At 39.7% G+C, this 72,089-nt stretch overlaps 3 protein-coding genes across 5 annotated transcripts; all 3 read left to right on the top strand.

Moving 5' to 3' along the window:
* Nucleotides 1-26,833: 26,833 nt before the first annotated feature.
* On the top strand, nucleotides 26,834-41,530 carry nucks1a (nuclear casein kinase and cyclin-dependent kinase substrate 1a). 3 transcript variants are annotated; one of them, XM_083892221.1, is made up of 8 exons: nucleotides 26,834-27,093; nucleotides 30,485-30,531; nucleotides 31,660-31,750; nucleotides 33,838-33,884; nucleotides 33,983-34,135; nucleotides 38,652-38,801; nucleotides 39,478-39,630; nucleotides 39,959-41,530. In XM_083892221.1, exons 1-8 carry the CDS (start codon nucleotides 27,077-27,079, stop codon nucleotides 40,210-40,212), a joined length of 912 nt encoding a protein of 303 aa, XP_083748347.1. In that variant the 5' UTR covers nucleotides 26,834-27,076; the 3' UTR covers nucleotides 40,213-41,530. The 3 variants fall into 3 exon arrangements, with proteins under 3 accessions (XP_083748347.1, XP_083748346.1, XP_083748345.1); XM_083892220.1 differs by lacking the exon at nucleotides 26,834-27,093 and adding an exon at nucleotides 27,263-27,552 and having other exon boundaries at nucleotides 38,655-38,801; XM_083892219.1 differs by lacking the exon at nucleotides 26,834-27,093 and adding an exon at nucleotides 27,263-27,552.
* Nucleotides 41,531-45,294: 3,764 nt separating this feature from the next.
* On the top strand, nucleotides 45,295-53,581 carry LOC310930148 (Krueppel-like factor 15). Its single transcript, XM_083893076.1, has 3 exons — nucleotides 45,295-46,192; nucleotides 48,568-49,754; nucleotides 50,783-53,581. The coding sequence occupies exons 2-3, from the start codon at nucleotides 48,634-48,636 to the stop codon at nucleotides 50,934-50,936; spliced, it is 1,275 nt and encodes a 424-aa protein (XP_083749202.1). The 5' UTR covers nucleotides 45,295-46,192; nucleotides 48,568-48,633; the 3' UTR covers nucleotides 50,937-53,581.
* Nucleotides 53,582-57,928: 4,347 nt separating this feature from the next.
* elk4 (ETS transcription factor ELK4) lies at nucleotides 57,929-68,587 on the top strand. Its single transcript, XM_083892082.1, has 5 exons — nucleotides 57,929-58,080; nucleotides 62,548-62,762; nucleotides 63,811-64,545; nucleotides 64,754-64,993; nucleotides 66,729-68,587. The coding sequence occupies exons 2-5, from the start codon at nucleotides 62,556-62,558 to the stop codon at nucleotides 66,945-66,947; spliced, it is 1,401 nt and encodes a 466-aa protein (XP_083748208.1). The 5' UTR covers nucleotides 57,929-58,080; nucleotides 62,548-62,555; the 3' UTR covers nucleotides 66,948-68,587.
* Nucleotides 68,588-72,089: the final 3,502 nt, after the last annotated feature.

Raw genomic sequence — 72,089 nt, 5'->3', positions numbered from 1 at the left:
CGAACAGAAATAAACCATCAAATGAGTAAGGAATGAAGGAAACATCTTAGCCAGTTGCTCCTGTATAACTGCTTTCATCAAACCAAGTGTTGAGGGTTATTTTGTCACTTAGAAATGGGACACCCCTTAAATGCAGATACGTCTTCAGACTGTGGGGGGCAGAATAACGCGAAAGCTGGGTCCAGTCTGTCAACTCCAAAAAAGAAGAAGCAGAACACATTTACGTCACGATTATTTATTGCGATCCGTTTGTCAGTCAAGTTATTAGGTAGGTTAGCAAACGATCGCTTGTCCGCACCGGCCGGCTATTGACAAAAGATCGTAAAAATAAAAATAAATGTTACGCAACAGTGACGTAAGTAATGCATAATATGAGTCTAAACTATGATAATACAATGGTTTTCATCATTTTTATATCTCTATTAACAAAGAAAATACCTAATTTGTAGCGTACTCGTTTCGCTGCTTTCGGCGTCATCTTTGTTATGTCAAAACACGCAGCAATGCATTCTGGGTAGCCCTTCCTCCCAAAGGTGGTCTCGGAAAATCTCAATATTGAGGGCGATACAGCCCTTTAACTTGCCCCTCAACTTCATTTTTCTGAGAATCGGGACAGCACTTGCACTAGTGGGAGTGCGCATTTTTGAGATTGAGGGTTAAGATTGAGGGTTAAGCAAGGAATTGGAATTCACCCCAAGTCTTTGATTCTTGTGACGATTCTAACTACAATAAAAACTCACGTGACACTGAATTAGCTGGTATATGCATGAAACCATTAAATTCACATTTAATCATTTTAAGTTTTATTTTAATTGGATAGAAACAAATAAAAGAGCTTAAGTTACTACAGCTGATCAAATATATCGGCCACAGTCACTATTTACTAAGATAGCTGTTAAAGACTAGTAGCCATAGGAAAAATCACGATAGTTGTGAATGATTGGGTCATCAATATCCACGACTATGCTTCAGTATTTTTTTAAGCATCAGATTTGAGATAAATGACATGAAGAGAGACCTGCACGTCTTCCTATGACCTTAATTTAATTACTCTTTCAATTGTGTGAGGTTCAGTTTTCCTTTTATTTATTATTAACTGTTAATAATACATCAGCAGCATGAGTGATACACTTGTCATCAGCACTCTGGACCCCCATTACTCATACTTTCCTCGCAGTTTGGAATAACAATGTGGGCTTAATGCCTAAAATGTAAATGTTGGGAAATGTGCTCACTAGGTGATTTCGTGCACTGCAGCTGCCACGGCCACTCCATGACAGAAAGGTTTTTGGCAAAACACTTCCTTCATACATCCATCCGAGCCACATTTGGGACAGGGAGTTGTCCTAAATTCCAGCTCTGCCTGGCAGGTATCCGCTTTGATTGGGATAACAAGACCAACTCAGAAGGGAAGAGCCAAGTTTGTGACAGCCCTGGAATTCTGATTAATGTAATTTTGGGGTTTAATGAAAAGTGCTTAAATGTAATTTTATAGTGGTTAAGTCCGTGGAGTGACAGAAAGGTTGTGCTAAGTTCAATGGTGCAAAATAGTAGAATAGGATAACGTGGTATTGCAAAACCAGTGACTGTGTCTGGGTTGCATCTGGAAATTCAAATGTATCCATGTTTTATGTTAGCGTGAGATCCAACAATGAATCGCCTGCAAAACCATGGATCTGGATCAGAAATTTCTGTGAAGAAGCAAAGAACCATCGGTGTAAATTCAGAGTTGTGACATATTCAGGACACAGTAGTTGACAACACTGCAGTTGTTTTATTGAACTGTGATATCAGCAGAAATGCAAGTTAAGCAAAGCTTATCATCTCACTTCATAGCTGTGTCTTCCACACATATTCAATCTCACAGTGTTCTCTAAAGCTCATATAGCTGACCTTCTCCTCTATAGCAGTGTATAATGCACTGTTTTTTGTTTTGGCTTCAGTTAATTTCCCAGTTTTTAAATGATATCATCACAGACCAAAAAAACGCCACAGGACCAGCTAGACTGATCTATAGTCTTCATCTAAATAGAAATGGACTCCTTGTTTGAAAGGCTTTATGGACTGAATTTTGATATTTATTGTGTCTTTGTGTCTTCTACTGTGGGCACCCAACATGATCTGCCCTACTGCCAAAAAAAGAAGTAAACCCATGGCATCGGAGCATAGTGGGCGAAACAACATCTCTCTGGTGTCTCTTTATATCTTTGTTCTTCTTCTTTGTTTCTCTCACAGTCTTTTGCACTTGTTGTTGTTCCTGTTATGTGCCAATCCTCTCTCCATCTATCCTAACCCTCCTTTCATCTACTATCTCAGCTCTATCTTCCCTCAAAGTGAAATAGCAGAGAAACCAGTTTCTTTTCTTTTCACAGTTTCTTTATCTTTTTCTTCGTATCAAAGCAAGACTTCATCCTTACCCATAGCATATAGTACACAATAAAACACATTAGAACAATTTCTCATGTCTGCCAATTTATCAAGCATTTCATTTCTTCATTTCACACTCTGCCATTCATGTCATTTTTACAATCCATTCATGAATAAAACTTTTTTTGTTCTGAAGAGATATTCTAGACTTCTAGATCTACTGAATTATTGATCGATTTCCTGGTTTAGTTTAACTGGCATACCACTGTAAAACCTCTTGTTCCATTTCCACAGCCTCTTGTGTTGTTCATAGTTTGACTAAATGTCATATTGTAATACTGTTAAAATTGCAATTGCTGCAATGAGGAGGCAGTCATGCACGAATGTTCTCAGTGTTTGTTCGACAACCCCAAGTGCTGTCTACCTGCAACGAGACTTTCCAGATTTGGCTCATTTGATTATGTGTTTCATGTGGATGTGCAGGTGTTCCTGCTGGCATAGCACTACGATAAAGTGATACCGACTGTGAAGAGATGACTGGGCATGTCAAGTAAGTTTGCGTCTCACTGACTGGTAGTTTGACAAGGTGCATGTAAACCTAGTGCTGCTGAGCAACATTCTTGTGTATATTGAAAGCCTTATATGTCATCACTGATTTTTTTTTTTTTTTACTATTTTACAATTTTGCATGTTGTCATGCAGAATCTGTGGGCAAGAGACAAGACTTTGGTGTTTGAAACAGTCTCTAGACGTATCATTCTATCAGGCTTGGGTTGCCCACAGGTAGACAGAGTCTGCATGGAGATGAAATAAAAGAGGCAGAACAAAGAGGGAGACACACTGACTATTGACTTTTCTATAAATATGCATTCACATGCAGATAGAGTAGCTAAAAAGTCACACACTGTGTAAGTAACTGGTTATAAATGTCGTCTCTCAACTCTGTTCTTATGTCTCAAATGGCCAACGGTCATATAGTCAACAGAAGAGGGAGTCTTGGACCAGGGGTGTCAAATTGTAGTTCAGGGGCCACATACAGGACATTTTTATTTCATATGGGCTGGACCAGTAACGTAATAATAGCATAATAACCTATAAACAACAGGAACTCCACATTTTTCCCTTTGTTTTACATTTAATTAAGTTTTGACCCCTTTGTTCATTGTGTAAACTGTTGAGTTTCTCTGTAATATTGTAAAGGTTTCTGCCTTACTATGTAAAGTGCCTTGTGATAATGTAGAGATTTGGCACTATATACAAACAAACTACAGATGACATTGACTCTATAAAGGCACAAACATTTAGTCACAGGTATCTGCAAATGAAAAATATAGTATTTTAATTTGAACAAAATCATACAGCGGGCCAGATCAGAACCCTCTGGTGGACCCTTCTGGCGCGCGGGCCGTACGTTTGACACACCCCTGACTTATATGGTGGAAGCCTCAATGTGTGGACTGTTGCTCCCTGAGGCTTATTTGTCATCAGATAGACTCTAAGATCAGAATAAACAGATATGACATAAAGACAAATTCATAGATTTGGTAGTTTTGGTAGTTTTTGGTAAACCTAACCCAGTCTGTTGTGCCCACAAGATTTACCACAAATCTATAAAAGTGGTCCACTTTGATGCCAGCTATGACCATGATGCATGGCGTCCTCTTAATTGCCTACTCATTCACTACTGCTTGTTTGGACCTCACGGCAAAATACCGACTGATGACCAAATATACATCAAAATCAAAATACAGAACAAAAGCGAAAAAAGTTGACAACAAAGCTGTTTTAACTGAGAGGGATTTAGTACTTTCAGTTTGTCATCACCCAAAACAACAATGAACTTAATTAGAGCTCAGTGGGATCATGTACCAGGAAATGAATTCTCAATGATGAATTATAATTATTTATAATATAATTGAACAATCTACAACTGAAGCCCAAATGTGTCATATGGGTCCCATTAGTGGAGTTGATTCGTTCCTCGTAGGAATTTCTATCAATACTGATCTGCGCCAAAAAGCTACAAAACTGTGAGCCAGGACCGATTTGGTTGGGATAAAAATGTGTGTGAGGAAAATTAGAGAGCACAATTAGCAGTGGAATTGTGCTTTTTATTCGGTGACATTAGCAATAACAACGAAGACTTGTGGCCGTTTGTTTAGCATGTAAAAGCTGCATAAAATGAGTGCTTGCCAGACAAAAGCCATCCATCAAAACTCATTATAGCCAAGAACGAGACACATTAGGACTTTTTTAATGCTTGGTTATGGCGCTAAACGAGAAACTCAGAATGTAAAGGAAGGAATTTATTGCTGTAAATTCAAATGTTTACTCTCAACAATGTGGTGCGAGGCTAAAAGGCCCACTTTGTATTATGCAGAGAGAGAGAGGCATGGCTGCGGATCCCAGGCATGATTATTTATGGCTTTCCTCTCGACAATAAATGGCACAATCTGCATGAAAACCGTAATGTCACCACCTGTAGACCGATACAAGGGGTCGGGAGGCTAATGGCAGCTGGAGTTGTAGAGTTTGACACAGTAAATCTTGTCAAAGGGGATAAACACTCTCTCTTAGCACACTGACAAGCCCTCTTTGTCTTGGAGAATGTGAAGGTCTCATGAAAACTTTCTTATTTATCTTCTTCTCTGCCGCATGTGCCTAAAATGGAACGAGGGTAAGATTGAGCAACACGGGAAAGGAAGAGGGTTAGAGCCAAACCACTGCAATAAAAGTGATGTATGAGATGCCACTCAGTGATTGGCTCGATACATCACCCGCAAATCATGAGCACGCCTGCACACACGCACACACTCGCGCACACTGTGCGGTTGTGTGGGGAAGTTTGGAGTCTGCCTGTGAGCTAATAGATGTGAGATAAAAATAAGAACTTAAATATTGAATGGTTCAGTCCTTAGATCTCCATCAGAATATCCTCATACTCACCTCCTCTCATATAAGACATGAGTGCATTTAGGTTTATGACGATGTATGTGGTGGTAACAGGGATCTGATTGATGTTTCTTTTGGTGTTTGGTTGCTGAAACAGTGGCAGTTTCTCACTTTTCTTTGTCACGGAACACAGTTTTAAGATAATTTGAGGCGAGAAATTGGCCATTTAGAGTCTAAACATATGCTGTTTGTATTAAGATATGACGTATTTATAGTTTGGCAGCGACGTTGTCGGCGGTGATCAGCTCTGCCTCTGTAGCCTGTCCTGAGGATCAATCGCAACTCTTGCCGTCTCCGTTGTCCCTTGACGGAGTGACAGACACACAAATATTTTGTGCAGTCGGAGACGACGCAGAGGCTCTCTGACAAGCTCTGCGTCAACGCAGAGGACTCTACGTAGCCTACGCAGAGCACTTTACGCAGGAGTACAAATTGGGCTTTAGGTCAGACGTCAGAAGACATAAGAAAGGAATAGGCTTTTACTGGTTATGGTGCTTTGTTTAGGCTGTTTAAATGAATGGGAGACTCCACATACACACATAGTTATATTTATCGCTAACCTTAACCATAACCATAACCTTAATATCTTAACCAGTTAATGCCTAATCCTTAACTTTATATAATTCAAATCCCTAACCCTAAACCACATTCTCCTGGCCTCCGCAGGACCAGTAGTGCCCGTGGGGACCAAACCTGGTCCTGACAAATCAGTGTTTATGCCAGTTAAAGTCCTAAAGAGGTAGGAAATAAAAGCACACAAACACACACACACACACACACACACACACACACACAGTTATAAAGCTGCTGTAAAGTGACAGAAAATCTGTTTAGATTACTTTTTATCTAGAGTTGAAGCCATACCAGCGCACATTTTGAACCATTACAGAAGAAAACACTTGTGTTTATTTCTTGGCGAATTGCTCTTTTTAAAGTTGCGGCTATAAAACCCATAATTTAAAGTGGCAAATGACGAGCGGAACGAGACCACAAACTTATGATCATATTTGTGTAACAATGCAAAAAGGTTTCAGCGGCAGAAGGTAAAGTATGACTCTTCCCATATGTTCCCACTTTGAGAGTAATTATAAAATCATTTGAAAGGGAACCCTTTCATTCCCGGAGAAATGTAGTTTGACACACTATAATAAAACATTTACACTGAGGGCAATTGAAACCCAAAGAGAAAAGTAAGGGGTGGGAGTTGGAGACTTGTGTTAGATACCACTGTTGCAGTGTGGACACTGCAGCTGCGACGCGTACCACCGTTATTGTCAGGAGCTGATGAGAGGATGGGTTTGGGTTAAGGGTCCCATTTACTTTGCATAATTTAATTCCAGATATTATAATTCAGGGTAAAAGCATTTGTCAGAGTCTTCTGCTTGGTTGCACCGTGTTAAGGAGGTTAAAGGGGTCGTCACAGGTCAGTGAGCTTAACCCAGCCTACGTGCCTTAAAGGGCGAAAACAGGCTACACTGGACTGCTGAGTGTCTCATGGGAAGAAGGCTGGACAAACAAATTCATGGATGAAAGCAGATGACAGACGTTTCATTTTGTTAATTTTTCTTTATGACCAGGTGAGTGCAGTATATGGACTCATTATATTTGCTGTTGTGAACGCACCCTTGGGGCTGCCTCATTTAGTAAGTTTGAGTCACTTTGGTAGATCCTAAAAAGGATGTCAAAGTCACATAATAACACATTTGTTTTGTATTGAAGGAGACTTCAATTGATTGACAACTCCTGTATGCCGTGACTACTTGTGAGTTTTTTTTTCGCTTTTTTTTTTAAATTCAAATCTGTTTTCCCCGCTGGCAGCCATGTTTTCAGTCAGAGGGAGCATCTGTGTCTCAGGCTGGTTCTCACCATACAAGCCATATGCGACACAAGGACATGTGCGTCGTAGCATCGCTGGCCATACACTCGCACTGGTGCCGACTGGAGCTGAAGTCGATAAAAAAAAAACCATGTGCTTTGCAGAGTCGTTTAACACAGGAGCGAACACTGATTAAACACATTAAACCTACTGGTTATAAACCAGTTTTAATGCAGAAGTAAACTGCAAACTCTTTTTTTCCACCAGTGGGCATTGGGTATTTGTGCCAGTACGTCATGTAATGTAAACATTCTCTTCGTTAATGGACATTATCATTTACTGAGAGAGAGAAAGGTAAATGGAAAGAAATGGCATTGACAGTAATGTCCTTCACTTCATTTATAACCTTGACCTAACCATCAAGCTCCTGATAGTTAAAGGTATACCCTATTTCTCCAAGTTAACCTAGTTCCCTGGTGTCCTAATGAACATGTCTGTGACATGCTTTGGTCAAAATACCATGAAGGATGAAGCACCACAGCAGTTCAATCACCCTGCTAAAACAACCCTGTTCAGAACGCTCTGTTTAGTAGTATCTCTTTAGGTCCACCTTAAAAAAAAGTAAAACGAAACTTAAGGGACAGGAAATGACATCAGCCACAGAGGCTACTGGGAGCTAACAGCAGTTAGCATTTGGAAAAGTGATCATTTGCAGGCTCTAGCAGGCACATTGCTGTCATATATAACATGTATCCACTGGACAGATAAATCCTCTGAGGCTGGAAGTTTGTGTAGGACTCTGTGCTGCAATGTGGAGCCAAGAATAGAACTTTTCTCGGACTTCCAGTTTTCGGGTACTGTTGCCCTCGCCAGCACTCTGGCGTGTTTTACAGTTCCAGGAATTTATCGCACTGTGACGTCCCAGTGACTGCGGAAGTCAACATCACGTGTTTCATCCGTACTTAGAATGAGGAGGACCACAAACATACGAGTAAGTCATCTTTTTTCACACTTAGCCGACTGATAGGACCTCAAGAGTCCCAAATATAACGATTTAAAATGATTAAAAAGTTGATTGTGCATAATATGTCCCCTTTAAGTCACACACACAAACACACACTGTAGAGAAGCTTGTTTATTATTAGTTACACAGCATGACAGCGGTCCAGCTCCAACACACACAATCACAGACAACTCACAGCACTGCATGCACTCCATTGGTTTTGAAGGTAATCAAGTCATCATATTTTTTTTTTAATAATGCGTCTTCTCGGAGTTAGGGACAGTGTACAACCGCCTTGTGTTTTCCTGCTGCATTTCACTTTTGACACCCTTTTTACCCTGCAGCTGCACTACGTGTGCTATCAGCAGTGTGGTGCTGTTGAGAGCGTGACAGCTCTATACACGACACCACTAGTGAGACACCTTGTCACAGGTCGCCCCGGAGAGGCTATTTCTCAACAGCGGCAGGCGACAAAGGACCTATAGAGGTTTGGCTCCCCGCTCTGTGGGTGAGTCTGAACTCTCTGTGGCTCTTCTCGTGTTTTTTTTTTTTTGGGAAACTTTTGGACTACAGAGCTGTGAACTTCACATGACTCGCTTTGTTTACACCACCATGGTGGCAGGAAAAGTTACTGCATAAATGAACGGCAGCAGTGCCGTTTTCTATCGTCAAAGTTCGTTGTGCACTTGAAATTCTTGGAGAACGAGCAATATATCGCAGTGACATTGTCTACTTAACCCTCTTTAATGCCCTATATAATGGCCTCGCGTGCTTTTCACCAGTATTGAAATGGCCAGATCGGATGTTATTCTAGACCTGCAGTAACCCTACACCTTCAGCTCTCTGATAAACTTTCCCTCGCTCTACTTTTTTGATCGCTTACAATAACAGCATGTAAAATAGACAAGTTATTGTAGTTAATAAGCATATAATTATATACCTGATATGAAGTGATCACTACCCAAGCAGAATCCATTTTGTGGGTTCCTCTTCTGTGCTTGTTTTGAGCATGTTTTATGATCCGACTCTGCTGTCTCTTGGGATCTTCGGCGATCCGGTAAAATGTTCTACTTTTGAACGTCCGTAACTGTTTTGATAGCTGACGAAGAGGCGAGGTTGCCCGACATATCGCCTGCTACATACGTCTACGGATGTGATCAGCGCAGCTAAGCTGCCAAAATGGCATTACTTTGGTTCCAAAGTGTTGCGTGACCGCGTTGCTTGACCTCAGCCATGGGCGCTCCATTGCTTTTTTTAACAAGCGTTAAATCACAGAGCGAGACAAGAGAAAGTGCTGCAGCTAGAGATAGTGTGAACAATAATATCCCTGGGAATTGGAGAGAAAGACCAAAAAAAGAAAGTTAAATGAAGGGAGACCCTGAAAACTAAAATATCTTGCAACCCACGTAGGGGTCAGAACCCCAGGGCTTAGCATTACTGACTTAGGGTCAAGTCGTATTTAATGAGTTAGCAGAGAGCTGCTTCACATTTCTGAATGTGAGTACATGCATGTGGTTCTGTACATACTTAAAACGAGGTCTAGTATAGTATTCCACGCATGGATACTCACATTCCATTCATGTGGTAGTGATTTCTCACCAGGAAATAAGCCTAATTTGTATGTTCTTGCATTAATTGAGGACTCACTGGTACATGTGTGAGCTCAAGCAAGTTTCTATGGTTACCATCTTCGTTGTTGTATCTTTTGACCAATGGAGTACTCCACCAAATGGACTGGGAAGTGTACTATAAAGAGACTGGAAGTGTAGGGCCCCAGGGGACCACGCAGAAATGGACAGATGAGGATCTTCTCCCTTTATCTATACTCTCCTGCTCGTATCTTAATGGCGGTCAACTGTATCGTCTTTCCCACATCTTTCTTTTCACCGGCGGTCTTGTTTCTTGCATGTGCCTCTTGTCTCTCTGTTCAAGCCAAGCAGATCTGGTCCTCACCTACCTGGAGCCTGGAGCAAAAATCTGCTAAAGGGCCCTCCTACCTGATCAGTGAGCCATGTGTTCCACACAGTCACACTGGGACCTCAGTGCTCCCATTACAACCCTCCCTCCTTTAAAACTGTTTTCTCCATCTGTCAGTCTAAGAACAAAGAGTGCTACACAGAACAGAATGAGGTACAAACAATATTCAACGAGGAGAATATTGTTAAATAATCACGATAAGTGCATATTAACATTAAGGAAACACTGAGCTCTGCTACTTAGTAATTAGAAATGGGTGATGAAAGCAGTTATGCTCTATTCTCTCGTTGTTGTAAACATAAACATTAATGTTCAAAAAATGTTGTTCTTTTTGAGATAAATGGGAACAGACTGTGTAAAAAAAAAAATCTTATACAAGTTGTGTGACAGACTATAGTGTATTAAAGTGTATAAAGTGCAGTCGCTTTCGGTAGGAACAGAATTGGAGACTTCCTCATTTCAGGCTCTTGGATTTATAGCAAGACCTCTAAAAGTTAGTGACCTGAGCTTTGATGACATTCTGTTTTGAGGTCATTCAATGTGCCATAATTGGCAACTGCACGTGAAAGCCGTTGACACTGTTAGAAAATGATTTTTCTCAAATATACCTAATCTAGAGCATGACCAGAACAAGTGTTTCAGGGACAAAGGACATCCACTGAGGAATTCCCACTTTGGGTGTGAAGGTTAATAAAGGTTCCTAAAATGGAGGAGTTCCTCATGTGTGGTCTCAGATCCCTCTCAAAAGTTTTGTAGATAATTGGGGGGCGTCACAAATTACATAAGATATTTGATTTAAGAATGGTTAGGCAGGTGTACATCAACAGCAAGTGGTGGGGAAAGTATTTAAATACATTTTATACACTGTAGATGGTGAATTAGTGGTTCTCAAAATAGCACCCAGGCCAAGTTCTGATATAAAATTGCTCTGTCCTGAGTTATTACTTAACCAGGCATCTATTTGAGTACAATAAGTAAGTACAGTAAGTAAATGGTTTGAGTCATGGTTCATAGTTGCTGCATCAAAAATGTCTGGATCAAAGTGAGATTGGTGATTCTAATGATTTTGACATTAAAAACTCAGAAACATGGCAATAATTATATATATATATGTGGCTTTATGTTAACCAAATGCATTATAAACTGCTCACTGCGTAGTATGAGATAACTAGGTCACATTAAATATTGTTATTATTATATTATGTCACACAACATCTACTAAAAGATCACTATGATCTGCTCTAAGTGTATCCATGCAAAAGATAACACCCCCAGAAATACTAGTCATGATGATTCAAATGTCTTCACTCTTTTTACACATTGTTATATTGATATTCTGCCGTGTATTGGATGATAGCGTACATGTATTTGCAGTTGTTTTGTCACTTGCATTTGTCTCTGTAAGCTCATGTGTGCAGCAGCAAAAGCAGCAGCATCCCAAATCTCGTGGTTTCCGTATAGCAGCATATTTCGGCGTGGGTGTGTATGTGTGTCACAGAGCCACCCTGTCCTCTCTTTCACCCCGAAAAAGCAAAAATATTCCCTCTTCATCCTTCTCTACCCCCCCCCTCCCATCCCTCTCCGCCTCCACCAGGCTTTGATCCGCCCCTGCAGCCACGCTGGAAAGATGACAGAGCGCGGAAAGAGGGAAGGGGGAGACGGGAGAGAGATATGACAGCTCCTCAACAAGTGTGGAGCATCGGGGGAAGAGAGCGGGAGAGAGGACAAAAACTTTAGAGTGCTATTCTCATGATGAGAGGAGGAGGAGGAGGAGGAGGAGGCATATGCAGCATCACGAGGCACCCAAGCTGGGTTAAGCATGCACATGCTTGCTTTTCCATTATAAACTAACACACAAATACACACACACACACACACAGAGAGAGAGAGAGTAACCACCTCTGTTTACCGTCAAACTGGATCACCAGCGGTCTCTGTTTCTATCTGCCCTGGTTGACACAGATGTTGTCTTGTCACACATCCAGTAAAGATCAGTCCATATGCTGGCAGCAGCTGTAGCTGCTTTACACACACACACACTGATAGACCATAGATATGCACACAGTCGCTTCAAGATTGGCAATCATTTGCATTTACTTATCTACTCGACTAAATGAAGATCATTTTAAAATATTTGCATCTCATTCATTCCACTTGCCGGCTGATGCCACCGATTGGTTTCGCAAACTGCCATTTAAATAGTAGTGCAGTGCCCGTAGGAAGTATGTATTCCTATAGTGGGAGCTGAAGAAGAGTTTTCAGTGATGGTAATGCATGATAAGGAACGTAAAGGCTAACATAATACAAACACTGTTCAACCTCATTAGGCACAACGCAATTGTTTTCATTTTCGATTAGCATTAGCATAGCTAGCTGTTGTGTGGCTGACAGTCACACAACAGCTAGCTATTGGCGTGGCTGACCATCACAACAGCTAGCTATGGTTTTTTTTTTTATTATGTTAGCCCTACGCTAATGCTAATCGTAGCCTCGCTAGTTTACCTTTGGAAACAGGTTTGTCAAGCTAGCCGCAAAGTAGTAGCATACTAATGCAAAATAAATATGATCTGTGCTCGGGTATTGGTGAATGGACACCTCGTCGTTTCAGTATAACACCATGTTCTGCGTTGAACTGTGTGAAAATGTCTCACCCACCGTGAGGACAGCCTCTTCACTCCCACCTCCCTGCTCCAGACAGCGCAGCTGCTGCTGATGAGCCGCTGCCTGCCTGGTGTAGCTTCACAAATAAGCTAAAATTCCTTCAAAAAATTTGAAAATGGAGGATGCACACCATCGGGCCATGCTCAACCCATATACAAAGTCTTAGGGCGATCAGACTAACAGTCAGCGGCATATGCCTGTCACAGACAGACAGACACACAGACACAGCTTGCTTTGTAGATGGATAATGTTTTGGCCAGAGCCATGTCGTTGTTGTTTTAAACCAGAATATGAGGAAGAGTAGAGGGAGGGCCTGTGTGAGAGTTCATCCACTGCAACTTATACACCTGCAATCAAGCACCTATTGGACGGTATAGCTGTCCATGCAAAATAAACTGAATAACAAACAAACAAAAATTCTCAAAACTGGTCATTTTCATGAAGAAAAAACAAAAAGATTTTGTGTAAGCTGAGGATTCCCAGAGCTACTGTCATTTGATATCACCCCTCTGACTTAAGATGTTTGGTTAACTGTTTCTTTTATTTACAGAGTGCCGTTAAGTCCGCTTATCGTCCTTCAGCACAAGGATCATTGAGAAAGTGTATTTGCTGTAACCTGAGCATCAATACAATCCAAAACAACAAGTATACAAATGCCTTTCAGGCTTGTTTTGTTGGATTTAAAGTTGAACTAAACTTCCTATCTCTCTTTTTGTTACATAGAAAGACAGGTGTCAGGACATGTACATTAAAATTCTGGTTTTTTGTGTGTTTTTTTAAATATGTACACACTAAGTACTTTTCATGTGGCACAGCTTTGACTCTATCTCATAATTGTCGACAGACCATTGTTCTTTCTAAACTCATATTCAGTGAAGGTCAAATAAAAGTGCTAGGTGACACATAGCTAATGAGCAACATTAGCTCCATTCATCTTGGCCTCCCCGTTCCCTCAAAGGTCAATACTGTCAAAATGGTTTACGATTGGTCAACAGTGCACATCAGAGGTCACACAAATGATTTCCCTGTTTGTATGTCACTGGAAGCAAATCCACTCATTGGGGCAATTTCGCTGAAATGAATAGACACAATAACAAACCAACTTTTGCAATTGAGCTGTGGGCTTTTCATAACCTAGAAGAAAACAGAATAACACCAGGTTAATTCTATATCTGGCAGGTTTCGTGTGCAACACCTAACTTGCCGTGCAGTGTTCCCTCCACCCACAGCAGCAGCATGCCCTCCACAGCACCTATAGAAATAAATTTACATCTGCTCCAAATTCAAATTATGCAGAACTAGACTGACAGGGAAGTATGGCCACATGTACTCTGTATTCAAAATAAGATATGGAAGTCCTAATTTACACAGCGCCTTTTTCTCATTTGGTATGAATTATCTTCCCACAAAACACATTTGGACAAAATATATTAATGTCGTTTAAAAAAAAAAAAAAATGTACAATCCCTTTGTGGCCATTCTTTTTTTCTGTGCACAATGCTGTTTTCTTTTGAACCAAATAAATATAAATATAAATATAAACATAAAGAAACAATGAAGATTACATTGTGTTGAGTCACAAAGAAACAAAATGACAACAACAAAAACGCATTAATGCAAAGTGGTGCCACGGGGGAATCCTAATTTAAACATTTGAAGTCATCACAATGCAAAAAAGCACAGAAAAGTAAACATACCATTTTTACGAGGGTAATTGTTTTGAAGGGTAACTGCGTACTCTTTATATTCCTGTAGTGCCTTAACCGAGACGGAGCAGCGTTTGATGGCCATGGATTTTAATAACGATATAAAACAGGTACATTTTCAGAAGGGTTAAGCGTAAGTGTGTGTCTGAAACAACCGACAATTCACTTTGTAAACAAACCTCATTCTCTGACACAAAGATTAGGATTAGGAAAGGTCAAGGAAATTCAGGATCATCACATTTCATCTGATAAGAGAGGATAAACTGGATCTAACACTGACATTACCCTGATGCAAAATGCTGCCCACGTGACTTGAATAAACCGGCATAATTGCCAATAACAGGTCTCCTCAATAAAATCCATACATAGAAATAACCTATTACAAGGAGATTCCCATAAGAAAACACACATCATCCTGCTTCTTCTTTCTTTTTTTTACATCTTATTAACATGCATCTCGTACCAGGAGCCAACTCCCCGTAGTTTACATTCAGCTAATTAAAATTTAGCTGTCACACACATTTAAATTGGATTTGTCTTTACTTTATAACATTCTAATTGCTTACATGTCACTTCTTCGCAAATTTATATAACCGACCTGGTAGCGGAAGTGGAAGAGAGAGAGAAAAACTCAAAATACAAGCATATATGGACGAACTTCAGCAATAAGTGTAAGATTTGCGAATCAACAGTGTCGATAAACAAACTCTGACATCACAAGGGATCATTTCAAGGGACTTCTGTCACTGTGGCCATGGGCAAAAAAGACTCTGTGGGCTCTGCAGTGAAGCAAATCAATCAAACCAACAAACCCTCAGACGTACAGTTTACAGATGAACTAAAAACAAAGTTACAGTCAAGTTGCATGTATACAAAATCTTCCTGGGTGCCAAATTATGGACTTAAAATAGCCAGACTCAGGCCACGAACCCAGTATGTGTGGAACTTTTATTTATCTGGGATGTCATATTTGCATTTCCTTCCTTCATCAGACAGCTCAAAAGAATCCCCGTGGAAAGGAGACTCTATTTCAGTCATCGGTGCTGACTTTTACTGCACCAAACACTTTAGAAAACAGCGACCGGCTGTTGTGAGCCTTGAATGACATTGGTTTTGTTATGAAGCAATGTCATTCACATATGGCAAACACAGTGGGAGATTCTATAGGTCAGACACATTCACAACAGCAGGAGAATGTCAGGAACATCCAGGCGAGGGCTGACACCTGGCTTGAGCATACAGGAGACAGGACACTCGTCCACTTGCTCGATGTGAATCACCTGGAGACTTTGTTGCTGTGTTCTCACTCGAGGTCGCTGGGACTGGGAGTGATTGTTCCTGGACATCTGCGGTCTGTTCAAACTGTCTGGACAGTTAAGGTAAAGTGGATTTCAGTGAAGGTCTGAAAGTAGCTCTGTTAAAGGAGTCATATTATACCCTATTTCTCCAAGTTAAACAAGTTCCCTGGTGTCCAAATGAACATGTCTGTGACAAGCTTTGGTCAAAATACCATAAGGAAACTTAAGGGACAGGAAATGACATCAGCCACAGAGGCTACTGGGAGCTAACAGCAGTTAGCATTTGGAAAAGTGATCATTTGCAGGCTCTCGCAGGCACATTGCCGTCATATATAACGTCAATGTATCCACTGGACAGATAAATCCTGGAACTTGAGACTGGAAGTTTGTGTAGGACTCTGTGCTGCACTGTGGAGCCAAGAATAGAACTTTTCGCGGACTTCCTGTTTTCAGATACCTTTACGGACAAACTGGAGCTCCGTGAGACAACAATTCCAGAAATTTAGCGCATGGTGACGTCCCAATGAGTGCGGAGGTCAACATTGCGTGTTTCATCTCCTGTAATTAGACTGAGGAGGACCACAAAAACATGAGTGAGTCATCTTTTTCCACACTTTGCCAACTGATAGGACCTCCAGAGTCCCAAATATAAGGATTTCAATGATTAAAAAGTTGATTTTGCGTAATATGTCCCCTTTAAGACCACACCTAAAATGAAATGAACAAAAAAAAAACTTCATCCAGAATAGCTTTTCATCTCTGTGTCAGGTGTAACCGCAAACACACATCACATGGCGTTCATGTGCACAGTCATGCACTCGCTGGCGTAAAATAAGCAGCATATTATACGGTCGCAGTTGGTCGCCGAAATACTTCAAACAAGCTACAGCAGCGGTAAAAGGGAAGAGCAGAGTTTAGTGTAACGGTTAATGAAATGTGCAAGATTTTGCACACTCTCAGTCAACTTCTGACCGATAAGACCCAATCAAACTAGACGGGGCTGATCTCACTCGCCACACACTTCAGAGGCACAGTCAGAGCAACGTGACCCTCAGGGAAGTTTCAAGCAGGAGTTGGAGTGATTGTGATTAAGTATTCTGCAATTTAACTTTCTTTGCCAGATTTATAGAGTCTCTATAGAGGAGGTCTGTTTGGAAAACACAATCCTGCACTGCCCTCCTCTTCCTCCTCCTCCTCCTCATCATCATCTCTCATCTGCACTTTCTGCCAAACTGACATAAAAGGTGTTAGATTAACATGATGAAAATGTTGAGGCACACAAAATCTGTCTCTGCCTCTCTTTCTGTATTTGTGTGTGTGTGTGTGTGTCAGGATAATTGCCTAGATTTACGGGTGACATGAGCAGTTCACTGTGTCATTTGGATTTTCAGGGACAAGGGTTCACTTACTGGTGAATGTGGCAGACAAAGAGTGTGGAAAGACACACACACACACACACACACACACACAGACACACACACAAGATTACCTGGGTACGTGGGAGTTTCACGGCTTACTGTTGGCCTGTCACAGTGATACCTTGTGTCTTGAATGTGTGGGATGGAGCACTGCTGCTATACATAAAATGACAGATGCTGGAGCTCACACTGACACACACACACACACACACACACACACACACACACACACACATATATACAACTCCCCAAAATCTGCCACATGCTGAAATTAAGCTAATGTGCTCAGTGTTCCTGGCTGTCCCATAGATGAACTCTGCTACTGAGATTCACACAAAACAGAGGGGAGTGATCAAATACACTGATTCCCTACTGTTACCACCCCCTAGCCTAAACATACACACACACACACACACACGCGCGCACACACACACACACGCGCACACACACACACAGTGCATGGGATGACTGTAGAATACTAATGTCAAACCTATTTACATTTCAAGCCATGAGACTGTCAGCACATCTCTGTTCAGTGGAGAGAAGGGAGTTGTCAAGAACACACAGTTCTCACCTTGCCCTCAGTTTTGTTCCTGCCTTTAAACTCAAAAACATAATGTCCAGGATACACTCGAATCAAAAGCTTATAATGAAACTTCAGTCGAACGTGGGCCGGCCCGTCTCATCCCTCGTGTTGTTTACAAATCCTGTGTTTCTGTCCTCAGATAAACAAGCACGCGCACACAAATGCCTCCCCCAAATCTGTTTATTTTTGTTGTCTGCATGGCTCAGTGAAAGCAGTCAGAAACTGCAGCATGAATGGCACAGCTTTTTAATGTCTAGACCTATTCAAGAATTCTCATTAGACGACCTTCACGACCAGAGAAAAGCTTAACCAGTGCTGTGCTGAGCGGCTTCACCGAGGACAGCACCGCGCGATTTAGAAAGCAGACAGTTGTCGTTCGTTTACATTTGGAACCTCCATTTCTGATTTTTATTCATAGGGACATTTTGCAAGGGGATTTGTCTGATGGATTTAACTGGTTTGATAGGGCAGAATAAGCCCCCCACTTTTTTTTCCTTTTTTTTAATTCTTAATTTGACATACGATTGAATGGGATTATCCAGACCAAAGGGCAGACAGGAAACACGAGCTGAAGGAAGAACAGTTTGAAGTTCACCACACCAGATCAACCCTTCACTGCCCCCCCCCCCATCAAACAAAGTGAAAACCGACAGTGACCAAAGCGACTTCTTTCACGGCCCCTCGTCTCTTCTTCTTCTCTTTAGTGTGAGAGCAACAGACTGTGCTGCAGTTTGAACGTTTAAAAGAAACTTTCTTCTCCCTTATTATATATTTATGTTCACGTCAAGAGTTTTTACTCTATAGAGTACATTTTCACTTCACATGTCTTGTCTAATTACATTGGTTTTTTCCTTCATATGTCTCTATTCTATCTGTAGCCAGACTTACACACGTACGGGTCAGTTTTGAAAAGTGTTGCTGAAATTAAATGTTTGAAGAAAGAAATAATAAAAACGAAAGAAAAATAATAATTATTATTGAACTGTGAATCCAAAATTTAATTGACGAGGTGGCTCCTGTAGGAATAAATTAAATATGTAATTGTGGCTTATTTAATTTTCAATTGTTTCAAGAAAACAAAAGTATTTATCACCAGTCTATCTTTAAAAGTTGGGTACTTGACCTTGGTACCATAAAATAATTTGACTTGTTTTTTCAATGACCGATTAGCGTCACGCACAGACTGTAAAATATTATCTGTAGAAAATGAATGTCCAGAAAATGTCTGAAACTATTGAAAAATATTTTGTAACGAATCTACATTTCGTTATGACTGAGTATACAGTATATATATTCGTTCTCTTTATTCATGTTTTGTGGGGTTTTTTCTTCTTAAAAGTATAAAATGTACCTAAGACAGACATTTCAGAATGTATAATAAATAAATATATTAATATTACAACATTACATTATCAACTCCCATAGTTTCTATTCAACACTAATATGCTTGTATCACATTGAAATAATAATATAAATGTAATAAATTACAAAAAAAGTAAAGAAGTTTAATTTACAGTATAATACAGCTCACAACCTAAAGATACCAAAATATCAAAGAAAAAACTTTGGAACTCCTGAATATTTTATTAAATAAAATAAAAATAAAAAACAATGGTTGAAAGAATTAATAGTTATTGATAATTAAACTTTAAATGTAAACTTTAAAATTTTAACTTCTAGTATTACCTGGACAGAGGGGTTGGTGATTTGCACATTTGCTCTAAATATAGAGGGATGGAGCAGGAGCTAAAGAAAGACCCATTCAATTTTGGTGAGGATCCAGTTCAAGGAACGGATCCAAGAATATTTTGAGTCACTTTTTCATCAATTTCTCAGATTATAATGGTGGGTATTTTTTTAAATATATGAGACATATTCAGGATTGTTTATCCTTGGCAGAGGAATAAAGGAATAAAGGCCAGTCTGGTCTATTCCTGCGTTGCTTTGAAACAGGCCCTGGAGCAATGCCATCATTTTTTACCTTTTTACTTCCACCTACACTTTTTCCTGCTCTGACCAAATGACTGCTGTGAATAATAAAAAAAAAAAAAAAAAGGTTAGTGATTCTGCTTTATTTGGAAGCGATAAGGTATTTAGATTCAGGACCGAGCCTAACATTTATTCATGAAGACGAATAAAAAAAAAAAAAAACTAAAGAAACAAAGTACAAGGACAAACTTCTGACAGGGAGGAAAACATGAGACGCTCTGTCTGCACACGTCAGTCAGTTCATTGTCAGTGGAGCTGGGGAGGAAACTTAGGGCAAAATGTAACTTGCTTCATTTTATTTATAACTTTTTTTTTTTTTTTTTGAAATAACTAACTTAGAAAGATGACAAGGTCATTAAAGTTTCACAGTTATGTTAACAGATAAAAAAAAATGCCTTCAGTGTATAGATGGCAATGGTGGGTATTAAAATACACTGAACACAAATGTATGGAGCCATTTATCTTGACTAAAGAAGTAATATTGTCTGTGTTCCATGTCCACAAAATGTGTAATTTGTCTATACAGATCCTCTATCTCTATCCTATCAAACACACCCAGACTTGTGTGGCACAGGTACTATCTCAACCAGCATTTAACAGCAATGCAAAGGCTTAAAGTTTGTTTGTCTGTTGTGTTGTGCATGGTTTTCCACACACACACACACACACACTGTGCTTCAAATAAATCATGAGTTAAGAATTAAGAAAGCAGCGCAGCCGCCTCCTCGCCATCTATCTCTCTCGCACTGCCTGTATTTCCTTCTCCAGTTATCTACAGTGTTGCCTGCAGCTACTCATCTGAGAACAGAGCAGAGAAAATGAGGGAATCAACTCCAAAGTGGAGGAGGAGGAGGAGGATGTGTAAGAACAATCAGTGTGCCAGGAGGCGCGATAAGCCCTCGAATGGGAGCTTCATTTATGGAAGTTCTTAACCTCCTCGCCTGCTTCTCTCTCTGTGAGCATCAGCAAACAATGATGACTTTACCAACTACAGACGTCACAGTCGGGGTCAAGAGACGCCTTAAACAGACGTTCACACGCACACATATTGTCACACCTCGCTTCCAACCACCACTGTCTGACTGAAATTAGCTCTGCACTTTACTCTGTGGGCCAAACACAGTCCTGCATTGCCCTCTTAAGGCGGAAACAGTGAAGTGAAGAGGATGTGTTCACAGAAAGGCCTGGGGTCAGTGTGGTTAACACAATAGTTTAACCATCCCAGATTAACAGATATCTGTCACTATCTGAATTATTCGTTTGGTTAAAAATATTTGTTTGCTCTTCAATTGAGCCTCTTGTTTGTTTGTTTGTTTGTTTGTTTTTGGAAGCCATGCCAGTGTCAAAGAGTATGGTTCATTGGTTACATCCTAAATCTACAGTTCATTAAACCATCCTTGAACCAGATTGGTTTTTTTTACAGATTGTCACTCTGACACAGGCCAGAATTTCTAAAGAAGTTGGTTAAAGGTCATTCCAACAAAAATCTCCATCTGTGTGAAATAATCTCTCTCTTCCTATCTTTTGCTTTCGGACGGTTTTTTTTTGTTTACTCTTATAACATTTTGTTTATGGTTGGAATTATTACATCTCTTTCTCTATAACATTAAAAAATGTAGGTACATTTTTGAGGTAGTTGTGCTTTACCTCTTTATCTGTAATTAATACCACATAATGTTTCCTCTGCAACATAAACACTAGTGTAAATACAACTAATAATAATAATAATAATAGTTAAGATAATGAAATAACTTTCACTACTTAAAATTGGCAAGGTGCAATGTGCAATGCAATGAACCTCAGGTCAGTTCAGTTGCAGATAGTTTTGTTGAAATGTGTATTTGTAATACATCAAACCAAGATAAATCTGATTAATAAAAACATTTTTTATTAGCATATTATGTATATATATATATATATATATGCCACATGTGTATAATCCTGTTGTCACTGTTGTAGATTATCAAACAATCATCTCTCACTAATAGATTATCTATTCGGATTGAAAGTTGAAATCTAAACGACAGTTTGAGTGTTATATCAGATATAAGCAACTGGACTTGTTTGAGTTGTGTTGAAGACATTTCTTCACTTTTCCAGAGTTCACAGTTTCACACTCATCTTAAAGTCACTGTTTAACATTAAATATTGTCCCCGCTCCTCAGGTGGGAGCCTCAACATGAGGAAAAGATATTGTTAAAGTTATATTGTGCTGAGGTGATGTACATTCTATTTTAAAAAAGCAGCTTTTAAATGTCCACCCTTTAAGCTGTATAAAACATACAACACATCACACAGGATTAAATTGAAATGTATTGATTTCCTTTGAATTCGAGAGGGCTGACCGGTTTTTGGGAAAATATCTAATTGTGTTGTGTTTAATAATATTTAAATAACGCATTTTTTTATTATTATTATTTCAGTTGTGTTTGCCAAGCTTCAGTTAAATTTAAATTTAATGATATAAATTCCTTCATTATGTTATTTGAATTCCATCAAAAATAGAACTACTGTCAAAAAAGGTAATAAAATAATAATAATAATAATAATATGTATAAATAAATACTTGAGTTTTTAAAACAGTGTAAATCTCGGGTCAGATATGCAGCCAATAGCAGCATTTTTTATTTGCTAATTCTGTGGTTTCAAATTGTGATTTTAAAACACGGAAGCGCTCTGGCCTGATATTCCGTTTGATTTGATTATTATGATTTGTGAGAGTTTATTCCGTGGAACTTGTCCCTGTGCGGCTAAATCACCCTGCGTTATACCCTATGTTGTTTATTTGTGTCCTTCTATGCAAGATTTATTCTGCATCAAAATTAGTAGACATTTTTTAACACATGTGTAAACAATAATTCTTGTGCTTTTTTTTAAAGATTTCTGTGTTTTTTGAGTGGGAGTCTAAGGCTGTCACATGCAAAAACCAGCTCTCATTGCACCTGACAGGATGAAGACGTTGTGTGGTATAAGTATGAGTGCAGGAATGGATCATGGATTAATGGATTATGGTGCAGGAGGCCTTTGAGATGTATTTATACAATGTTTTTTTTTCCACCATGAAATACTACAGGAGGCCATAGATGTGGGTGAAGAATGTCAAAAGGATTTACAGTTTTAAAAAAAGAAAAAAACGATTTATTTTCATCTAACAAGGCAGCCTATACAGGAAAATCCCAATTATATGACCAGAGAAACATAATGATTAAACATGTATGCTTAACATCTCAATCTCATACTGTGGCCTTGACCGGATCTTAACCCAGTCCAGCATCAATGGACAGATATGGAGCAACATGTACAGGGGTATTGAAAAGTTCCAATAACACAAATTCCACCCATAATTCAAATCACAGAATAAAAAAAAAAAAGTACAAGTTACTCATTAAAAAGGAAATTCACCACTATTGTATTGTAACTGCTCGAGGTTAGAGTTTGCATACAGTTAAGTAAGTCAGTGCATTGTTGTGTTCACTACTGTGTCAAAAGGATGAGTTGAATGCAAAGGTGAAATCCACTATCATTAATTGTATGTGCAAATAAAGCTAATTCTATCTTCTATCTAAATAATTTTCTATAGTTGTCGATCTTCTTTCCAGGTTCATTAGCTGTGCGTCACAGATGTGCAGATGCTCCAGAAATGTAGCATCTAAATTTAGATGGGAAGTCACTTCCACACTGAAATAATCTGAAATATGACAAAGAAACTACAACAAGACACAATGGATATTATATTGCCGGAAGGATCTAATTAAAAAGATATAGTATTTTCTAAATGTTCTGTTTATCTTAAAGTCATGTATTTTCCCTCCCTGGTGCATTGTAGTTAAGGGCACGAGCCAGAAGGGGTCAGCACTTACACAGGTGAGGAAATGATGTGCACTGCCAAATAATGATTTCTTTTTTGTTGTTGTTGTTTTAATCATATTTTCACACCTCAGCAGTGGATAGCACTTAATCTCTTAATTTAATCTCTACTTAACACTTAAGCATCTTAACTCCCAGTATTATTTCTACACCAAATCTACAGGTAAGCAGTCATTTCCTACCAACCAAACACAAACTCTTCAACCCCAGTTGTGATTACACAACTCTGAAGTCCAAGGACTGTCTTTTTAGCAGGATGAATAATACAGAGCCATGGCTGAAGATGGAACCACACAATCCAACGAATTGAAAGGTGAGAGACATTTCCTTGGTTGCCATAGCAACACACCTGCTCCTCACAACAGCATCATCCCTGGGATGTTGCTGAAGTCTGTCTGATGTGGGGAAAAGGCAGAAGGAGAGAGAGAGAAGCAGAGGGAGAGAGGCACTCACACACACACACACACACACACACACACACACACACACACACACACACACACACACACACACAACTGCCAAAACATTAAGCTATAGCTTGCATTCTGATCAGGACTGAGCAATTTTAAACACACACACAAACACACACACACAGCATTATAGGAATAACTCACATTCCAAACAAGCTCTCAGCACAGCCTTCATTTGAACAGTAGCTGCTCAAACCAAACTCACCACATGCGGGTGGACCTGGAATTCAGGGAGAATGAAAAACAAAGGTTGCTTGCACACAAGTGCCTCCAACAATCAACCCTGGAAATGACGGCAAATAGATTGTTGTAATGCAACTACATGTTTGTTTGTAGCTATTTCATTGTTTTATTTATTGGTTTGAATATTTCTAGAGCGAAAAACAAGCCAAATATCAGTAAAAGACAATTTTACAGGGCATTAAGAACTGATTGATTTGAGGAGAAATGTGTACTTGCGTTTATTCTGACAGATATTGCAATTGTACTTTGACTTTGTAGTTAAAAAAAAAAACATTGTTTAAGGTAAACTTCGGTTCAATATTTGCTCACAATAGATTTAAAGTAAAAAACAATAAGAAATTCATTTTTAGTTCACTTTGTCACTGCGTTTACATGCACACTAAAAAAAACGGTTATTATCGGGGTTTTTATAGTTATCTGGTTATTCAATGTAAACGGAATAAACTGATATTCATTATCGGTTTTTGAAAAACCTGTTTAACACACCGAGGTTTCTGTCAATAATCTGATTTCTTAGAGACATGCATACACCTTAAACGGTTTATTCCAATTTCCCAATCATTGGCAGTAATCGTTTATTTTGTGTGCATGTAAACACACTCGATGTGAATCTCAAAACCATTAATTGTGCAGGCCTAACACATATTGGGATGAGAAAATGTCACAGCCTAGTGCAGGGGTCTCAAACTAAAATGACGGCGAAGTCACATTTTTTGGGGGAAAACAGGTCCAGTCGGGGTGAGGCACTAAAAGTTTAAAATTTAATAACTGTATATCACATTAAGAATATTTGATGATGATATTTCCTAGATTTTTAACCCAAAAATTTTGTTTGATATGGAACGAGATAGTTCACAATAGAAAAAAAAACTATTTATGCAAAATGAACCTGTAAATAAAAAAAACAGACAGAAAGAACTTGATATTAAGTGGAAAAAGCCATATGAAATTGATTGAGGGGCCGCGACGAGACCTCTGTCTTTTCCTGACATTAAAACTAACCTTGTCAGGGCCAGTGCTCCTCTGAAACCTGTTTTCTGTTGAAGCACAATCTAATTTCTGAGGGAACTGATTAAGTTTAGGGATAACATTTGAATTGTTTTTAAGTTACGCATTAACTGGTTGTGGTTAAGCAAAGAGATAATGCTTTGATTAGGCTTGAACGTATGGTTCCAACTACAGTATGTTTCTTTGTTCAGATATGATTGTGAGGGACAGCTGCCTGCAAGTCAGAGCCACGCCCCATAAAGGATGGACAAGTCTATAGTTACTGATCCTAAATTTGATGTATTTTGGTTATTTTTGGTTCAGAAATACTTCCACCCACAGCAAATGGTCAACAACTAGTGTCTTAAAACGTCACATGGCATACTGTGTGTTACAGTTGACTTTTCAAATTAGTATCAGGAGCAGGACAACCTTTTGACTGTATTCAGATCCAGGATATCAATGACAGCATTTGTTTTTTTTTCTTTATGTTCTAAATTGGCATCACATCTCATGTTCAATCCTTGTTCATACTGTAAATATCAAGCCCGTACCTACTGTGTATATTCTGGTAACTGTCTATAATATACATTCTATTTTAATTTTTTATAGTCACTCACTAGAGTAACTTTTTTTTGTCAGTATCTTTCTATATTGTACTTTCACACATGTGGAAATGCACGTTTATTATTTATTATCTTTACCTTTACTCTCTTTGCTGTGGTGACAATCCCTCATTGCGGGACTATTAAGGACTTATCTTATGATATCACTGCCCTTTTCTTCTATTTCTTTTGCTTCTTCTTCCCTTTTTCATCTTCCAGATTTCATCCATAATTTCTTAATGATTTTCATCCCTCTCATTTAGATTTTACTCATTTTGGTAGCTTGTGACATGTAATTAAAGGTTCTTGTTGCATATTAAAATGAAGGCCTAATTTCCACATCATATATCACATAAATAAACAACATTACAACATGTAATTGTAATGTTATAGGCTTTTCAGCTGTATATCTGCCTCTGATGCAAGTGCTTGCTGCCTGTGTCTCATGCTGCAGTAGTAGCCAGGTGAAACAGTAGAGGGCTATTCTCAGTGTCAGAAACACGACAGTCAAGATTTCAGCTTCCATAAATACACGAACTCTTTTGTCGTGTATGTATAACACGTGTGCACACAGTTTTGTGTAATTGCAATATTGCCTTGTGATCTTTTGGGACCCTCGTTGAATTGAGTGTTTGCATCCAACCTGAGGGCCTCTTTTTGTTTTCTCAACAGTGCGACCTCAACCGAACTTGCTGCCAGAGGCGGGCGACTGCATGCTAAAAGTTCTTTTGACGAGCACCCGAGGCGTCCAATGAAAATCGAACATGTCGTTCAAATCAGCCAATAGCAGCGGCGGGGAACCGAGATGCTCCTCTCAGAGCCACGTTGGAGGCGGGGCCAGCCGTGGAGGACCCGCCCCTCTAAGCCGTAGGTTTGGTTGCACACAGGCTGCAGTTTCAGTTTGTTTTATTCACCATTTTGAGTAGCTGAAGGGAAAAAATTTAAGAATATTTGCGTTTGGAGGACAAAGTCGCTGTCGTCTTTTTATTTTCACGCGCTCGTTCGGACGGTGGAGTTGTGCACCAGGCTCGCTCCCCTCGGTGTTTTGCAGAGCGGGAACCGATATTTCTTCCCCCCCTGTGCTTTTTTTTTTCTTCCCCCCATCCTTAACCTCTACAGTATTCCTGCAAAATGTCAAGACCAGTGAGGTAGGTGGGCTAAATGTGTCCTGTGCTCCCCGCACGTTAATAACGACACCGTGCTGGCATGCGTCGCAGTTAACGTGCACGTCTCGTCCGCGTTGTGTTGAATGGGCTCGGGAATGTGTTTATTTCATGAAAAAATAATGGGAACGTGTCCGTGTGTGAGTGTGTCTCCTCTGCCGTGTGTGTGCACCCTCTCTTTCTAACATGGATCCCAGCGGTGGGGACTGTTCGCCATGTCTTGTGGAGATACGTGCAGCCCGCCGCCGCCGTGTCGTGTCTGTTACGCTTTTAAATGGATCCACGATGTGCATTGTTGGCTGCTTTGTATAGGCCAGGCGGAAAATTAGTCGGTTTGATTTAAGGAGGTACGTTTTTACGACTCACTTCTACCAGGCCTGGCCACAGTATTCTCTCTTTGACTGAGAATATGGCCACCCATTCATCCAGAGGAAGCTCGAAAACGTTAGTACACCCCCCCACATACACACACACTGAACGGGGGGGAAAAAACGACCGGAGGAGGAGGAGGTGGTTGTCGGCCTCGGGATTTGATCCTGTTACCGCGTAGACCAAGCACGACGTGCTGTTGTCTACGTTACAATTCATTGCGCTTTATTAAATTCAGGACGCTTTGTAATTGTCGGAACAACCGTTAAAGAACAACGACGAAAGAGCGGACTATATGTTTAGCCCTGGCAGTAAATGAACACTGTATGCTGTTGTTAAAGGAAGGCGGAGTACTACAAAAACTCACCCCTCCCCATTTATAACACACGAGGCGGTTTAGGCCATTTTATCTACATTAAACTGCCCTCTGACTTAATTATGAACGATTCGATACATTTAAATGTATCGTGGAATTGATATTTGAAATCTCGCGATTTTTTCCCCACGGTGAAATTTATCTAATTTAACGATATTAATCGACATTATTACATGTTGTCTCATCAGTTAACAAAACAAACAGTTAAGGTATGATAAAATATGGCAATCTATGTATTTAGGATTTAAGCTCAGGACACAACACACATATGGTTGGCCAACCACTAAAGGCCCCTTTGCACTTTTTATGTTTGTCTTTCGCGTTGGTATGGTTGTTAACGCAATACTTCCTCTAGAGGGCAGTGCAGAGTAACAGGTTGCGGGCAACAACAAACATGGCGGCCATTTATTGTGCTTGATCCGAAATGGACTGAAACACAAGCAGATTTCGCAGTGGTGGGATGTAAGACCAACAAATGTAAATTGTCTTATTAATGGAGATTATTACTCATTGGTGTTGCTGGTCAGGATGCGCTGATATGATACTGGGTCCGATATTGATCAAAATCACTGGATCGGATATTGTACAGATAAAAAAGTTCGATACACTCTGAAAATCCAAAATGAAAAGAAATATATATATATATATATATATTGCATGCTTCACTGTGCACAGTCTGTCAATATGTAAATAACAATCAGCAACTTCATTTTAGCCGAGTCACATTATGGGCTGTTTATTTCCCCTGTATGGCGAGCACAAATATGCTGTTAATATTTTCGTAGATTCAAATGGTCTAAAATGTTCTGGACTGATATGAATATCGGCAAATGCTCAAGTTTGTGATACCAAAAAAATTATATTGTGCAATTTCTAGTCTATGACGAGCGGCATTTTCAAAATTTCTGTATGCACTGGCAGCCAGTATAGACTCTTGTCAAAGAAGTTGCACTCAACTGCATCAACTACAGCTATTTACTGACCAGGATGTGTGATTTGTGCCTGCATGAGAAGTATATGCTTTCCTTACCAGCGGGTGCCGATAGTCACCATCTATTTATTTAGTTATTTATTATTAATAAAATAAAAAAAGGGGAAGTTTCTTGTATAATAGGCGACACATCTTCAAACTTAACTCAAGCAAGTCCAGTTGCCTTCAGCTAACTACTGACGATACCCTTTACAGACAGTGTTGGTTGGTGTTTCCCAAATCTGATTTTTTTTTGTCCACAAACCATTATTAATTGATTAATCAAGTTATCAAAATTACAATTTCAATAATCGACTAACCTTTACAGCCCCAAGAATATTCTCTGCAGTGCTGTTCACATGTTGTTGTGCTCTCTAGTATAATGTGTGAATCTGCTGTGAACTTTCATCATTTGTCACCCACCTATCCATTTGATTTGAATGGACTTGTATAAATCGATCCAACACAAGCAAGTCTCTAGAAGAACTTATCAAGATTTATTTAAGTTATTTTCCAATGCTAAATGCAGGGAAAAACATTTAATTACTGTTGAATTAATGTAGGGGTCTCCCCATTACCCCAGTGGGGGCAGGGGGCTCCTGCTGCGCCATGCGGCAGGTACACAGAGTAAAATGGAGAACCTCTGCCCTATAAGCTGAAAATAATTAAGTCTGGCTGACTGCAAGGACAATTCATTTTGTGAATGTTTTGACAGTGAAGCGATGGGTGGAATTCCTCCAACGCAATTGACAGAGACTGGGTATGCTCATGCCATGTCATTACACAACAGGTGCCAGCAACTCTTATAACTAATGTGAGAACAATGCGGTTGTTTTTTGGACATACCAGTGAACGGTTAATCACACCTGGCTTTTGTACTGCCCTAGGGTGATTGAGCCATGAGTCAGACCCTGACCCATGTTTGAGATTAGCTTTATTTTATTTTGTCTCCCAATACACTGGCATCCTGTCCCCAGTTTGGTGACTCGTTATAACTGAGTGAGTGGGGAAATAGTATGTTGCTCTCCCTGACATCTCTGGGATGTGAACGTTGATGTATGGAATGCTGGGAAGACGTGTCATTGGCTGCCTTTATTCATTTCTGAGGTGTGTGCGCGAGCGCTTGTTGTTGTAATCCAAGTACTTCCAAAGGTTTGGCACTGTTTGGCACCACCACCGCACACGACAATACTCCAGTGTGGCATTATTAACAGTTAGTATGTCAGTTTTTCAGTATAACTTTGCTTGAGTAAGTAGATTATATGAAGAGTGTGTTTTTTCTTTCCGTTTTCAAAAGCACTAGCTAGCACTGTGTCTTTTGTTATGTAGATTTCTCAAGGTGTGTGTTACCTGAACTATAGTTGACTGCTGTCATCTGAGGCTTACTGTGCACACTTTGCCAAATTAGCTGTGGAAACGGTAGAAGGTAGATCAGTGTCCGCTTCAGTTTCCCCAGTTGGTTGTTGCCTGTGGCCTCTCAAACCAAATAAAACAATTCAGAAGTTAATATACAGCTGACCATGTTCTGTCTGTTGAATTGTTGGACATCACATATAATAACTTCATAACCTGTGGCCCCACCGTCAAGGTGCCATGACATGTTCCAATAATGCAGTTTAGTTGTGAATGTAATCTTATGTACTTTTTGTTCTTCTTCACAGGAACAGGAAAGTGGTGAACTACTCACAATTCAACGAATCTGATGCAGGTAAGTGAGGTGTCGCATCTGCCTGAGTTAACAGGAGTGAATTCATCAAATATTGTGTTGCTATCACTTCATACATCACTAGTACAAAAATATTATGTTACTCAACAATCGTCTGTGATTACATATTATGTTACTATCATACGACACTGATAGTATCACACGTGTAATAATTAAATGCATGCAAAAATACTTGTGTTGCTTATATTACTGACATATTTGACTAAACCAATTTGTCACTTTGCAAATACCATATAAATCCAGTATTGCCATACACTGTTTCTGCTACTCTGGTAGAGTACACTGATATTGGCGCCTATTTTAACTAGTATTACAACGCCTGTAGTGCTGCTTGATATCCGAAAACATAAAATGTGTAAAAATGGATGAATAAATAAAAAACTGCTGTAAACTTGGTCTGTCTGTCAGTATGGTAGCTGTACAGATGCCAGTCATGGAGCAGGTAACTTAAATCCAAGTACTACAGACTACAGACAAATCAGATTTGTTTCTTAATTCTACTTTTACGACTGAATAAAGACTACACCATTAATTTGTTAGTTATCAGATGTATGTCCAGACATCACCTGTTTCCATTGGCTGCCATAGTAACAACTCAGTAGCAACATGGTTACCACTACAGTATGGCTATGATGTTTACACCACATTAGAGCCTTTATTATTAGACTTCACAGTTCTGTTTTTTTTCTTCTTATACAAATTCTTGGATGCTATTTTCTAACATATGTAATGTGTGAAGAGAAGGGTCTGTATTTTCTCTACACTCACTTAAAGATATGTATAGCCTGAGTTTCAGGTCTGAGAAGCTTTTGTTTTTGTTTTTTGGTGTCTAGTTTGAAAAATGGATTTTCACTGATTCTCAAAACAAGAACATGGTCTCTTGTTCAGTAATACTATGCTTGCAGGCTAAATCTAATGCTTTTGAATATTCACATTAATGACTCTTATTCTCCATCGCCACTATAATTTGATGCAGTTGGTTGAGTTCAGTAGATCACAGACTGAAGAGCACCTGAAATCACCATTTCGAATCAAAGAATAGTCAAAAAAGTGACTATGTACAAAAAAAAGTTTTGGTATTTGACTGAATTCTTTGCTCTTTTTCTGTAGATGAGGAGTATGATGACAGTAAGCCTAAGAAGGTGCGCGCAGCCCCTCGTGAGCCCAAGCACAAGCGTTCAAAGAACTCGCAGGATGACAGGTGAGCGCCTGGTGGTGGCTGATATTAACATATTTTCCCATAGCATGTTTTGATGTAATTTGTCTGGATGTCTTCCTGAGTGCACAGACACATGCAGCATATTTGCATATGTGGCACAGAGGTAAATAAATACAGTGCCAGTTGATGACTTTGTCGATTAGCTGGTTGGTCATGCATTTATACAGAGAGCCTCGTCTGTGTTAATGTGCTGAGATCCAGTCATTTTACCAATGTGTAATTTGTCAGAGTTAGTCATTTTTCTGCCATTAGCTTGGACTAAGTCAGTGTGACCTTTCATGCTTTTAGCTCAAATACTGCAGTCAAGGAGCACAGAGCAGACTTGTATGGCTCCAGAGCCGAAATGGTAGAAATCGGTACCCCAACACACCATGAACCAGGGTTTTGGCTGGTATTTAATTGCTTTCAAATCAACTTCACACTGAACACATGCTGCTCTGCTACCAGGGTCCGTCTCATTTATATCCATTTAGGATGATTGTGTGCTGATATCAAGGCTTGCTAACATTACTTAGCTTTATCTTTACACCCAATCAGTGTCATAGTCATTGTTTACTTCTGCTGGTTTTTTGTTCTACTTTCTGGTATCGGTGCGATATATCCCTGACAAGCCCCCTTTTTGAATAAATGAAAATGTATTTACTTTGAGGACATAGACTGTTGCTATGTTGCTAACAATGTTAGCAGTTCAAACACCATGTAATTATTTTACCACAAGAAAGCAATTTTCATAATAAATTAAATGGCATTTAAATGAAAGCTTTGTTTGCAAGCTGTGTAATATGCTGTATAACTTGCAGCCAGACAGTCGATATTGTGATAATAACACCCTTTTCGCCTTAATTCGACTTCGCTATTTAGAAAGCAGTTGGCGTATACACTGAGGGAAATGGATCCTCTGCCCCAGCACTTTGAGTAGTGTGTTAAGTAACATTGTTTGCCAGAGGTGGTGTTTAAATTGAACAGGTTTAAAACATGTCAAAAGTTAAATTCTGCATCAACAAATTTAAATAATCTGTCATGCGGCCACAAGACACCTTTAGCTGCAACAAGACTTAAGAAGATTAAAGATGAGATAGAAGACAGCTTTTATGAGGTAGAACATAAATATTGGTAGTTGATCAAATCCATCTGTGGGGGTGAAGAGGACAGTGTGGCGGTGTCGTGTCCAACAGAGCAGAGTCGGTGGGCAAACTGTTGGAGCGAACTAAGCTCAGCACAGAGATGATCTTCTCTCAGTTCATCATGGGGTCAATGTGTGATTTACTAAAATCATTGTCAGAGGGAAAATGTGAACGCCAGAAACTTTAATAAGGATCTAAAAGATATTATCTCCGCTGGCATCTGGTGCTGGTACTGTTATTGGTGCCAGCAGTTATAATTAATCTGTAATTAATCTCCATATTTTCAAAACTAAAATGGGGTAATGCTCTGACAATATCACAATATCTGCTGTGCTTTGAAATAAATGGCTAATTGTATAGTGGCTTGTATTTGCTGTGTCTTCATTTGCACTGGTTGTCCTGTTTCCAGGGTTGTACCACAGTCCACTTAATTGGATAAGGATTCTTATTGACCTCTGTCTGTCTGTCCGTTTAAAACAGACAGACAGCAACATAACTCGAAAAGTCACGGATGGATTTTTTTAAAAGAAATGTGGGTGTGATCCGTGGGGTGGGGGGGAGCTGTGTTCGCAGAGGTTTATGCTCTCCAGGTGCTTTTCTAGTCTCCGGCATCGGTACCAGTATCGGGTAAGAAATGACGAAAGTAGAGCAGACTGCAACCTCTCCTAAAGTAAAGTGGAAGAGGCAAATGTAGCTAAATGATAATGCATCTAAAAAAGCAACACGACCCATTTAGTATTCATTTAAATCTTATTCAAGTCTATCCGTTTATTTGCTCATCCAAGAATTTGGTGTTCCATTACAATCGAGGCCATCTTTTAAGTTGTAACGTATCTCAATTTTAATACCTGGAACATAACTTACAAATAAATGCCGATATATGTGCCTTCATCCTGGCTTCTCTCTCTCCCCATTTGCTAAGTTAAATTTCTTTCTTTCTTCCAGTGAGGACTCTGATGAAAAGGTCTCTAAACCTAAAAATGATTCAGCAGGTAAGTCTCTGTGTTTTCTGATATAGATGTGAAGATTGGCTCTGCTGGACCCTGATTATTGCGGTGTGTCTCACTCACTTCCCTCCAATTTATTGCAGCAGAGGACTTTGGCAGTGATGAAGACAATGAATTTGGAGAGGAAGAAGATGAAGATGGAGGAAGTGACTATGAAGAAAAAAAAGGGAAAAAGGGAAAGAAAGCCAAGGTTGAGAAGCCCAGCAAGAGGGGGCCAAAGAGAAAACGGCCTGCAGGTGAGTCCAGTGTCTTCCTTCTACTTAATGGCATGTATGTGTTTACGTTCAGGGTCAATTCCCCTTGAAATTGTGAAGTAAATGTACAGTATATGCTGCGTTTTTTAATGTCCATCTACATTTATACGTGGTTGGATGTTGTGTTGTGAAAAATAAATGAGCATAAACAATTGGCGTACAGGGTGGTAGCGACGACGTCAAAGAGGTAGCTGTTTTAGTCATTGTTTGCCGATATCTGATAATATATTTGATACACCAACACAGGCTGATACCAATACCATTGTTGTGCTGATAGTATTGTCTATCGTTAATTTGAATCCATTTCAGATAATGATATAATTATAACATTAACAGTCACTGTCTAAGCTGACGCTAATGCTAACTAGTAGAAGCAGTGCTTCTCCTGCTGTGGGTTTAGTACCACAAGAAAACTATTTAACTTCTATACTTCATATTTTGTTTATAATGTGAGTTATTTACAGTGCAATGTATAGTTTTTTTTTAAAGGTTATTTACAGCATTTTATTTTTTCTATTTATATTGTTTTATAATGTGGGTTTTTATTTTTTTACAATGTAATGTTTATTTTTTACTAAGTTTGTATAGGTTTTTACAAGTTATTTACAGTATTTTATTGTTCTTTACATTTATAATCACATACTTTATTGATCTCTCCGTTCCTACAACAATATAAATAGAAAATTAGATTTTTTTTCGGCATATTTACGAATGGTAATTAATCGTGATTAATCGTGATTAATCGTGATTAATCCACAGCTACCCTGTGATTAATCTGATTAAAAATGTTAATCTTTTGACAGCCCTACTATTAAGTCAAATCAATTCCACGATGCTTCACAGTGTATTTTATCCTTATCTTTACACATGAAATTGTAATGCTTTGTCCCCTTAAACAAAGCTAATACTTTAAGTGTTCAACTGGATAGTCAATGAGCAATCAGGGCTGGGGGACAGGACAAATGATAAACAATTTGAAATCAGTCGATAATATCAGTTAATGTGAAAAACTTCGAGTTAATCATGCTCAAACATTCAAAGCAATCATGTGTTGTGTCATTATATCAATATATATATATATATATATATATATATAGATTTGATTAGGTTGATAATCAAGAAAATTATGTTGCAATACATTTTGTTATTGACTTATTGCTGAGCCCTACAAGCAGCGCAACATGGCTGTAGTCGATAATGTGCTGTAACTGCGTCGGTGCGGAACTGTCCGTGTTCACATCGTGATGCATCACAGGAGCAATTGTTTTCAACAGCCCAACAAACTGTTGTATATTATGTGATAAGGAGTGGACAATCAAACAAACACTAGGGGTGTATGGGATGGATAAGAGTTGCAGGCTACAGTCAAACTGTCAAATTTGATAAAGTAAGTGAAGTTTATTTCAGTAGCACATTTAAGAAAGCACCTTAGTTGACCAAAGTTCTGCACAGACGATACAAATAAAATGAAAAGAAAACCACAAGTATATGCCGAGGTAAGCAATCAAAACATTTTATTAAGTGAATTCAAAACAATCGGCGCTTGCATAATAAAACCAAGGTATCTTGCTCAACCAGTAAGAGATATTTTAATTGTTCTTGGCAGCTCTCGCATGTACAGCAAGGCTGTTCCACAGCTTAGGAGCCGCCACAGAAAAGGCTTGATCACCTTTTTTCTTTTTTTTTTCTTTTTTACTGTGATCTCGTCATGTCTAAGAGCAGCTGCTCAGCTGTCCAGGTTTTTGTGATCAATTTGTTTTCACGATTTTAATTTAACTTTGGCCACAGATGCTGTCACTTGATAAATAAATAAAGACCACAAAGGAAGAAGGTGTTTTGAGTCAAATTGAGCTTTCAATGAAATGTATATGAAACTTACGAATAATAGCACAGTACAGTTTTTGTTTTTTTTAATAATAATCATTTTTATCTTCTATCAGTAAACACAGAATAGGATATTCCCAATGTGGAAAATATTGATCCCAATTTTGTGCTCGTCAACATTGCTTTGACACAGTGTCAATTTTTGCAGTCCATCTTCAGGCCATTGTAGTTCAGCAGACTGCAGTTGCCTCATATCTTAGTATACAGTAGGTTAAGTGCAGTTGGATTCTCTTAACACACAAATGATTTTTCCCTATGTCCTAATGCGCTCACCTTCTCATCTTTCCTCAACATCATACTGCACGTCTGGATCTCTTCCCTGGATTTCGTACTTGTGGAACGGGGCGTTATGAGTCTCAGATATATTCAGTCTTTCAACTTCTGTGTTGCATTGCTCAGTCTCCATGGATTTAAAGTGTGCAGACAAACTAGCACTAGCATTTTTGAAGAAGCTTTTCCTGCCACCATGGCCGTGTAAACGCAACAATTACAACATATGGAACTCTAATAATGACAGGATGAACTTTTCCAACCGCAGCCACCGTCCTAGCTGAAATGACAGCTGACGTTGAAGAAGGGAGAGGGGAGATTGAATGTGTGAGTCTCGAACACTGTCAGATTTAATTTACACTGAACTTCATTAAGTTCATTACCGGCACATAAATTAAAAGAGTAATGCATCTCGTGGAGGTTTTTTGTGGCCATTTAAAGTGGACCGATTAATGGCCAACCTGCTTCAGGAGTTATTTGATCCGCTTGGGTGTGCATCAATTTTACACATCTTAGTCTGGGTCCAGGAGAGAGTACCACACATGCATGTGTGAAAGTCAATTGTAAAATGCCTTGTATCTCCAGAGTTTTCAGGCCACATCAGCCACCACCAGCATAACACAACCTACTTTAGCATTTCATCGAACCTTTTATGCCCCATATGAATTTTTATTTTTTTTTTATGTAGGTTGTCCGGTGGAGACTGTGGTCTATTTATTTTACTCTGTAATGAGACAAATTCTAGCAGTTTATTGTAATACGAGGTGTTGCATTATTAATCAGAATGTAGTTCATTCTGACCACATGAACAGAATTGTTCATTTTGATTGCACTTTATTGACCAGCTACCACTCCAAATAGAGCTGGGTAATATATCAATATATCTTTATAGTGGCAGGAGATGAGTCTTAGATTTTGCATATCATCATATTGTGATATGGTCTGATATTTACTGGTTTTAAAGGCTGTTACATTGGTAATAATCATGTGTATTATATTATTATATATGTACTATTATTATTATTATTTTATAACGAATACAGTTTCTAGTTTTTTATGGGCAATTGTGTTTCTAACGCATGTAAATATCCTCCATTTAATGGTAAAAAGCCAAAGAAATAAACCAGGTGTTATCTGAAATGAAGGGTAATAATTATATTTAATATCATGTGATATGATACAGATCTTAGTATTTGTCACTCTCCTTTTTGATTAAAAAGAAAAAGTTTCATGTGCCCATAGAAACAACCTGAGTGTAGATTTATAATCACAATATGTCGTATATAGGGACATAACCTTAAAATATAGAGATCATTTCTAAGCCATATTGCCCAGTCTTGACTCTGGTGGTGTGTGACGTTGAATAACACCTCTGGCCTGGTGTGAACATTCAGCTATGTTTTCATAAATATGAAGACCGAAAGTGGTGACTTAAGGTTATCATACTGTCCCACTCTGCATATACCCATCTTAATATTTATTTTTGGGTTGTGCCCCACTGGTACCCATCGGTCAAGGCTCAACCACCAAGTGCTTGCTGAGCTCCCCGCTGTCTCCAGTCTGGCTCCTCCCTCTGCACCAATGTTCTTTGGTAGAATATTGCAGGGCTGTTGCCCATGACAACATGGCTCCTAGATCTTTAGGACTCAAGTCAGTCAGTCACTTCGTCTGCTGGGCATGGCTAATAAAAACTGATGACATTTCAATTTTTTGTGATTAATTAATTAACAATATGACACAACAATGTTATTTTGTTTTAAATATAGTAGCAAACATAAATCTTTCACCTGCAGCATGGGTTCTTCCCCATTCCACTTCTGGCACCAAGAGTAATTACACAGGCACTGACCTCGTCTCTCTAGAAACAATTCTAGTTATATAACCATAATGTTTAGGATGATTAAATATGAAATCTGTCCATGTGCAATAAGACGACACTCTGCCCTGTTTTTTTTGTGTACTGTAAACGTTTCTCTGGGTTTAATTTTCTTTATTCTTTCACTCAAAACATCAGAAACATTTCTTCATCAGGTGTTTCTGTCATGGTCTCATCATGTCATAGCAATGTCAGCAGTGGTACAGACACCGGATTTTATTTAATTTAATTTTTTAAACAACTTGAAAGTAATGCTTTATTACACGTAATAACCTTGCACTTAATGGACTTAATAAAGTAAACTCTTGGGTTTAGGTGATGGTCGGGGCTGCACAATAAAACAATAATTGTTATCAGTATAATTGTTCTCAATAACAACATAACAAATGTTGATTTTCAGATAACCTTTTTTTTATGGTGGTGATGCATTGTAGTAAATGAATTATGCCCCCTTGTGTCTTGTTGCAGAAGACAGCGATGACGAGCGGGAAGTGAGTCGAAAGCGTACAGTGCGTCAGGCGGCTTCCAAGGCTGTGTCCAAACAGAGGGAGATCTTGCTGGGCGACGGAGGCAGCGAGGACGAAGAGCATGAAGACCAAGAGGAACCCTACCCGGACCGTATGTACCTCTGATCTGTCCACTGATGCAGAGTCCACCTGCACCAAACACTGTACTTATACTGTAAATCTTAAGCAAGCTGTCAGCCAGTTGACTAGTGCTGTTTGTTTTCAATATTATTCCTCAGAACTTTGAAGGAGGAAAGAACTGGACTGTTACACCTATAATGGAACATAGTATAATACCTAATATACCAAAACAAACTTTTATCATATGTACAATATAATACTAATACTAATGTTACTATTGCGAGCCATATATTGTGTGTTACTCTGCATTGAATCTAAAAGCGATTCTTTTGACAATAATTGCGATGCTGGTATGATTTGCGATATCCGAGGGAATGGTGTTTTTTTTTCTTTACTCATTTTCATTTGAAAAACGTATTTAAAGATATTCGTGCAGATCTGTAAGAAGCAAACATGTTCTCTTCGGTTTGTTAAGTAAGATGTGTATAATGAATCTAAAATTATATTTTGACGCATTTTGGCTTTAACAAATATCTCTCCTCCTGCGATTTGAAAATTGCAGTAGGCCGTATTGCGATTTCTATATAATTTTGGTGCATTGTTCAGCCCTACCCTGCAATTATAAATAAGAAGAGTTCTAAGAAAAGTTAAGTTATCCATATGCAGAGCAAAATAATACTTTGGTGTCCCCTTTTCCGTGTGTGCAGCTGATGAGTCTGGCAGTGATGAGGACTTCACGGTGGAGGATGATGATGACAGTGACTACGGTCACTCCAAGAAGAGGAGCAAGAAGGTGATTCGACGGGGACGGCCGGAAAAGAAAGAGAAGAAAAGCCCCAAACCCCGATTAAAGGCCACAGGTGAGACATCTACTCAAATTGCTGTGAGATGGAAACGGCTTGAAATGTAAACGTCATTAAGCAAAAACTCCTCCTGAGACCATGCAATTATTATATGATAGATTTTCTATATTAACTTCTTTTTTATTAAACCTACGCTAAAATGACAAAGATTCAGACGATTCAACTTGAGAATTCAACTTTAGGACTAAGTAGACTAAGACTAGCATCTTAGTTCATATCAAAACAAGGCTTTTGTACATTCAGGAATTAAGGAATTGGGCTATAAACACCATCAAAATCAAGTTTCCACCAAAAAAAGACCAAACCATCATCTTTCCTTCTGCAGTGACACCCAGCCCGATGAAAGGAAAAGGGAAGGGCCGTCCCAGCACCAAGGCCGTGGAGAAGAGCTCACCCAAAGAGGAGGAAGAGGAGGAGGAGCCCGAGAGTCCCCTGGAGGAGGAAGAAGAGGAGGCCGAGAAGAAAGAGACCTCCCCTGCCCCCAAAACGACAAAGGAGGCCGCAGGAGGAGATGAAGAGGAGGAAGACGAGGAGGAGGAGGATGGCTCAGAAGAGGAGGCGCCCTCTGGAGAAGACTAGAAGATGGTACATGTTTGAAGCCCATCCTCCATGTCTCTCTCTCCCTCTCTTCTCTTTTGTTTTGTTTTTTTGTTGTTATTTTCCTCCCGGTGGCCTGGCTCAATGGTTTGGACTTGGTGTGCTTTTTCTAGTTTGCCCGCCTCCCTTACCCCCCGACATTGTGCTCATGTGATCATATAAGAGGAGCTTTACTGTCGACGTTCAGCCTCGCTTTCCTTTTTTTTCAGCATTTCAGTGTAAATCTGAGTTTTTATTTTACCTTTCCAAGAGCTACATCCTTGTTAGCATCCGTCCTGAGTGTGAACTCACAAGTTCACCAGTGTGGGTTTGTTTTTTTCCTTTTATTTCCCCCCGGGTTTTATATGGATCATCAGTGATCTGTAATGACTGGCCACACTACTTTTTCCTTCTTGACTTTTCAGAATACTGGGAGTATTTTTTCAGAGCTCCTCGGTGTCAACAACTTAAGCGCTGTATTTACGAAGCCAACACACACGGGGCTGAAGCTTTTCCTCTCTCTGGTACTTGTTGCTTTTAAACCAGGAGCATGTTTTAACAGGACAACTTCAGTTATTATCGTTAGCTTTTTTTTTCTTCTTTTTTTTTTAAACAAAAAAAAACGAAAGAAAAAAAAACTTTTAAACCTGTTCTTTCAGTCACAGCAGCAATTTTTGATTTTATCTAAATATCACCCACCTCTTTCAGATGATTCCATGCCGTGAACTCTTGTGTGGCTGCTGTGTGGGGAAGTGAAGCGCATTATTTTGATAAGTATTCCACTTGTAGCGGCTGCTTGTTAGATCAAACAGCCTGAGGTGTGTTGGTGTCCGAGTGGTGGGTCGCTGCTGCCACTATCACACCATATCACGCTAACATGTGTGCGTGTGTGTTTTTTTATGTACTTGTTTAACTCTGTATGCCTGTGGGTTACTTTCTGTAAGAGGGTGTGGCTTTGCTCCTCTCTCGGTCCATTGGCTGCCTCTGTGAAACGGTTTTTGTTGTTATCTTAGGCTTTCTAATCATACACCATGCTGCGTGAATCGACCCACACCTCACCACACACTAACCCCCCCTCCCCCTTCCCTGCATGGCTCCAGCATCCTCTCATTCAACCTGTTGTGCCAGGCAACCCCATATCTTTTTTTTTTTTTAATGCAAGAAGAGATGTTCCCTGTTTTCATTTACCGTTTTGAGAGTTAAAAAATGAATGTTGTTTTTTTTTTTTTTTTTGCTCCTGTTGGTTCATTGTTCTAATTCTCTATTCAGATTTTTTTTGTAATGTTTGTTTTTTAAGAAAAGAAATAAAATGTATCTTGATTTTAAAGAAAAAAGTCGACCCTATCCAATCTGTTCTGTGTGATGGTTGGACCAGCCATCCCTTCCTGATTATTCCTCCCTTGAATCCTTTCTTTCTCTGTCCCCTCTCTTCATCAGCTTAATGGTTACTGTTGGTATCCATGTCAATTTGTTTATTCCAACTCTTTGTTGCTCACATTGGTGTTTCACAAGCTGATACATTTTTTAAATGCAGACTTGTACAGCAACTGAGGTTCAGGAACGTTTAAAATGATGAAGTGGGGCAGCTCGCTATGAATCTGGTGTTCATTTGTCTATTAATGCCTTAATTTGAATTGAGTTAAGTTTTTCAGTCGTGGCTCTGATATCACTGGAGGCCTGAGAATGTAATCTGTCCTCATGTTTTAGGTCTTTGCTACAAACAACAAACTGGGCTCAGAACACAACAATTTGTATGATCAGCAGACCATCCAAAGCCATAAATGATCTCAAAACTAGTGATTCAGAGATCAGGTGCAGCACTTGTGAGACTTTTTTGCGACAAGTAGTGTTTGATGTCAAAGCAAAAACAAAAGCAGGAAAAAAAGTTGCTATTATGGTCTTGGGAATGAAACCTTATTTATTTGGTGTTTGTCAGGAGAAATTCTGATTGGTCCCAAGATTGCAACAGTAATCTGCAGTCCTGGATGAGTACAGGACTCATTTGAACCTGGTCTCTGGTTCAGAAGCACATTTGATTGTTCTTTAACTGTCATTAGCTCGTAATCGTTTTCTTTTTCTATATTCAGGTCCCAAATTGGCACCCGGTCCTTAATGTCAGTTTGAGACAATTGGATACATATAAGACAAAAACTGGGGGGAGAAAAATAAAATGTGTTTATACTAATGTGAAGCTCTGAGAGCTCTGCAGTGGGATCAGATCGTGTGTCGTAGTTCACAGCACTGAGGGCTTCGAATGACGGCCCTTGCCATCATCCCACAGGAGGCACATGGCATAAGGCTATGAATTTCTCCTATGTCATCCATTTTACAATTTCCTCTGTTTTCAATGTTTTTGGATGTTTCATTTTTCTATCTTGCTTCAGTTATACTGGCAATGTAAAAATGTAAGCCAAGTTGTGATTCTTACTGGAGACCAAGTGGAGGAGCTTTTTTTGTCAGTAGTGTGGAAAAAGGAACGCTGAACTCTTGAATCTTTTGCATGTTGTGGAAAAAGTGCGAAGCAATGATGATACTGGTGATTGCAATGGCAATATTGTGGTCTTACAACAACAAAAAAAGTATTAATAACGATGATGTTGATACTGTTTTGGTTTCCCAGCTTCTAATAAAGGCAACCTACTTTTTATACGGATTTAACTACTTGTTTTGTGGCGTTGAGCTCTGTGTGCTGTTTGGGTGGCGACTGGAGAACTGGTTAACAATATGGTGGTGGTATTAAATGATCTGCAGTAATCAGCGTCTGCCACTCTGGGGCAGTGTGTGCGCCAGTAACATTCTGTGGTACTCCAGGCAGTTTCTTGACAGGATAATCAGACTGCAAACATACTAATGTTTCAGCACGTGCTGAAAGAAAAACCTGTCAAACTTACAAAATATCCAAGGCAAAATTTGTATGTGTGTGAGATAGAGAGAGAGAGAGAGAGAGAGAGAGAGAGAGAGAGAGAGAGAGAGAGAGAGACTCTAACATTGATACTCTCCATTAAAATATAAAGAGATGGATCATGTCACTAGGCAGCAGTTGCATTAACAAAACAAGGAGTATAACAGTTAAAAAATTAATATATCTCATTTAATGAAATTGGATTAAAACACAACAACATGTGAAAAAAACACTTATCAAGTTTTGTATTTAAATCTATCCAAAGAAAGAAATGTCATTAAAACATAAATTTCAAATGTACTTTTATAGAAGATGGACACAAAGCTATTTAAACAAAAACTGTCACAGCGTAAACTATGACCATAGGCGATGGCACTTCCTTTTTAACTCATATTTGTCACTCGAAGCTGAAAAAATACCATTTAAAGGTGCATTATGTAATAAATCTAAAACAACTGGCCGTAAAATCCTCCTAATATGTCACAGAGACTCCTGAATAATGTTCATATAACAAACTGAACTCACCAACAACAGTACAGGCGCAATAGTTGCATTAAAAAAATCTTGCAGACTGCAAATCATGTTTATGTTTTGAAATCATGTTTTGGCATGTGGTGCCACCTACCGCCATCTACCAATCATTGCAGTCAGTAGAGTCTCAGTCTGAGCAACCACGGGTTGCCAGTTACGTCAGAAAATGAAACCTAAAAGACCTCGGTATTTTGAATTTGAATGTAGTAATCGTTTTTGGCCACATTCTTACATATGGCACCTTTAACTAAAAACTGAAAATATTCCGCAAATAGAGCTCAGAATTTTCAATATTGTCGTCACTGTAAAGCATAATAAAAAGGTCAGTGGCTCAAACGTGCACATACATGAATAGAAACAGCAACTGCAGTAAAATAAGTTGAAAATACAATGTGTGCGTGAGTCTTTGTTCCTGGAGACGACCACAATCTTTAATTGTGTTAGTGATATAATTGCGTTAGAAGAGGATGTTGTAAGCCAAAGAAAAGTCAACATGTATTTATATGGCACGTTAAAAACAACCATAGCTGCTAAACAGGCTTGAAATAAATCGTAAAACAAGTTATTAAAAAAATACATAAAAGTGAGAATAAAAGGTAATGATGATAATGTTAACATTAAAGCATCTTTAGCAGGATATTGATTCTAATGCTCCTTAAAGGGCTCCTAAAACTAATAGCAGGAATAAAGCATGGAATAAAATGTGTCCACCTCCTGCACACTCCTCCACAGCTCCCGCCGACCTCCACTGACATTGTTACTGAGAGCCTGTGATGTGCTGACAGTGTGTGGAGGACGTGCATCGTGAGTGACAGTGTGCTGCTGCTGCTGCTGCTCTTACACGCCTTACATTAGGGAAATTGTGAAGGAAATGTGACATGTTATCATACACACACGAGAATACGGACAAAAGGAATATAAAAAAAAATCCACGTCCGTGTACAGTAAATTACTTTGTGTTTTGTTTTTTTTCTTGGTTGCTTGTGTTTAGGGAGTGATGGGGAGCGATATCCTGCTGTGTACAGTTGCTAAGAAACCACTGTGGAGTCTTGATGCTCCTTTTGTGCTGCATTATGCTGCAGTCTTCTCATCCATATGCTCAGTAATGTGGCCTCTGGAAGATCAGCTCGTGACTTTACATATATATATGTTTTTCTAGCGTCGGATTTTAACATCTCTGGGTAAAAATAAACCTTTCATAACTGGCCACACAACCACCTGCAGTCAGTAGACTCAAGAGCTGGGGTTAGGGTTAGGGTTCTACTCCTAAACCAAGTTTAAGTTGTGCTGCCTTTATAAAAGTGAAAGGCATAAAAGACAAAGACCAAGGTAGAAATAAAATTTGCATGCATACACATAACACATGTATATTTATATCTGTACACACAATTACATGTACATTGAAATTATTCAGAATAAAATTGACAATTGAACCCAGGACAGAAACAAATTCCTCTGTAATACTTCCTATTCTGCTAGATTAATGAGAGTGCGATCCAGGATTTGTTTTTAGTCTTGACAGAAAAACAACAAGAAAGTGGACAATTTTTACTCTACTGCTTATGCTTCAGAAGAAACATCTTAAATCGGATTCTCTGAAGACTATCACATGCTTGCCCAGATTTAATATTCCTGCAAACTTCCTCTTTGGGCTCCTCTGAATGTCAAAATGTTATTAAAACCAGAAAAGTGACTCACCAGACCTCTGCTTTATTTCGAGAGAACAAACTCTATGAAGGTTATACGAAGGTTGTGACAAAGTTACGTTAGGGGAACATTCTGAGAATCAAATGGTCAACCAAAAACTAAGGTTAGGGGAAGGAAAATGTTCCATATCAACCACAGAGGAACGTAGGGGAAACCTTCAAGGAACGTTCCTGCAATCAAAGTGTAATGTTCTGGGAATATAAATAGACAACGACCAACTCTTCTTCTTCTTCAGATTGTATTTGGTAATAACAAAGATGGGAAATGTTGTGGAGTAAGTTGCTAAGAATACAAGTAACAAAGTCAAGTACAGATACATGAATGTTGTACTTGAAGTACAGTAACAAAGCATGTGTACTCCGTTACATTACAACACTTGTTTTCAATGAATGACCGAAATCAAATCTGTAAGTTGTTCCAGATTTTGCCTCCATTATTTCACCGATCCCTCGTGAGCGCCACCATCAATAGACCACATTGTCTCCTGCTACAAAGTCTCCAGGCCGCAGCAGCAGCAGCAGCAGCGGTCCCTCCATAAACACATGGCAGTCAGAATTTATCGGGCGGCAGCCAATCACAGCTCCTCTTTTAGGGCGAGCCTCCGCCGCGCTCGGCCAATCAGACGCGCGGAATTAGACCCGTGCCTCCCGAGTTGTGCAGCGATGCGGTCACGTGACGCTGGGAGAAGGAATGCCAACATGGACCCGTGGCAAGGACGGGGACGAGTGAGCGTGCCACGACAATAACACGACGGAGGGGAGAAGGAATCCCGAAAACACGGAGCACCATCGACGGCGCTGCTTCCCCGCGCCGAGTGACCGAGACGCAGCCGAGCTACACACGGTAGGTCGAGCCAAACGTCGCGGATCCTCCTGCTTCGGTTCCTCGGGACACAGCGAGGAGTAAAAATAGAGCAGTTTTTTTTTTCTTTCGCCCAGCTGAATTCGAGGCTCGTAGCTTCCTGTCCGGTGCAGTCCAGCGGCTCGACTTGTCTTGTGCTGTGGCGATTATCCCCCCCAACCACCACGGTTACCTTTCCTCGCCATATTATCAGTGTGGGGCCGTCGTGTTTATGCGGCGCCTCGTCCGCGCTCCGTGTGAAGTGCGAGGCCCTGCTGCAACATGTGCCCGAGCGTCTGACAGCAGCAACAAACACACACACAGCCTTTACATAAGAGGAGCTGAGGCGATCTTGACCAGCTCACCTCTCTGCAGCGGTGTCACTTTCGGCTCCGGTTTCTAATTTGGGTCCGGGGACCTGATAAGGGTCCGAGAAAAAAAACTCCATGGGGTCCGCCTTGTTTTTTTAAAGTCCCAACTGTGTTCATCCTCCACATGTGCGTAATCAGAGAATTGCCTTTCACAGTGTGTGTCACACTTTTTAAATATGGCAAACCACTGTGGAAAATAATATAAGGGTTCTGACTATTTCTTTAATATTATTTTGTAATAGTAATACTTTAAGAGAGATATACACTATATGGACAAAAGTATTTGGACACTTGACCATTAAAGGTGCATTATGTAATAAATCTTAAGCAACTGGCCATAAAATCCTCCTAATATGTCACAGAGACTCAGGAATAATGTTCATATAACAAACTGAACTCACCAACAACAACAGTACATCCAAGATATTTGCATTAAAAAAACATTTTGCAGACTGCAAATCATGTTTATGTTTTGAAATCATGTTTTGGCATGTGGCGCCACCTACCGCCGTCTACCAATCATTGCAGCCAGTAGAGTCTCAGCTGACGAGCAACCACGGGTTGCCAGTTACATCAGAAAACGAAACCTAAAAGACCTTGGTATTTTGAATTTGAATGTAGTAACTGTTTTTGGCCAAATTTTTACATATGGCACCTTTAAACAAACAGGCCCCCCCCCCCTTTTGCAGCTATAACAGCTTCCACTCTTCTTGGAAGACTTTCTATGGGACTCATTCTGTTTGAGGTCAAGCTAGTCAAGTTCTTCCACACCAAACTTTACAGTTCTTGCTTTGTGTGCACTGGGACACAGTCATATTGGAATAGAAAAGAGTCTTCCTCAAGCTCTTGCCATAAAAGTTGGAAGCATAGAATTGTCCAAAAAGTCTTGGTACGCTGAGATAAAAGAGGCCGAGCCCAAAGCCTGATTGAAACACCTGAATTAAATACTTAACAGATGTATAGTGTATGTTTGATGAATGTACATAATACTACTAATCTACTTCTGAGCTTCGTCTTCATTATTTTGTTATGAGACTAACTTTCGCTGCAGTCTGTTCTCTACCTGAGATTTTGTGTTTCACGAGGTCGCTTCACATATGCATCCTCGTACTAGTTGACCTCACAGGTGATGGTTTGGCAAGCTTAAGCCGTGGCCTTTTTTGTCTTTTAACTGGGCATTTTTAATCCAGTTCTTGTGTCTGTGGCTGTTCAATGGAGCATTATTTTGTGAGCGAGACTGTGACTGTTGTGGATGAAATGAACAAACTACCTCATTCAGCTCAGAGGTGTAGTGCAGATGAGTCTTCTGTACAGTCTTAGAAATAAGGGTTCCAAAAGGGTCCTTCTACAAGGGCTGAGGTTCTACCTGGAACCATTTGCTTCTGAAAAACCCCTTTCCCGAAGAAAGGGTTTTTCAAGGGTTCTTGGTAACACTAATGGTTCCAGTAAGAACCATTTTGATCCAGAGAACCCTTTGAAACCCCTTTCCTGAATAAAGGCTTTTAAAAAGGTTCTTGGTGGAACCCTTTTGGAGGGAGGGAGGGAACATTTCTACAAAGGTTCCACCTGGAGCCAAAAAGGGTTCTCCTATGAGGACAAGCCGAAGAACCTTATATGGTTCTACTTAGTACATTTATTTCTATGAGTGTAGGCTGTGCCATTTTTCAAAACACCTGTAAAAAATATCATAACTTGTCAACTCTGACCTTTCGGAAGAGTTTAAATGGGACTCATGGATTTGTGTACAAATGTGTACTTTGTGGTATATTACTGTTTTCAATGTTTGACATTAGTTTGGGGGTAAAGGTTTTCTCCGTTTAACTGTTTGCTTTCTGCCATACAGAAGTTAAGCTTATGTTTACAGTGTGGCATTGATTCTTATGACTGTGTTTCACGTGCGATGCTCAAGTGTTTTAATTCGAATTCATTGCCAAGTGGCCAAGACATAAAAAAAAGTCCGAATTTTATTTCTGAGTAATAAATCCTGTCTCACTGATGCGTTTCCAGGTCTTGGGATTGCTCTTCCGGGTCAGGTTTCCTCGACATTCTCTCTTACCCATTTGTCCTGGATCAATGGTGTCTCTCAGCAGCAGAACGCTGAGTTTGGACAATGACCTGTTCAGGGACAGCAGCAGCAGTAGCAGCAGCAGCAGTCTGTTCTCCCTCGGCCTTGGAGACGCAGCCTGCAGCGAGGAAGCTAGTGTGGCCTCCTGCGACAGCCCAGACGCCGGGGACTTGGGGGCGATGCACGGCTCCAGTCATGGAGAGGAAGAAGACGACGATGAGGATGACGACGAAGACGACAGAGCACGCCTGCATGTCTTTCTAGGAGCTGCAGAAATCGAGATGCCTGTGAGTCAGGAGTCTAAGCTGCCAGAATTCCCTTTTCAACCCTCATCGCCTTTCTCCCCGACCCTGGAGGACATAGAGGAGTTCTTAAAGGAAAAGATGGAACTGGTCAAAGAAGAACTAATGGTCACAAAAGAGGAAGCCACCCCTCTCTCGTGCAGCTCCAGTGACTCCTCATCTTCTACTGCACCCCCAGCCTCCTCCTCAGACACTTGTAGTGACCCAGGGATGAGTGCCTCCCATTGCACTTCTAGCCCAAGCCCCCCTCACTATGAGCAAAACAGTCCCAGCCCAAGAGTCCCTTCCCCTACTACCCAGGTAACCTCCTCACCATCCAGCGTATCCCCCTCAATGCTTTTAAGTGCTCCACTGGTTCTCCAGCTCCAGCCCCTACCTGTGACCCAGCCTCAGACCCCAGCAGGCTCTCCACCCGGAGCCCAAAATGGCATTTGGCTCACTCACCTAGTCATGGGGCTCCAGGGTGCGACGGCACAAAATCTCACCCTTCTGACCCCGCAGGTGCCCTCCTCTCCAACCACCATTTTATCCCTGAGCAGCGGAGACGTGAAGTCAGCTGACCAGAAGTATGTAAAAATCGCCCCTCTGCCCATCAAAATGAAAGCTGTAGAGATTTTGAGTCTGACTGGGGTCGGGGCCCAGAGCGGAGGTTTGTTGAAGGCCATGGCTCCCCGGGTGACCAGAGTGCCACCTACAGAGAGGGTCCATAAGTGCTCACACCCGGGCTGCGGGAAGATGTACACCAAAAGCAGCCACCTGAAAGCTCACTTCAGACGACACACAGGAGAGAAGCCCTACACGTGCAGCTGGCCTGACTGTGACTGGAGGTATGTGGCATGAGGGGGTGGGAATCACAGGGTACCACACCGTAGGATACGATACGAATCTTGAATAATCCCACAAACCAAAATGATTCAGTTTTAATGATTTCTTTGTTATATGGAGCAAAGAAAAAAATATTCACATTTAAGAAGCTGAAACAATCAGAAATCTTGTTTTAATAATGAAAAAAGCTTCAAATCGATTATCAAAATAGTTGACGATTCATTTGGTAATTGATTAACAAGTGATTAATTGTTTCAGCTCTAAATATCATGATGCAATGACTCTGTGATAATCAATGTATTGCAAGACAATCATATTGCGATGTATCGCAATATCTGTCTAACTGAAGAAAACAAAACGTCCGTGAAAAGTTAAAAGTGCAGGATTTCACCGTTTATTCACAACATGGAGAACAAAGTGCATAAATTCTATGTATTGAACGAAGATGGTAGCTTTCTCTGCTTCTCTGGCGAGTGAAACTGGCAGGAAGTGTTTACTGCAAGGATGACGATATATCACTAAGGAGACCAAAGGAGGCCGATATTCATTCACAAACACCAACACTTAACTTCGTTTAAATGCCTTTAAGCATATGTTTATTAAACGGCTTTTCAGATAAGCAACATGTTAAAGGTTTTTTAATTATAACAAAACGTGCAGGACTTTCCCAGGCTGAGCAGCATGTCTTAAGTTAAATGAAAACTTAAACAAATAAATAGCTCCTTAAAGTTTTCTACAGTAAATAAAGTTTTCAAAAAATTTCGATATAACTGAAATGTCATTTTATCTTTCACTTATCTTTGTCTTCAGACTTCAGACTCTAGCTTATGCCGTAGGTCAGGACAAAACTTAATCTAAAATGGTTATATTTATTATACACATTTTGGCTTTAGGAAATAATGCGCCTCCTGCGAGGCCATATTGCTATTTTGATGTTTACAGTCGAACCCAACGCTGTTCATTTGTGATCATATCTCTCAGGGCACATGTTAATGTTCCTGACACCATCCATCTGCTCTTGTATCACCAGGTTCTCCCGATCTGACGAGCTCTCCCGTCACCGCCGCTCTCACTCCGGCATCAAGCCGTACGAGTGCTCGCTGTGCGAGAAGAAGTTCGCCCGCAGCGACCACTTATCCAAACACACCAAGGTCCACAGCAGGATCATCAGGACCACCGTGTGACACCTTAAGCTGGCCTAAAACCCTGCCCACACCCTGTCCCACCGAGGCTGGCTGTGGCCAGAGTGGGGCTGGGGGGGGTCTCCCTCAGGATTTACGGTGCTTTGATGAGCTGAACTTTTAAGAAAAACATTGAGAGCTGGCTCCTGTTTTCACCCTTGTTGTTTCCATACTTTCATTGCTCCCTGCTGTCGACCTTTCAAGTGTTACATTTAAGCAGCTTGTCTTATACTGAGCTAACAGCCACCTCAGGAAAAAAACTCAGCTAGAAGTGGATTTCCTGGCCTTCACACACACATTCATAAAAACCATAACAGGAGACAGTCGAAAAGAGAGGCACCTTTTGCAGCCTCGACTTGCACTACTGCTCCTGTTATTAAGCTACCAGGAGTTAGTTTGGTATGGTGACAGTAATGGGAGCATCTATAATCACATTATCTCCTTTCAACTCTTGCATTTTAGCCTTCACTCTCAAAGGTCAGGGTCCACATGGATGAAGCGTCCCAACATTTTGTTAAAAGTGAAATGTAACTCTTTGAGTGTCTCATTTACAGCACGTAATGGACACAGTTCACACCGAGTGTGACGGCCTTCCGCGCGGGGTGAAATTGTTACTAAAGTGGCAAAAGTATTGTTTAAATACTTTGTTTGTCAGAGTCTCAGTTCACTCTGAACGAATAGCATTGCTCTTGATATTGAGAGCGAATGCTGAGACATTGATCCAAGCTATACTTACCTTTCTTGCATGTCTCTCGGGCACTCGGTAAAAATTCATTAGCAGCCTGCAGGCGGAGTGGTCTGCTCTGACTGTAGGCTGGGACTGCAGAGGCTATACTGTGCTTTGGGAGGAGATCCCGGCGACACACGCTGCTTGTCGAGCACACTAACTGCAGAGCGATACGTGCTTTCAGGTAGCTCGACCAATTATTTTATTCGGTCCGAATATTTTAATTGGTCATACTTTTATCACAATAATATGAGAATTAAGTAATGATGAGTTTCAAAACCTGGTGGGTTTATCTTACGTTTTATAATTTAAAATTATAAAAGAAAAATGCAAGAAAGGTACGTATAGCTTTAACTAAGCTTGTGGCTGCGATAACAGTTCAGTCGAGCCTTTAATGTTGCATTAACCCAAACCTGGCCTTTCGTCCGACTCTAATCCTCCCCGTTATGAACCATATGCCTTTGCTCAGTCCCAGTTTGCCCTAATGTTTATCAATGCCTTCGTCTTTATCCCGACACGTAAGTTGGTCTTTTTCTGTTTTAATGTTACAATGTGACTGCTCTTTTTTTTAACTGTGATTGTGAGCTGGGGTTGCCAAACCTGAAATCCCAGTTTTGGCCCTGTGAGAGCATGAATAATAATAACAACCTCGGTGCGTGACAGTCAATAAGCTGTTTGTTCTAACGAAAATCTTTTTGAAAATCATTGTGCAGCCGATGTTTTACGGCCTTGGAAGCTACTTGGTCTATATTTTATACTTTGGCGCAACGTCTCAGAAATGCATTGTGGTTGAAAAAGCGCTGCTCGTTCTTATTCACTGTTGCAGTTACTGTAAACACGTTTTTTTTATGGTTATAGCAGCTGGAAAGGAAGTTAAACGTCTACGCAATCATCTGTATTAGCATACTCAATATAATATACTGAACATTAAGGACAAAGATAACATGTACAGCTTGTAGCCTTTATCTGTAGATGTTTTTTTAATCAAAGAACATTTTGAATCAGTGCATTAAGCTATTCAACTGTGTTTCCAATGAGGTTTCTCGTCTCTTATGTGAGTTTGATTGTAGCATAGTTAGTCTGCGATCAAACCGATTGATCGACGTGTCCGACTGATTATGGTCTGGGATTCTGAGTCCCAGTCTACCCCATTCTCAAGTCATTAAGCTGTTCTCAAGTGCACTTGTGTTAGTGGAAATCGAGAAACAGACATTGTGCTCTTACGGAAGTTACATAAAATGTATCGGAACTGTAAAATGCCAAAAAAAAGAAAAGAAAAGTAAGAAATAACAGGAATTATCTTTGGAAAGTTAGACCGCACGGTGTCGTGCAGTGTCTTTTATCACTTGTTCTTCCATCTGAACATTTTACTTGTTAATCTGCTGGTGCTTTATTCAAAGAGACTGAAACTAAAGTTTTACAAAGCTGGATTGTCTCTGTTGAGCCAGCGGGCACTTACTACTACAAACTGTCAGCTACTGGTAAACCTAACTAAGCTGAAGCAGCACTGGTGCTTTTGGATAAAGTAAAAAAAAACAATAAAAAAAATAGAGCACTTTTGCATGTAGCAGTGCACAGTCTTTAACATGGCACTCATCCTCATATCTTTGTCTCTTAGCATTATGGATTACTCACTAGGTCTCATTCTCTCCAAACAACAATACTTAGTAATGTAGAAAGCCTGTTGAAAGCAGACAGACGGACAGACGTGTTTATCCGTCTGAACCAGTGCTGTCTTTGTGTCTGAGCCTCCCCAGGCTGCATCCACTGACCTACATCCAGACCTGGTTTCCCATATCATCCAATTCTCTCTCTCGTTTTTGTCTCACTCCTGCCTGTTTATCTGGTTGAAAACAGGCAGGTTTTTAATTATGATTTTGTTTTCTGTTTTTGATGTTCTTTTGTTTGTTTGTTTTTTGAATACCAGAAATGCTATTTTCCTATTAGCAAAAATAAATTACCAAAAAGAAGAAAGAACATGCTGTATTTTTTTTTTATTTGAACCATGCTAAATAAAACAATTTTCTGAGCAATGGCATCTGAAATTTACAATTAGAGTAAAAGTTTGAACTAATATTGTACACATTGAAGAGACTCAATATTGCACAGTGTTTCAGTGTTTGTTGAGACAGTTTCACAACATATTAGGGGACATGATTCAAATATGGTCAACTTAAAGCTGCCGTCAGTACAATAGCTCTATGTTCTAACAACTAACACTGCTTTTGAGTGTTTAAATTCTGATTGCCTGGACTTCCTTTTTTCGAGAAAAAAAATGAAATGGAATGCAGCTCCCATGTCATTATTTCTTCTAGCAAAATCTGGACGAATCCATTTACCTCGACTTTAGGGAGAAGTGCAATGTCTGACATCGCACAACAATGAAAGCACCAAACAAAATGCAAATGGCCTTCTTTTAGGCCAAATTGATCCAATTTGTACATTATTAAAAGCAGAACGTATTGAATGTCCAGAGTGAGTTACATTAGCCTCCATCTAGCAGTGATGTTTCTGTAGACCAGGGGTCACAACCTCGCGGCCTGTGGGCCATGAGGCCCCCGAGTCGGTATCTTGTGGCCCTAAACTTATTTTTTAATTTGAATGAAAACTGGCCCAAACTGACCAACAGTGAACAAAATTTTTCAAATAAAATTTATCGTAATATAAATTTCAACATTTAATTAATTATATAAAAGCCTGTCAGGTGTTTTCATTCAATTCTACAAGGCTACATGTTATTTTGATTTAATGTTTTGATTCTGTTTTTGTTATTTTCATATTCATTTTGCATCATAAATTATGGGCTTCTTTTGTGAACTACATATAAAAAACACTTTTACTTTGAAATGGTGTGCAATGTCATACTAAATATTTTTTTAAATGCAACATCATGATGGATCATCAAGATATAATTTTATTTTCAAATCACTAAACTCCCAAACTTTTGGATTTTTTTCACTTGACGGCCCCCTCCTGACCAGACTAGAAGTTCACTGGCCCCTAGGTCATTTTGAGTTTGAGGCCCCTGCTGTAGAGACATTGCCCTCCAAAGTGGCTGTAATGTTGGGGCCAGGCTGATGCATACACTCAAAAAGTGTTGCTTGCTTCCATTTCATTTCACCTTGGTTCTCTGGCTACAACTGTGATGCAATTAGAGATCTGGCATGAGTCACCAAACTAGTGCAATTACCAAAACATTTTTTTATTCTGTCAAACATTGCGTTGAAATGTGCAGCCTTTCACATTTTTATGTGGTTATCTGGAAATCCTGGCCCTTTTGTAGTGGGTATATGGCATATAGAGTATACCTGCATATCACATATTCATATGTTTCCCTGCTCCAAGACACCTGATTAAAATGCGTGGGTTGTTGACAAGCTGACTATTTGAATCAGAAACATCTAAAGACTACACCACTGCATCACCTGTCTGTAATGCAGCATCAGTCTCAGGAGTCTGCAAATAAATAACTATCCCACATCATTTTATTGAGTCAGGAGAGATAGGGAGGATAGTAAAACAGTAGCAGCTTTAAGATATGGCTCAGAAACAGTTGCCTATATATACAACAGAACATTTATATAATTTAATATGTAAAATGACCATTTATCAGTAACATAATGTGGGGACATTTTGGTTTTCGCCAGTTCTCCAGTTACTAATAATGTCTGGTGTTTGTCATGAAGCATTCACTTGATTTTGAATAAGACTGATTATTGAGGGCAAGTAAATTAACGAGCAGTAAAACCACAACAATTATCACCGTCATCAGCAGCATCCCTTTTCACACTGTATGCAGTCATGTTACCTACAAACCCTGTCATTTGTCTGTAAATAAAATCCATCTTTGAAATGCAGTTTACAACAACACAGACATTAGAAATAATGGGTAATAACAGTATTTGATGTACAACAACCATTCGGATTTGTAGCCACCTGCTTCATAAATGAACCTTGTTGTTATGGCAGTTACGGCGCCATCAGCCTGCTCTCATTACACTGATTCTGCAGTCACCAGCTCACTGTTAATTTGCCCAGTGACTGTCTCAGTGACATGACACCAATGTGAATTTCCTGCAGCACTGAACAGCAGCAGCAATTACAGGAGAGAGTGGGAGGGCAGATAACCACAACAAAGCCTCTCCAGTGGGGGCTTTATATATATATATAAAAAAAAGCAGACTGTGTACTTTCCAACACTGATCTGACTGTTGCATTATGGCGTGAATGTAATATCTCTCTCTCCGTTTAAATCTTAAAGAAAGCAGAGAGGAATCGGCAGCTGCATCTCCACGCATATCAGATTTGGAATTTTTTGACTGCTGATTCTTTCCAGTTGTGTTTGGCTGCAAGAAGCAGGGAGCAGCGTCCAGAGGAAGCCAGGGCCAGCTTCAAAGCAGAAATCTGGATCGCGTCTGTTTCTCTGCTCGTTCATACTTTTGCTAATCTGGGATGATGCAGTTTGAAAAAGCTGCTCATCTCTTTTCCGGTCTTGTTGTTTTGATTCATAAACTGAAGCTGGGGCAGACGTCTGCGGGGAATATAGGCCATGCCCCTAAGACAGAGCGAGAAAGGGAAGTAGGGGGTTTCCTCTTAGAAATGAAATATGGCCACGAGCTGTAATGTGATAAGAGCGGCTGACCAACAGTTGTGACCAGAGGTTACTGCAGTATAACACACTGTGCTGTTTCTGTAAAAAAAAAAAAAAGAACAATGCTGCCTTTGAAAAAGCTGCTAATGTGTAACTGTGACAAGAACATTTTCCTTCTGAAATACTAAAAAAAAAGCTTAAATAAAATAGCTTAAAGCAATTACTCTTATGATTACTAAGAAAATGATTTTGAGATTACATAAAATGTGGTCCTTCTTCCTCAAATTAAGTAATTCCCCGTTACCACTCGTGTTGCCTATTTGGAAACAGAATTCAGGTAAGAAACAGAAAAACACAACGGGAAAAGTTTAATCGCCTAATTGTTTTTTTTTTGTTCAATTGTCTTTTAATGCTTCTTAAAGACATATTGATAGAATGCAGCATATTTGAAAATCAATATATCCTGAATAAATCCATTCCTTTGTGAAGTTGAATCTCTACTAACAGAGATTGACAACAAATGAATGTGTACAGTTATAAATTAGTCATGTTTGCTTGAGTAGGTGGATGGTGTGTGTGACATTGCTATGATATGCTGCCACTTGGTGGTTAACCTGAAAACATACATATGGAGTCAAATGTATGGATGATATTATTTTCTGAACAACACTCAAATAAATAAATCACTACAGTGGCGTTTGTAGTGCAAATTCCAACATGGTGATTTGTGGACTTATGAGACGGTAAATTAAGGATTGCTACACATCTGAAATTAGAAATTGAATGTGAGACAGAAAATGGGAGGGGGGATATCAATGGTCTGGACCATAATTTGCTCAGGATTTTTCCTTTCTATACATTGTGTTAAAGTGGATGTGCAAATGCAATCTCTCAAAGACAACAACAACTACACACAAACATGAACCACAGACACAGTTGTCACTGTATAAAAGTTGAAAAACTGAAGCACAAAACTATATTTGCAATTTAATAACAATTCCATAGTGGAATACACATATGTTAATAATAATAAACGAGGAGTGTGCATCTTATATGTGTGATATTCTTGTTGTACTGCAGGTTGTTGCAACGTGTTCCTAAGCACATACACTAGAGATATTCAGACACAGTCTTATAAAAGAGAGACATCATCGCACATTTTTTTTGTTTTTTATGTGGTGAAGACATTTGTATACTCGAGTAACAACAACAACAACAACAACCAACGAATGGAGAAGGAAGTGACCTCAGCGTGAGTTTAATGATGCGTTTGAGTGCTATCATGAGAATTAGAATTTTGATGAACATACACAACCAACCACAAAAAAACAACAACGCACTTTCACAAAATATTATGATGTGTCATTTTTAATGTCAAAGAACATGCATTTTGCATCAACAAGTTAAGACGTTGAGAATGTATAAGGATTGAGCGTATTGCTAATGTGTACGCTATATTTTAACGTACAATATTTAAACATAATTGAATGATATGTTCTCTCACTTTGTATTTAATCATAATAATAGTAATAATTATTATTATAATAATCATGCACACTTGCGCTATAAACGCACAAACAGTGACACTGCTCTCCGTTTTGACGTGTACGAGGAACATTGAATGCAGCATAATTTCCTGTTCTGAGGTTACATCGTCTGTCCAAGCCACCAAACGCACTTAAATGTATTTAACGTCCATGTATTTGCTTGACACTCGGCCTGAGACGTGTTTCCTGAGCTATGACGGCGTAAGAGGTTTCCCCGCAATGTTTTGGGGACACTCGGACGCGGCTCGACGACTTGGACATTCAGCGGGCTCTGCGAGCGAGGTAATGTTAGCACGCAAGCTAAAGTGACGCTAGCTATGCGCTAACTTACAGTTAGCACCCAGATATGTGTGCCTCGATTTGTCCCGTCCCAGCGAGTGTTTACACAAACGACAGTGGTATGTGAGCTCCTCGCTGCGACTTTTTTGCGCTTGACCGTGTTTGCTAATGCTGAGCTTAACGAAACTAACATTATCCATATCAACAAGTGGTCTTTTATGTTTGCTCTGCGTGGGTGCATCCACAGACTTGTCCCTTCAGTCCTAGCGTTCGCGGCACATGAAGGAACCCTGTATTTTGATGATTTGACCTAACTGACGTTATTTCATTGCTTCCCAGGTGACATTTGCTGCTAGTGCCGGGCGTTACATAACGTCCCTGGTAATCTTTACCCTCCCCTGGCTGCAGATTATACTGTCCTATTTTTCCTCCCCACCACTATCGCCGGTTTTAGCATGATTGGGACAGATTGTGTGTGTGGGGGGGTGTGTCTCCAACCCAGCAGGTCTGGATGAGTCAGGGCAGATTTACTCTTCCTAATGAGAAGCTTAAACACATTGGCGCATGGAATGGGGAGAAGACAAGAAGTCGTAGTCTGTCTATAACAAAAACTCCACATGTAAACACAGCAACAAATGTGGCATGAGTTATGAAACGTGTGTCATCTTGTGAACAACTTAAGTGTGTGAAATGATAAAAACTGGGTTGAATGGCCTGCGACACACCTTCGTTATGGCCATCCATAGTCCTTGTATGTCTGGCACAGTTGGCCCTTTTTTCTAATTCAGCATGTTGAGTTGCTGTTTGTCACTAATAGAGAGCGATCACTGCAGTCGATTGTTAGCTTCAGCAATTCAGAAGACGAGAACAGGCACAGCAATGACATCGTAAGCAAATGATCGAGACATTTGAACCCTGCCAAGACATCTGCCATGTGGGAGGCAGCCCTTGATAGGTGGCTATGGGTGTTGTTGAATGTCTTTGATCACAAGTATTCTTGATGATGCAGTATGATGAAGATGAAGACATTTAACAACCAGCAACACTGCACTGTTGAACTGGGATTTTGACAATCAGACAATAGTTAACTGGTCTGACATAAGCCTTTATGCAAGAATTATGCAAACATAACAACTTGGTTATATATCTTACAGTGGGAAAACACTTTGCTTGAATGAGTTGCATTATGTATGAGGTGCTTTTGTGGGACTCTTGGCTTGGATGTTTACTTAAAAAGACGTTATTAAAGGCATCCCTACTGTACTTTTTGCGACCACAAGAAGTTGTGATCTCTGTGGCCAAAATCTAAGTGTAGCATAAAGTGTCATCAAATATAAAGCGCTGATTACTGACATTGAATGTGTGGTCAGATTTCTGTTTTATATATGTAAATTGTTGCAGATTATTCAAATATTAAATACAACAAGGATAGAAATTACTAATAAATTTCATGTTAAATGATGGTGGTGAGTGGTGGTTGCCACTGTAAAAAAAAACAAAAAACTTTTGGAATTAGGTCATATGATATTGGTGTGACAAATCAGATATGGCTATGTTGTGACTCAGTCTTATAAGACAGACTGTTGAGATACTGAGCATTGGTGCCTGCTGTGCATCTAGTTTCTAGAAAGAAAAAAAAAACCAGGCCAGTTCTCTAAACGATGAAACAACTCCTCCGTCACCTCTCAGAAAACTACTGGCTGTCAGAATGCAGACAGAGACAGCAGGGCAAAGATCACTGATGATGTTCTGAAAGCAGTGGCTCTACTAAAGATAGTGGTTCATTGTTTTATCTGCAACAAATATTTCCCCTGTTGAAAAGATGAACCTGCCCCTTTTTACTGGACAATATCTTATTATGTGAACCTTTAGTAGTGAGCCTTGGAAATTAGGTAAATTATGTAAAACTTTACACTGACTTGCAGGAGTGGTGATTGGTTTGTTGTTCCTTGTACAGACTTTGGTGGGGGTCCTTTAGTCGATAGATGGAACAGATATTTTTTATTTTTTTGTCTGATCTGACTTCTTGAAATATTATAGGATTTTGCAGTCCAACAAATTGGTCAGGCAGATGTCAAATTAAGCACAGCTCTGTACGTGCCCACACAGAGCCAAGAGAAGGTCTACTCTCAAGTGAAAACACCTGTGTGTGTGTGTACCACTAATGTTCATAGCCTTTAATCTCTGCATAGGATATCATGCTGAAAAACCTGCAAAGACCCTTAAAACATCAGAAAGAGTTTCACATGTGGAGTTCACTGGGGAAAAAAACATCCTGTCGACAACCCACATTTAACTAGCAACTAACTGCTAGTGAGGCATAATGAAAGCATGTCAGAAAAATATTCAAATATAATTTGGTTTGTGGAGTTTGCTGTCTGACTTGTACAAAAACAGACGGTGCGCTTTCTCCTGAGTGAAAGAGAGATAAATGCTCAAAGTGTTAGCAATGATCATTCTGAATTTATCGATTAGTTGTTTGGTCCATAAAATATCACAAAGGTTGACACCATCAAATGTATTGCTTTATCAAGATTTTGGTAATTGCTTTACAAATTATCAAAATAGTTGATGATTAATGTTGTAATGGGTTCAGAATTGATGAATAATTAATTGTTGCAGCCATAAATTACAGATTACTCTACACTAGACTGTCACCAATTAACACAATTTTACCTAAAATACTTTGGATCTTCAGACCAATAGTCCAAATAGTCTCAATTCACAGAATACTCTTTAAACAACCAGAAGATACTCAAATGTAATAAAGTGGAACCACCAATTTTTACATATCTATAATATTCTTAATTAAAAATAAACCCTAATATGATGTAATCACTGACCACATACGTTTTTCAAAGCCTCTTTGCAGGTTCTACTGACACAAACTTAATCTGGCACAATAATTTTCTCTAATTTAAGTTCTAGACGTGATAAAGAACCATCTATGAACAGGGCCCACCGGCACGGTGTGTAATAGTCACTTTTGTGGACAGGGTCACTATTCTTCAGTGAAACTTTTTTTGTTGCACACTCTCCATAGTCCATACATACTGGGCATCAGAATTTCCCCTGAAGGAAAATACCTGAAAGATCTTTGACTTGATCCAGCTGTTAATAAAAACACTCCTGGGTTTATTCATCAGGGTCTGTGATGGTTTTTACCGTGAAATGTGGGAACCACATGAGGAAACAGAGTTTGTTGGAGAAGGTGCACCTGGTCTTGTAAAGCAGCCTCCTATTCATAGGCTGTTAAATTACAAGTTATAGCAATTATACCAGATTTCTCCTCATAATGTATTATCCATCAGACTGTTAAAGGAAATGATGATGTCCATGATTCTCCTCATTTGCTCCGCAGGTTAAAACATAACGCTTTTAATAATCAATACAGAGGAATGTTGTTAAGACTGGCACACATGGTACATTGATCTTACCGACAGTAGATTATTAACTCTTGTTTTGGAAAAAAAATGCACAGAACTTTAGAGGGCTAAAGTTTGATTTTAAAATGGTTATTGGTGCCTTCTCCAGCTGATTTAGATGGAAATGCATTCATTAATTTCAACAGTATATACTTATATATTATTATATTATATATGTATATACATTAACTCCTCCAATTAATGTGTAGTTATGTCTGAAATGGAAATCATTAAGAAATGCAAATAGAGGAAACAGGGCTGCAGTAAACAGAAACTAGAAACAGGCTCTAGTTTCTGTTTATTGATTCTTTTCTGCATTGATTCACGACATAATTATATTGCATCCAAGAATAAAGTTGTTTTCCTACCCCTTCTGCTAGGCCTGTACATGCAGAGTGTTGGTGCTTGCACTTATTCTTTAGTTGCATGACTGGAAGAGAAAAATCAGTCCAGTGTGTCTTGTTTAGGATAGTAAATTGGGAGAAACAAAATTTTAAGTGTAAAATCACTTTAAAAAAAAAAGGTTTTCGTAGATTTCGTAAACTTTGTAGAAGCCTTTTAATAGGTATTTAAGGCAAACCCCTTTATGGAAGCAGAGTGTTTCTACATTAGCCTGAATTCACAAACCAACCAGAGCATTTGTTGTTAATTTTGAAGCGGAAGCTTGATACTTAAACATAAACGTGTACATAAACCTGAAGCATAAAACAACAAAGAAGAATGAGAGCATAGCAAAGAGAGTTGGAGAGTAGGGAGATTAGAAAATAAGAGATGGTTGTGAAAAAGTGTTTACATGATATTTGATATGCAAAAACCACCATAGTTCCCTGACACATTTGGGTAATGGAGGAGTCCTCTGTTTGATGCAGTCTACAGTCTCACCATTAGATGTCTCCTATTTTTACACACTTGAATAAACTGAGGTGACTCACAGCAGTGTAAAATATCCCCCTGTGCATGGGTGATATTTCACACTTTGTTGTGATGTTAGCAGTTCTCATTGTCAACAGCATTTCCCTCCTCTCTATCTCCTTTTTTTTTAAAGTGAGAGACATGGACAACTCTGTCACACTCTGGCAGTTCCTACTCCAGCTACTACTAGATTCCAGTAATGAGCAGCTCATCTGCTGGACCAATGAAGAAGGGGAGTTCAAGCTGCTGCAGGCGGAGGAGGTGGCCCGGCTGTGGGGTGCTCGGAAGAATAAGCCCAACATGAACTATGACAAACTCAGCAGGGCCCTCAGATACTACTATGACAAGGTAAACACACCTGGACTCACCTGTTCTCACAAGTACTGTTTATACGTGGTTGAAATGAGCTGCCTTGTATTTGATTTGTTATTAACCAGAGGTGTGGTTAACACAAACGCATAAAGGCTGAACTCTCAAATACAGACCAAGAGAAAAATAAGGTTGGCTAAACTCCCAAGTGCGTCATTAATTGTTTGCAATAGTTAACTTTAATGTACACTATATTCATGTATATTCATGATATTTCAACAATTTTGTTGTCCTGGTTTCCTCATCAGAAATAATCTCATATTTCTTATATATATATTTTTACACATATGTGTGTGTATCTAGCCAACTGCAGTTTGTCGTAACATAATCTACAACATAGTGGTTCACAATAAAGGCTTTGTTATGTCACTAAAATTACATAAGGCTTTTAATATAACTAATGACAGGAAGTGCTGAGTGTGTATTGACGTTGTAAAGCACTCACCTAAACAGGACCTGATCGAAACAAGACATAGTGCTAAAACATGACCAATAATATAAGGGCAGTCATAGACAATGACGGTCTTAATTTGGCTACCTGGAGGTAAATAAAAACCAAAGTCAATGTTTAAAGGAAATGTGGCAAGTCCAACCATTAACCAACTGTTGCCTGGGCTAAACATTTTCATTCCCACAAACAGCCAGAGTGGTTAAAGTCCTTGGCTTAGTAACATGTGTGGAGAGGGAGAGTGCTGTCTGTCTCTCACTCTCCTTGCGGCTTTGGCAGATGCACTGCCTATCCCTGTGGGCGTTCTGGGCAGGGCTGCTGTGGTATGTTTGGCTGTAGCATTAGTGGCTGCCAGTTTGGTACAGACAGGAAGGACAGAGCTGTCCCACCCGCAAGGCTTTTCTGTGGTCTCCCTTTTCTATTTTTTATTCCTGGTGCCTCCTTGTTAGACACAGTACATGGGTGATAGTCTAGTTTTTGTGTTCACTGTGTTTCTGCCAAGATTTTTAATTTTGATATATACACCAAGGGTATAGACTAACACATCTTGTTCTGTCATTGCTTCCTTGTGTCTTACAGAACATAATAAAGAAGGTGAATGGTCAGAAGTTTGTTTATCGCTTTGTGTCCTATCCTGACATCCTGAAAGGCGAGGTTGTTGCACGAACAGAGGGTGGGGATGTCAGTGCTGGGGGTGTTTCTGTCCTAACAAGAAGGGACAGCACCTTACAGGAGGGTGAGTCTTATGACAGAACCAAGGTAGGAGGAAGCACAGGGGTTCTGGGCCCAAGCTCCAAACAGTCGAACCGTAATGACTACATCCACTCTGGTATGTACACCTCCTTCACGCTCAACTCCCTGCAAAATGGACGCCAGCTCTTCAGATCCATCAAAATGGAGAACCCAGCAGAGAAGATGGCTGAAAGGAGAGGGCTCATCGCCACAGTCCAGAGCCAGCTACAACAACCGACTGCTTTACCATCCGTCATCAAGTTTGGAAACACCCCTCCAAAGCCAGCACCAGCACCGCCTCCTCAGGTTGCCATCGATTCGACCCTGGTATCCAATCACTTGGATTCTCTGCAAGCTCCTCCCCCAAGGGTTGAAGAAATCAGCACACACTCCACCCTGCCATCCCATGCAGTGTACACATTCGAGCAAACCCGTCCATCAGAATCAACTTTCATCATATCAGACCTGACTTCGGCCAGTCCGTCCCCAAGCTTAGTGCCTGACTCCTCCCAGGACCTGATGATTGACAGTGACATCGAGTCAGGTTCTTCACAGCCAGCAGATGCTCAGGCACAAGAGAAGGTAGGAACACACAAAAACATATGACGTTATTTGATTGAATTATGTTTTACCATTGTTTCAGAACCACTGAACCCAGACATACAACCCAACATTATTGTTGTATATATAGCCTATTGTCAAACACGCATGCTTTGCTAATCTAATGGCTTTGGATATTCTCACAAAATGTTTAGAAATTGCCATTTCACTCTCTGCATCTCTGCACCAGGTGGATGGTGGCCTCGGTCTGTCAGGAGATGAGATCAGCTTGGTAGATGCTGAAACCAGTTCATCTTCAGTGAGCAGCTGCACCACAGTCAGCACTCAGAGCTCAGGAAAGGCACGCAAGCTGCCAAAAATCCTGCACATCAGCCCACCAGCTCTGTTGGTCACCACCTCCGACTTCTCCACCTCAAACCTCTGCAGCCCCTCACTACCCACTGCCTCTCTCACACCAGCAATGCTACAGGTGAGAGCATTGTTCTGATTCTAATTACCTCAACGTCACAGTTATCCAAAATAACATTTTAATGAAAATAAACAAAATTTTACAATAGGAAAGAAATCTTAATAACTAAAGTGTGCTATTCAAAATTAGAGCCCAAAACATCCAATCTCCAGCAGCAACTTTTACAGTGGAACAGTTATATCTGTGAAACTGACCAAAAAACATTAATACCCTTGCTTTATTCTTCCCTCTATAAGAAAATAGGAGGAACGTTGAGAAGATATACATATTTCTGCCAAATTCCAACACTAAAATTCTGATAATTATCTAGACCTGCACCAGATTCCATGTTTTCTTTCTTTCTTTTTTTTTTTTTTTTATAGATTGAGCTGTCACTGTGAAGGAATTCCCCCGATCTAAATCAAATGCACTTGTTTCTGTCTGAAACCAGTCTGATTAGTTTAGGTCGTGTGCAATTATGAGTGTTGCCGGCTATCCCTGTTGCATGCCTTGTTACTATAGTTATATTTAATTGTTGCTATTACCGTAACAGCCTTGTTCATATGTTGAGGCAGCGATGCTTCATCATAGGTCAGTTGGATTTGCTCAAATATTAATGGGATCTACTTTGTCCCATAACACATCCTCTAAATTTCTAGAAAATGTTTTGTGTAATTCTGCAGACAGACAGATGACACTGAAAACAAAACCTCCCTGGGGGAGGATGTGAAAATGTTGTTGTTAATGACACAAAATGTAATTAATGACAAGAACGGTCAACAAATCAAATCGTAAAAAAATTAAAATATGTGTTCTTTATGTCAATAAGAATGGCTGTGTTTGACAACATTTCCATCATTATGGTGAAGAAGTGAGGCCAGCTAATGTGGAAACTTGGACATTACTTTCAGGGGGAGGATATATTAGTAAAGAGAAAATGTATCAATTTAAAAAAAGGTAATTATTCAGTTAAATACAGTCAAGAAATGGAAGAGCGAACCTACCAGAATTTAGTGTCTGTGACCAGCAGGGGGCAGTAGTAATACCTGGCTGTGGACCTCATGATTGTAAATATTATTGTGCATAATATCTGACTCAATTCGACCTTCTGTCACCGTGAGTCGGGTGTTTATTCACATTAACCCCAGTTCAGATTGACATGTCTCCTCTGTCACTGTCACTTTTGTCATTGCCTTTTAATCCCATCAGCTGAACTCAAGTTCTCAAGTTTGAATAATACTTCCATCCATTTTCTCCCCCCTTTATCCTCCACAGGATGCTGTGCCAAATGATACTTAATTACCAGCTCCCAAATAGGTCTGGTTGACTTAACCAATCTTTTCACAGAGTTAAGAAAACAAAACCGTGAAACTACATTATATTTAATATGATGCCAAAACTGGAAAAAATAAGTATCAATGTGTGATTATAGACCTAGTGCAGTCAAAACTGAAAGGTACTACTTACTTAAAGGATTGAGATAATCAACACACAGGCTCAGACGTGAGACGGCACTGTGAGAAGCATAGGTCACATTCTAATCTGTGTACACAGTATATCTGGAGAATTAAAACCAGTTAGATATCCATAACCCAGTCAGATACCGGTTGTATACAGTATATGCTCTGATGAGCTACAACATTAAAACATATGTTTGATCAGTGCACGAGTCTTAGATCAGCTGTGCTACTGTTTTGTTCACGCCAGAATGAAAGTGACATACAGTACGTCTGTCTTGTCTTGTCTTTCTCTTCAGACTCCCACTCTGTTGCTGACTCCCAGTCCCCTGCTGTCCAACATCCACTTCTGGAGCACACTCAGTCCAGTCGCTCCTCTCAGCCCAGCCACACGGCGCCAGGGTGCCCACCTGTTCCAGTTTCCGTCCGTCCTCAACCAGCAGTTCCATATCCCTATACTCAGTGCAGATGGTACCAACACACCTGGACCCATTTCACCAGATCTTCAAAAGACGTAGAATTTACCTCCCACAGCATCAACACAGCCTGACCCCTACCCCCAACACATGTATACAGGCACCATCTCATGCTCCCACATCATGTACAGAATCGTGGAAGCTTATTGCCATTGTCATTGCCATTCCCCCATCACTCTGGTGCTTTAAAGAACTCTCACTAAAGTAAGTGTGTGTGTGTGTGAGAAGGGCCTGAATGACCTGGTGAGACGTTGGCAGTCCAGGTTTAATGGAAGAGGATATTACATTCAATTGTTTCATAGCATTTTATCATGTACACCCTGAGGATACCATACTGCACTCGTACACACTGATGCCACTGCTCAGTTAGCACTTATTCATTATTTTCGACTCGCTTTTTCGGGATCCTCAGTCATACCCGCTCGATGGAGGAAGGAATTTCCATGGCAACAGTGTATGCATGTGGATTGGACCCTCAGCGTTTACAATCTGCTTCATACGTGGACAAACAGAGCAGTGTGAGCTGAATGTTTCCATTTAGAAATTCCCTCCTTGTGTAAAGATGTCACTGCCAAAAAAAGACCCATCTTTGTTTTCATATCGGTTCCTTTTCCAATGTTCTCCCGGTCCTGCTTTTTGCTCAGTCCTAATACTTTATAATCTATACTCTTGAACCTAAGTACTTGCATGTTTAACTTTTATCTTCTTTGTCAAACCTTGCCTTCAGCTGCTTTCTTGGCTAACTCTAGCCATATCCAGCAAGACTTTTACCCTGATTGTCTTATGATGTATGGCCATATTCCTCGCTGAACCTTAAATCCTGCTTCTATGTTGCTGTTCTAATGTGTGTGTATATACATGCATACGCTACTCACAAAAAGTTAGGGATGTTTGACAAGAATATCCCCATGAAAAGTTCATGCTACAATGATATTCTACCATGAAAGCAGGGCATTTAAGTAGAAGGATGCAATGGTAATTTCTTTAATCACAAACCAGAGCTAACCACAACAAAAAATCTCAATGTCTCGAGAACTTGATCAAATTTAAAGTGTTGTCTTGGTCTCATGATTTCAAAATTTGAACATCATGATGAAGCCGACTGTTTGAATAATTGACCCAGAACTTTTAGTGGTTTGCAGTTAATCACCTTGTTAGAGAACAGCATGTTATTCAAGTACTGAAACAACTGGACATGTGCATTCAAAAGTTTAGAGAAGGTTAACTTAAGTGCACCTGTAAAGGTTATAGTGCATTTTAGTTGCATCTGAAATTTAATCCAAAAGCCAAACATCCCTAACTTTTTGTGAGTAGTGTGTATATATATGTATGTATGTATATACAGTAGAATGGCCCTGAAAGCCAGTCTTGGCCTGGTCTTTCTCCAGCCAGTAAGCTTTTAAGGTGGTAATGAAAGAAAGTGAAGCCATAATCCAGTTGCAACCTGCGTATCATGTATGTCTTACTGCTCTGAGGCTGCCTTTTCAAATAGTAAAAAGCAGCCAAAACTCAGCCATTTTATTAGAGATTGAATATTTATTTTTTTAATGAAATATTGCAGTATAAAAGGTACATTTTCAAGATATGGAGTCGGTTGGCATTTTGGCAAATACACTTTATTTTTTTTGTTTTCTAGAGACTTAAATGAGAAGTTTGATACCACTCTTGTGTTTGTACAGGAAACGTGTACCTTACCTTCAAAGTAAAGTGTGTGGAATATAGTATTTTTGTTAGATCTACACCTTATATGGTATGGGGAGTGTTTCCTCTTTCAGGCGTTTACCATGTTGAATATAGGCAAATCAAATACTTGCTCTAGGGAGGACTTTTCTCATTTTTATGGTACCTGACGGTCACCATAGTTCATTGTTCATACAATACTAAAAATAAGGAAAGTGGTTTAGCATTGTTTGAAGGCAGCACCATTTATTAAAGATGTTTACACTTTCACTGGGGAATAGGAGATGGATGTTGCCTGGCAGCTAATGATTCTTTCTTGAAACATATTTTATATAGGTGAGATTTAGGCTTTAGAGCAGCTTGTTTGGTTCCCAGTTAAGCAAAGTTAAGTGAACGCTGGCTTCAGCTTTATCTTGGTACAGACACAAGAGAGGTGTCAACCCTGCTCATCACGGAAGTTAAATGTATTTGCCAAACCTGTCTGTTTGATTTTGTGGAGTCCAACTGGGACTGAAACCACGTTGAGGTGCTCCTCTTGAAGCAGAATCACTTGAGACTTTTTCCATCAGCTTTTGCTCAGCTTTCTAATGGCTTTAATGATTTGTTGCTTGCAGTGTGAGTGCGACGACTTAGACCCAGACAGAAGCTCCACATCCTAACGGTTTGACTCGTGTCAGCTCACTGATACGGTGACCCTGAAGCGTCCTAAAACGTGCTCCTCTAGATTCTTAGCCATGAAAGTTTTGCACCCGTTTTACGTGCGACTTTGAAGCCATAAGTTCGAGACACACCTTCGAATGCAATCCAACACAAATATTGTGCATCGCACTTGATTACACATTACTTAAAACATGCAAGTGTGTCTGTGTTTACCTAAGTGTCACTTTGGGGAACTTGTGTTCACTTTAACTTAACCTACAGACATCACCCCCCCAATTCCAACCTGCAATTCATGATGCATATGGTGCCTTACCACAGCCAAGCCCAAGTTTCTCTCCCAGAAATGGTTGGAGTTCTCTCATTGGAAACCAAGTTACGCAACCCAACAGTGTACGACAGCAACTGCTGTCTGTTCTCATGCCATATTCTTTACATAGACCAAACCAGAGGAGTAAAACTTCACGGGAGACTTTAGTCAGCAGCTTGTTTACTCTGCCACAGTGTGTGTGTGTGTGTGTGTGTAGGAGCTGCAGTGTTCATGTTGCTTTACATCAACGGCAACATGGGTTATTATGCACAAATGTAAAAAAAAAAGAATCTGGCCACGTTTTAAGAGGTATTAGCCATGTCTCTTTCCAACCTGCTTATAAATGTATGTGATAACGATCTACTCGGAAAAAAAGAATATATATATATATATATATATAATATGAAACCTGTTTAGCATTTTTGTGTAATCAATTATTTTCCTGTAATACCAATAGAATTTTAAGATTCATTTCTATTTTTATAATGGCCAGATAGATAGGTGTCTGCTCTTTCGGGTCCCTGTTCTGTTCCCTGTTCCGTGCATGTGTTCCGTTTTTTTGTTGTTCTCCTCCTGTGGAGTTTGGACACGGCTGCCCAATTGTTTTTATCGTCGTTGTTGTTGTTTTATTTTTTAAGGAAATCAAAGCCTTATGGGGAGAGATCTAAATCTATGTTTTTATATGTGAAGTGTTTTGATATAGTGTTGATATTGTACTTGCAGATGTTGTGATGAAACGTTTGCACTTAAAACGGTCGGGGGTTCCTGTTGTATTGGATTCTGTCACTTTTCTATGACCCGGATATTCTCTTTGATGACATTTGCGTACCAAGAAATGTATATTTTCCCAAAGGGACGATACAGTTATGCACTTCGTATTTTATACCACAAACAGAGTTCAATCTAATCTTCTACAGTACATATCAAATCATTTGTGATACTTTGTAATTAGGCAGTACCACACACTATTTATTTATTTGAATTTATATTTAAGCCCAATAGAATTGGCTTCTTGCATTCACTTCAAAAAGCCTTTAATGGCAAATGCTCACAATGCCTGTTAAACTTTCCCCTCTAACCTTTTCTTGGATTTGTAATTGGCACAATTGTTCGTTTGTATCTTCTGATGTTTTTTCCCCTCGGCTTACCTTGTGAAATGTTTAAAAAAAAAGAAACGCCACAATTTGTTTGGTCCAGTTCTCTATTTGTTGATGCTTTTTTCAAATGTTTACAAGCTACTTGTTTTAAGTGGCAAATTGATGTGAGACAGGGAGAGAGGAAGTGTTGATAACGAAGGAGACAGGTGAGACCAGTAATAAAAGATCTCTGACTAAACATCTGTGTGTGTGTGTGAGTGTTTCCGTGGTTGTGAGGACATAATTGTTCAATACCTTTGTTCTAGAGACATTTTGACCAGTTTTCCAATTGGTAAACTTTTGGAGCCTTCAAGCACAAGACATATCCACCAATACTAGTCAAATGTTCTCCGTGTATTTATATAGCACATTTCTAGATTTGATGACCACTCAAAGCTGCTTTACACTACAGTTTCTTCCATTCACACACTCATACAGCAACATCTATGTACAGCACATTTTCTATCACTTTTAAAAGCTGTCGAGAGCAACATGGGGTTAAGTGTCTTGCCCAAGGACACGTCGGCATGAATACTATCAGAGCTGGAATCAAACCCACAACCTTCAAGTTGAAAGACGACTCGCTCTACCACTGAGTGACTGTCACCATTGTTCAGTCCGGTTTCTTTTTCACTTTCTTTTCCAGGACACCGTTTGCCATGTACACACTTGGGGGCCGCTCTCCTCGTTCACGGCGATCACAATCGTGCATCCATGTAGAAGACTTGTGACGGCGTGTCCACTTGAATTTCATAACCATACTTGTACTGTCAGTTTGCAGCCTCATAGCGAGCTCTCTGCACTTGGGACATGCTGTCGACTGTCATTCCCTGACCTTACACATCCAATATTATCTGTTATTCTGAAAAGGTGTGCTCACTGTGTAGGCATCCTGGAGCTCGTCACTGATGTGAGTCCACCTTAGTTAATGGCCTTGAAAGCACATGTGACTTGATGAAGGAGAGAAGACGGTAATATAATGTGTCGGTCAAACCCCTGCACCACAGCCTTGGGACATTTTAGAATGCGAGTTTGGCCGAGAAGTTTGTCCAAATGAATTTGCAAGCAGATTTTCATGCACAGTATTTCCATAAAGTTGAAGTTCCAAGTCGGAGAATGACGTCATGCATTCACTAGTTCACTAGTTTTTCATGGTATCGCAGCATCCAAAAGAACAACATACATGGCCTAAACCTTACAATAAATGTATACATAATTTATGAGTAGGAAGTCAGGAAATGACCTAAAGTAACAATAACAATAGAGAAATATACAACAGCTAATAAAGAAAAAAAACATTCACACGTCATTTGTTATCTTATGGCCTTACTTATGTCATGTTGGAATTGTTACTCTATAAAATGTAGCATTGTCTGACTGGTGTACAGTGTGTGTGTGTGT

This window comes from Microchirus variegatus (genome assembly GCF_963457635.1).
Source record: "Microchirus variegatus genome assembly, chromosome: 7".
Lineage (NCBI taxonomy): Eukaryota > Metazoa > Chordata > Actinopteri > Pleuronectiformes > Soleidae > Microchirus > Microchirus variegatus.
Note: the sequence above shows the minus strand (reverse complement) of the source record. Positions and strands in the feature narration are given on the sequence as shown.

Excerpts from the sequence above, each read along its gene's own strand:
- nucks1a (XM_083892219.1), top strand. The coding sequence starts at position 27,518 with ATGGCCACCCATTCATCCAGAGGAAGCTCGAAAAC. Across the intron at positions 33,885-33,982 it reads ACCTAAAAATGATTCAGCAG|CAGAGGACTTTGGCAGTGAT; the intron begins GTAAGTCTCTGT and ends AATTTATTGCAG. Across the intron at positions 39,631-39,958 it reads ACCCCGATTAAAGGCCACAG|TGACACCCAGCCCGATGAAA; the intron begins GTGAGACATCTA and ends TTCCTTCTGCAG.
- LOC310930148 (XM_083893076.1), top strand. The coding sequence starts at position 48,634 with ATGGTGTCTCTCAGCAGCAGAACGCTGAGTTTGGACAATGACCTGTTC. Across the intron at positions 49,755-50,782 it reads TGGCCTGACTGTGACTGGAG|GTTCTCCCGATCTGACGAGC; the intron begins GTATGTGGCATG and ends TTGTATCACCAG.
- elk4 (XM_083892082.1), top strand. The coding sequence starts at position 62,556 with ATGGACAACTCTGTCACACTCTGGCAGTTCCTACTCCAGCTACTACTA. Across the intron at positions 64,546-64,753 it reads ATGCTCAGGCACAAGAGAAG|GTGGATGGTGGCCTCGGTCT; the intron begins GTAGGAACACAC and ends TCTCTGCACCAG. Across the intron at positions 64,994-66,728 it reads TCACACCAGCAATGCTACAG|ACTCCCACTCTGTTGCTGAC; the intron begins GTGAGAGCATTG and ends CTTTCTCTTCAG.